Genomic DNA, 72089 nt, shown 5'->3' on the forward strand with positions numbered 1-72089 from the left:
TTTCATCAACCAAAGCAGTTGGTTGAGGAGTTTTGAATGCAATATTAAACTCGAGCATGCCCATATTCATCTCAATATGTTGCTTCCAAATTTTGAAGTTGTTACCATTCGACTTCTCAATGTTAACTAGGTAAGCATATTAAAACCTACAACAAGTGCCATTTGGAATGAAAAATCATAAGTATTGTAATCACGAACTAGTCTTAATTGTGTTGTTACACTTAAATTATGAAACCAGTAACACCTTTCGGCAAGAAACTATCCATTTAAGTATATGATTTTTTTCAAAATGTTGCACAGCCAAGTATAAAAGACATGCTTTTACGTAATACTACACCTTTAGGCAAGAAGAATTACATAATTACATGAGATTCATGACTCACTATCCATGTTTTAAAAGGCTCGTCTCAGGGCGCACCTAGGTGCCTTGTGAGGCTAGGCTTGAGGGTTGCCACCTTTGTTTTGAGGGAGTGGGCGGAAGGCGCCTCCGAAGCCACCTAGGCGCGCCTCAGGGGATTTTTTTTTTTTTTTTTTTTTACTCCCAAACCCAAATTTTGGGTAGGGTTTTAACTACCTCATACCTCTTCCTTGTACTATCGTCTCTCAACCTTTTTTCTGATTTTTATTTTTTTATATAATGGATATGTGTGCTGTCTACATGCATTGTTATATGTGTGCTCATTGTGCTTTTCATCCTCTATTATATATATATATATATATATATATATATATATATATATGTGTGTGTGTGTGTGTGTGTATTTATAATATATGTGTGTGCTAAGGGTGATTATTGATTAATAATCTTTTTTTTAATATAATATATGTGTACACTCAGTGTATATATTAAAAAATTTAGGTCCCGTGAGGCTTCGCCTCATGCCTCGCGCCTAGGCTGGGCTATCCTCAGACGCCTCGCCCACGCCTCATGCTTTTAATACATTGCTCACTATACATCAGTTCATAATGATCCCAGTAAACAAAAATTTCTTTGGAAACTCTTAAACTTGATGGTACTATGAACTGCCATTTTAAGTATTCTTTATAAAGTCACATGATCTTAAGACATAGTCAAACGCTTCGGTGAACGAACTAAGTAAATCCCATGACTTTTGTACTCAAAATTTGTAAGAATACTTCATACTCAAAATTTGTAAGAATACTTCATAGGCAATGATATGTATACACCAGACACACATATATCATTGTTTGCATCTTTTATCACTGTATCTATACACCAGACACACATATAACATGAGTGTAAAATTTAGTTTTGTGATCAAAAGATTATAATAATAAACACGAGTATAACTATGATTGATACTCAGAATGTAAGTTATATGTTATAGACAAAAACACCCATACATCAGAAAAGAACAGATGCAAATCCATTGCATGTTACATATATATATATATATATATATATATATATATATATATGTCAATGACAGCGGAATATTCAATATGACAATCATTTTATTCAAGTTGGGGTTTGAATGGACCGGCTCTGATACCACATGTTGGCCATTCAAAGATCGAAACCATCAAATCCTAGATTGTGCATGGACATTAAATGACCATTCATTAACCCTAATAACTCATATAACAAGTTAGTAATCCTAACCATAGGCGAAGCTACAGAGGAACAAGGAGGGGCGGCCACCCCTCACTGGAAGTCAAGCCTAGGAGCGAAGGTTCCGCCCCTCTGGTCCCGTCGGAAGTGATGAAATTTCTGGTTTTCTAGCCTTTTGGGATTCCCTGCTCTAGCACAACGTGCGGGCTCTGTTTTGTTTTCTTTTTAAAAAAAAAATAACAGGCCTGGCCAATGAAAGGAGAATGAAGATCTGCATTTTGCAACTTCTGGAAATGGATTTCTGGTTCTAATGAAGAAGAAGAGGGACGAAGAACAAAGACTTTCTCTCTCTCCCATCCCACCACGTGCCCTTTCAAAATTACCCAATTTCTTTTATTTTTTTAGCCATTGGCCAATCAATTTGCACCATCTAACTTGCTATTTAATATGTTGATTTATATTGAGATTTGTTTTTTTTTTATAATTATTGTCCAATTAATTTGACCACTTTTCCAATATTAAGCCACTTGTTTGACACTGTTATTTCTCTTAAAATTCATTATAAATTCATGCTAGCTGCAAAAAATCTTTTGTAAAATATTACGAATTTGTAGTCATTTGAATTTTTATCTCTTACAATCAAATTCAATAAAGTAATAATGAATTTTTATATGCTATATGTCTCATAATCAATGTTTTTAGATATTCTATGCTATATGATGAATAGACACTTATTTATACGATATTGATAAATTTATTCAAATCTACCTAGGTCCTCGCCTAAGTGTTAAATGCTATGTCTGCCGCCCAACTAGTGCTTAGCATCTTTTAGAACTCTGCTCATTATACAGTTATGTAATAGGACGATACAACAAGAAATGGTGCTTAAATCCTCCTTCAAATAATATTGTTGTTCAAATCCCCTTTCGAATACTACGGGTAGTCCAAATCCTCCTTTGAATATTCGATTAGTGCAAATTCTTGTACGGATATTCCGGATAGTTCATATAATCTTCTTGCAAACCCTGGACTTAGACCTTGAATGAATGTCCACAATTTTTCGAGACTTTAAACCTTTTAAATTTCGCCCATCTCCTCGACAATTCCTGGCTTCACCATTGATCCTAATATGCATTCTGTTAATGTAATATTGGTTTTCTAGAGAGAGAAAGGTTTTAGAGAAAGAAACTGCAAAACTATTATATTGGTTTTCTTGACCTTCAAGCTATTACAATGATGTATTTATATAAAGAACACACTATCTAACAAATTAACTAACTAAGGCTTTCAATCTTGTGACAAGTGACAAGTGGCACAATTCCAGCAATTGTTGAATCCAATCAATCTCAGCAGATGTAGAAGACATATCTATATATTCTGCTTTTATTGATGAACGAGAAACAGTGTTTTTTTTCTTGGAGGACCAAGAAATAGAATTGTTTCTCAAGAATATAACCAAACCAGTGGTTGATCGCCTATCATTGGGATCACCAGCCCAATCTGCATCACTAAATGCAATATCCGGTCAAGTGAATGTGAGATACTATAATGCTCCAACTATACTTCTATATAATGTTGGATTGTTGTAAGGAGTACCATCATCTTTAATTAACCGATTATAAGGTAAACAAGGACTGTCACAATCCTTACAATCCACCATCTCAACTTTCTACAACAAATCCTAAATGTATTTGGACTGAGACAGAAATAACCCCTTGGCAGTTTTGGTAACTTGAATTCCCAGAAAATAATGGAGCTCTCCCAAGTCCTTGATGTCCAATTCAGAGGTTAAAGAGTGAATCACCTGTTGAACAACTGAAGTAGAACTGCCAGTGATGATAATATCATCGACATAGAGTAAAGCACCACAATACCACTGCCAACAGTCTTACCAAATAAAGAAGAATCAGAATATTTGAAACCTAAGAGAGGGAAGAAAGCTTGTAAATCTGTCATTCCAAGCTCGAGGTGCCTGTTTCAACCCATACAGTGACTTGTAAAGTTTACAAACTAATTTAGGGTGTGCAGCGTCTCCAAAACCATGAGGTTAAGCCATACACTTCTTCATTTAACAATTCATGTAAAAAAGCATTCTTGACATCTAATTGTCTAAGAGTCCAATTGAAGTGAGTTTCCAAAGCTAGAACTAATCTCATTGTGGTTGGTTTAACCACGGGACTAAAGGTTTCACCATAATCCAAGCCAAGCTCTTGACTAAACCATTTTGCAACAAGTCTACTTTATGCCTAGCCACTATCCCATCTAAGTTCTTTTTGAGTTTGAAAACCCATTTGCAGCCAACAAGATTCTTGTGAGGAGGCAAATGTTCAAGACTCCAAATGTGTTGATTATTCAATGCATCAATCTCTTCCTGCATAGGATTAAACCAAACGGGTACCTTCATTGCAAATTTATAGGTTGCAGGTTCCAACAAAGTTAAATCAACATCACTAGATTTAGCTACTTGGCTCAAAAACACCTTCTTCTTGATGATGTCATTCTTACTTCTAGTTTGCATAGGATGCAGATTGAGTGGAGGAATTGGTAAAACCACTTGAAGTAGATCATGACTAAAGTTAGAGTCCACGGGGAGTTGAGGAGTAGGACTTGTAGTAGCAGTAATGGACTGAGAAAAGATACTCTCTAGTGATGATGGTGAAATGTGAGGTAATGCAGAAGAAATTGATGGTGAGGATATTATCTCAGTAGGTAAAGAATTTGTTGGTGGAGGTGAGATTGTTGGTGAGAATGCTCCCTTGTGTGGTGGTTATAATTGAGCTATCTAAGATTGAACTAAGACATTGTCCATATTTGGAACTGGAAGTGGTGACAATGACTGATAAAGATGTCATAGGTTTGTGTTTAGGTAATAAAGACAAATGAGTGTAGGGAAATCTAGACTCATCAAACACTACATCCCTAGAAATGTAGAACCTACTCATTAACACATCAAAACAAATAAATCCTTTGTATTTGGATCCATACACAAGAAAAACACACTATGTGGTTTTAGCTTGTAACTTTGTCTGAATGTAAGGTCTCAATAGAGGAAAACACCCAAACGCCTTAAGATGTGTCAAAACAAGAGGAGTCCCAAAATGCATTTCAAATGGTAAGCAATTTTTCAAAACTGGTGTATGCATTCTATTTATAAGATAGACAACAACTTGGCAAGCAAAGGTTCAGAAAGAATAAGGTAATTTTGCATATTGTACCGGTATGACAGTGGTTTCAACAATTTGTCTATGTTTTCTCTCAACCAAGTCATTTTGTTCTGGGGTATGTGGACAAGACTTATGATGAATAATCCCTTTACTGTGAAGAAAGGTTTGAAGTTTATTACTACTATATTCCCCACCACCATCAATTTGCAAAGTCTTAATACAAGCAGAGAATTGAGTTTGCACAAAGGAATGGAAGGCAACAAAAGTTTCAAAGAAATCAGATTTATTAACAAGAGGGAACAACCAACAATACCTAGTACACTCATCAATAAGAGTCACATAGTACTTGTAACCATCAATGGAATTACATGGAGAATGACCCCAAAGGTCACTAAGTACAATTTCAAATAGAATTACATATTTGTGTTCACTAGACTGAAAAGGCAATCTAGTGAACTTGCCCTCTAAACAACTATGACAAAGCATAGGAACAATATCCTTTGTACAAGATATATGAGACTTATTTAGCATTATAGAGGCAATATTATTTGAGGGGTGCCTTAACCTACTGTGCCAAAGATTAGAGCTAACAAGTTATCCAAGCAATGCAGAAGCTTTATAATTGCCTTGAGAATGAAGTGAATGATGATTAACAAGGGATGGAATAGGGTAGAGTCCATTACTGCATTGTCCTTTGTACAATATCCTCCCAGTGGCTTTGTCCTGAATCCAAAAACAATAAGCATTAAACACTAACCAACAATTGTTATCAAGGAAAATGCGATGAACTGATAACAAATTGTGAGATAGTCTAGTCACATAGAGAATTAAATTCAATTTTAATGGTTGCACAGGTGTTTGAATAATAGAGCTACCAATGCGTGATATTTTCAAACCTTCACCATTGGCAGTTTGCACTATCTCATTATAAGGATAAGCAAGCCAAAGACAAGTACTAAGATTTGTAGTCATATGATTTGTAGCCCCCGAGTCAGTGAGCCAAATTTGTGGTTGATGATGAGGTGTGGTAGTTGAAGATGACTAAGAAAAGACTGTATGCATAGCCTGGATATTGGACTGAGGAGAAAAAGTTGGTACTGAATGAGCATAAGCATTGCTGGACATTTGAGGATAATGTGGACCACCAAAGTTGGGACCTTTATCATTGAAAAAACAATACCAAGTAGTATGATTTGTCTTGCCACAGATTTGGCATCCATGTATTTCCAACTGTTTTGAATGACAAAATGGAGCAGTGTGGCCAAGCTGATTACACAATTGACAAGGAACTTGCTGTGATGGAAAAGGTCTAAGAACCCCAGAGAATACAGGTGTTGAATGTGAACCATGATTGGGAGACTGTTGTCTAGGATTAGTATTAGGATACCTATATCCCTGATTATATTTTCCTTTACCCTTCTTGTTATTGTTGAAGGATCGATACCCACCTGAGGAACCAGAATTATGACCTGAAAAACTAGGATTATCACTACCAGATTGATGTTGAGATGTAGAGAATTTAGAACCACCAAAGTTATTAGCCACCATGGCAAACATAAACTGAGAATTCACATTGCTATCAACAATCAATTCTTCAGCAAGAAGTTACACCCTAAATTCTTGGAGAGAAATAACACTCTCACAACCCCTTATAACACTGCGAAAAGTATTGATATCAGGAGGTAGACCATTTAGTGCTAAGATAACAATATCCTCATTTACTGATGCGTAAAATAACTAAACACACAAATTAAACCCTCTTTTTGACAATTGTAGTATAGATGTAAGTAGGGTATCGTTCTAGGCCGGGGATTAGGAGGGATTGCTAATCTATTAAATTAACTTAAAAATATTAAATAAGACTCAAGGACACAAAACTAGGCTAAAAACTCTAATAACTCGAAACACACTTAAAATAACTCAAAATAATGAAAACAATTAAATTAAACACTAGGAACTGAAATGGACGGAAATTAAATTAAAAGACTAACAATAAAGAAAACTAACTAAATAATATAATTTAATAATGGATGGGTGTTTGGTTTTGATGAAAAGTAAATTAAACTTAATTAAATTACAGAATTGACAAAAACATAAAATTAAGGTAAAATGATAAATGACGGACTAGCTAGAGGGTTCTTCTCCACACATGACACATATGCAACCTAAATTGATTTTCAGTTGTTCTTTCAATAAATTGTGAATCTCAATACTCCAGATTAACCGTGAACAGCACTTTTTTAATCTTCAAGTTTTCCTTAAGTTATTGAATTGGACGGAAAAACGCATACAACAATTCAAAACATTCTTCAAAAGTCCCCTACGTGAAAAGCACAATAGCGATACAATCAAAGATCATTAAACTTTGTGAAAACTATAAGCATTGACGAGGCATTCGTAACTATGAAAAGCATGATACTCTTGCCAAGAATTTACTTAACGTGATTGTGACTAGCAACCTTTACTACTTGTGAAAATAAATTCATAACGATTAGGTGAAATTCACTTATATTCTAGCATCAAATTCATGCATGTAAATTAAGCGTGCACTCTCAACCAACATACACAAATCAGTTTTTATACGAACGGATAAGTAAATTGAAATCACAACTTATGAAATCACAACCGAAGGTAATCAATTCATATTACAAATATATTCATGGTTTCGAATTAACCTCTAACCAAAATAAAATTAATTACACATTATTAAAACAAAAATAAAATAGGAGTTTGGAAAGATTAAACCGAAAGAAAAGGAAGTGAAGCTTTGCTCTCTGCCCTCACTGTGCTTCTGTTTGTCTACGCCCCTGCGCCCATGCTCTCCTCTGCCCGCGTGTTCTGCTGCAAGGCAGCTTTCTGCTTCTTCTTCCCGTGTCTATCCCTCTGTCCTCTTTCTGCTCTCCCTGACCTTTTTCTTATCCCCCCTCATCAAGCTGCCAAATGGCAGCTTTCCTCTGGACTCCCTCCTCTCCGTTTCCCTCTCGCCCCCTTTCCGCGTTCCTCTCTTCTCCCCACTTATTTTTCTGTTCCGCGCCTAACCTTCTCACGCTGCCCAAAGGCAGCTTCTTTCCAGCTCCCCAGACCGCCCACTTCTCTCTCTCTTCTCCTGCGTCTTATTATCCTTTCTCACCGAGGCCCCCCTTCTTCTGCGAGCTGTCAGTCTTTTTCCCCTTCTTTGGATTCTTTTTCCGTCCCCCGTGTGGACTCCTCCATTTCCTCTGCTTTGCCAGTTGTTGTCCCCTAATTCTTCTGACTTCCTTGGATCCCTTTGTCGCTGACCTGCTTTCCTCCAGCTGCAAAGGCAGCTTGCTTTCCTCTATATTCTCCTCCCGATGCTCTCCTTTTATTTTCATTTAGTTTCTAGCAGCCCCACATAGCAGAAAAATAAGTTCTTTGGATCATGTTACTCCTACAAACACAATATATCAAAAGTATCATAAATACTTAAAGCTTCCAAATAATTAGACAAGAAAAGAAATATAAAATGATGAAATATATAGTTTAAATATTGGTTTATCATTTAGCGTCACAATGGGTTAGCAATATTGTAATTTAAATTTGCTTTTCACGAATAAAATTTCACTTGTTCTATTTTTATTTTCTTTGCATAACAAATCCTATAAACACAAAAATAACGTAAATAGCTCAAAAATATAAGGAACTAACCAAGAAAAGACGAGTGAATTTAAAGTAAAAATATATATAAATATGATCCGATCATTTACAAAAATAACTCCAGCAGCAGAGAGGTAATCTCGGGCTTCCTTAATTCTTTGTAGATATTGAGATACATAATCAGCCCCTTTCTTAATAGTTTGAAGATTCGACTTGAGCTGGAAAATACTAGTCCGAGAGACAACAGACAATTGTTCATTTAACCGGGTCTAAAAATCATAGGCACTTGTGCTTCCAATAACACAGGATATTACAACAGGTGACAAAGTTGTAGTAATCAACTGCATAAGGGCACAATCGCGCATCTTCCAAACAATGTAATCTTCATTCTTAGATTGAGTAGAAGAATTCTCAGTATCAACACCAAAAGCATTGGAAGTAGCAGAACAAGTAATATAGCTAGATGGACAAGGAGTGGAGCCATCAACAAATCCCATGATATCGTGTCCCTCGAGTAACAATTGCATTTGGAATTGCCAATTCAAGTAATTAGAATCATCAAGCTTAACGTTGACAAATGTAGAAATTGTAGATATAAGACCAGTAATAGGCGATTGTAGAATTTGTAATTGAGATGCAATAACCATATTTACAAATTGAGATGGAAAATTGATAAAAGAGATATCACAAACACCTGGGGTGCACAATCTTGTAATCGCAGAAAGAATGAGATCAAAAAATCCAGAAACCCTAGAAATCACAGAGGAAGAAAATACTAGAATTCGTCCAAGAACGCAGCAATGTACTGTCATCGAGAAACAAAAAGAATCAGAGATCGAGAAGTCTAGCGGAAGTAGCCGAAGGATCGAAAAAAGTAGCGTGAGTAACAATGGCGATTGATAGCCGAAGGATCGAAGAAAGCAGCGTGAGTAACAATGGCGATTGATACCATGTTAATGTAGAGAGGGAGAGATCGAGAAATTGCAAAATTGTAATATTGGTTTTCTTAACCTTCAAGCTATTACAATGATGTATTTATATAGAGAACACACTCTTTAACAAACTAACTAACTAAGGCTTACAATCTTGTGATTAGTGGCACAATCCTAGCCACTGTTTATATCCTTACACATTCGACGCCATGGTATTCATGATGAGAAAGTGATCCATGGTATTCATGATGAGAAAGTGATCTTCTCTTCTCTTGTGTTTCGGAAGGGTTACCAAACTCTCAATGGGACAAGTCTGCACAAAATGGTAACCAACCACACCAAGAAAAGGGACCAAGATCATTCTTTTATATGATAATCCCTTCCACCTATTAAGGAAGGAGTTATCAGCAGTTATCAAACCTAATTAATGTTGAAATGTCCCACATCGACCGTATCAATGAGAAAATAATGAGTTTAAATATCCTAACCCCACTTCAACTAATACTGAGGCCTTTTGTGATAAAACCCCACACCTAACGGATTATGCAGGTGGTAATTACCAAGTTGGAAACAATATCGGTGTTGTTGGAAGTGGACCGTATGGTTTGTCTCTTTGATAATTCTACATTGTATCAAAGCCAGGGAGCGGGCCCATACTGTATTGCCACGTGATGGGTGGGTCCCCTCGGCCCCGCGCGATGATGGTGGGTCCCTTGGCCCCGCTTGTAGGGTGAGTCCCTTTGGCTCCACGTGGTTGTCTATGTGTGGATCTCCCACATGTGACCCACTAGTTGGGTCCCACGTGAGGGGGCGTGTTGAAATGTCCCACATCGACCGTATCAATGAGAAAATAATGAGTTTAAATATCCTAACCCCACTTCAACTAATACCAAGTCCTTTTGTGATAAAACACCACACCTGACGGATTATGCAGGTGGTAATTACCAAGTTGGGGACAATATCGATGTTGTTGGAAGTAGACCGTATGGCCTGTCTCTCTGATAATTCTATAGTTAACTGCATGTTTTCAAATACATTTGAAAGCCATTAACTTTCCCTCCAATTGTTAATTTGTCCCGTTACAAATAATACATTATAAAGCCTTACTTATTATAACTCACTTATCTTATATTATCAAACTTATAATGTTTGAGGGAACTCACATAAGAGTTTCTTACAACTCGATCACCTGATCGATATTTAACTTCCGCTGAGCACAAATTGGAATTACTTGTGCACCTTTAGCTGTGGTTTAAGTTGTTTAAACAATATAATTCCCAAGTAAACCAGAAAATGAAAAACCAATCTTCAAGGAAATTACTTATTATTACCTCAACAAAATCCCGGATTCACTAATTGAGGTTGAGGGCCACAGTCTGCTGAACGAAATCAACTTTATTTTTAAGGATAATAATATTTTTCAGACCCTTAATTTCAATATATAGCAGCCAGATGCTCAGACGTTTGCGGTTGGGGACATATTTCATTAGCTACACGAAATAATGTTCATCCAGAATTGCAGAACCATTAAGCATACTAGCCATGAAAGTATCATGACCCTATAGAAGACTAGAGAATAGAAATAACTTAATTGCAAAGAACCATAAAAATAAAATAAACCTGAACATGTTAAAACGTTACCAGGCAATCCATGTAACATATGTGTTTCGCCAACTTCATCCTGGAATTCTCAAATCTAGGAACATCGGGGTAAGGACTGTCTTCCTTCCCACTTCCCCATGCCGTACAAGGAAAATTTGTACATGTTAATGAAAAGTATATGAATGCAAACAAATGAAAATACATTGAATATATGCCCACTTATAGCGTTTCGGTCGAGGGCACCGATCATTATATTTTAGCATTTGCATATCCAAGGCTCATAGTATAATGTTTTCCTCCCAACTCATTTTTGAAACGAACAGCCTGCGTAAAAATGTAGTGCAAGAATAAACAAGAAAAGGTGCACACGCAACATTAACTGAAAAAAAAAAAAAAAAAGAAGAAGAGGAAGATAGAAACAATTAATAATGATCACCTGAACACCAGAGATTGGTTTTACAATGTTGACTTGCCATGAGCCACATGGCCATAGTGCCTGAAATGAAAATCTCACAATCCATGAAGCATGCACAAGGAGATAAACCGAAAAGTTGGTAGAGAGAGATGGGTTGAAGACACTGATATCAGAAACCTAACTTACCTCCAGGCCATTGTCAAGGAAACCCTACATCTATACCATCCAGCCCCACTCTCAGCCCCACATGAAACAATGGAAGATTGCCAAGTTTCTGGCTTTCACTTTCCAAAGTATATATAGAAAAATGACCAACGTTTGGGAGAATAAGTGTCTAAAGTTTGGCTGAAATTCTTGATGATACTCTCGTCGTATATGCTCTCTTTATATTTACAAGAGTAGACTTCTGGAGTCCTAATTACAGAAAGTATAATAAATACAAATCAATACAAATTAATAATAAGATAAAGTCAATTAATCCTAGAATAATATGGAATCCCTATGAATGAGGAGTCTGGGAATGATCAGTGGCTGTTGAGGACGGTTGCATAATTCCAGGAACTGATGGTTGAGTAGAGATCCCATGATTCTCTTCACCCGCCCCCAAGCAAGGCGAAACCTAGTGGAGTTTCAGCTTGGGAACAAAAGAAGAAAATCTCTCACTAGAGAGCCCCTTAATTAGTGAACACATCTGCAAGCTGATGAACTGATGGAACATAGCGAGTGTGAATGACACCTTGGGTGAGCAATTCACAGACAAAATGATAGTCGATTTCAATATGGCGTGTTCGCGCATGAAAGATGGAGTTAGCGGCAATATGGAGAGCAGAAATGTTATCAACAAAAATGCATGGAGGGATGCGTAAAGGTACTCCAAGTTCTCGAAAAAAATAGCAAAACCAGAGAATCTCAGCCGCCGTAGTAGCTAACGCACGATACTCAGCCTTAGTGCTAGAACGAAACACGATTGATTGCTTTTTAGCCATCCAAGTGAGGATGTTAGGACAAAGAAAAATACATGTACCAGTGGTGGAGCGCCTCTCATCAACAGAACCAGCCCAATCGGAGTCGAAGAAGCCATGCTCAAGGGTTCCCTTTATATGCCAGAAAATCCGCTTAACTGTTTGAAGGTGAGTGGTGCATGGAGCATGCATAAATTGTCACACCTGGTTGACCACATATGCGATGTCTGTTGGAGAACAATTTTGAAATAAATAAAAATAACAGAACTTGAAATATTGATTCTTTATTAACGAAAAATACTTGCAATACAGAATGAAATAACAGAGTTAATTACATGAAATAAATTGATCATAACTTGATTGAGTCGTAGATAGAGGCTAGTGCAAAAGTTATGTCCTTTGCAGGGCCGGCCAAGGCCCAGTATGGGCAGGGCGACAGTCCAGGGCACAAAAAAATTGGGGGCACCAAAATTATTAGAGTGGTATATTTATATATTTTTTCATAAGAGTATAAATGTATAAAATTTGGTTTAGTGACAAAGAAATTTATCTAAAACTCGTGGTTTTGTTGTTTAAACATAATGAGGAGGTCTTAGGTTCAAAACACCATGTGTGCTTATTTACATTTCAATTTTACAAATTTCTTTTCATAACAGTATAAATTTATAAAATTTGGCTAAATGATCAAGATGTTTATTCAAAACACCATGATTTTTTCAAATTTTTACAAATTTTTGTTTGGTTGTTAATTTATTTACTAGCTAGTAGCTATGTGGGTTGCTATTTTTAAACATCCATTCCAATTCAAGTCTAATCTTCAACAAACAGTAATGCGTAGACTAAATTTTTAGACCAAATTTGCAAATAATATTACGTGTCATCAAAAGGTTTAATTTAGTGTTCATTCATTACTTATACATATCCTTAAAGACTCGAAAACATTATTATTATTTTAGTCTTATATTGATGAGGTTAGTACATAAGAAAAAATACCTCACGATTTATACAAAAACACTTTAAAAGTTCAAATGGAAAATAAAACTCATAATCTATTTACTTATAAACCCGAAGTTTTTTGGTTTCCTTCTCTTGATACAAAATAAATTAGTTATTTCGTATTTCTAAATTATTGAGTTTGAAGTGTTTTTCTAAATATAATTTTATCGATATTTTACATGTGAAAACAAATAATTTTTTATATGAAGTGAGGGCACATTTTTTGGCGTCGCCCTGGGCCTCAAAAATCTCTGGACCGGCCCTGGTCCTTCGAACAGTATTTTCGTCCCACTCTCTTATGCTTATGGTTCGATGACGTCTGCCCGACCATGTTACAACTATCTAATCCTACAATCCACACTGGATTATAGAACTCTGGCAAATTGTTTGTCTGTTTACTCTTTGTAGGATTTTGTATGGGAGAAATATAGGCTATTTCATACCCTTTCAAGTACCTTTTGGATGTGTCTGAAACCACACAACTCTTTCCGAACAGTTGTGTCTTTTAATCAAAACGTTTTAATATTAATTAAAAACTTCAAAATTATTAATTTTAACTTCTTATGCCCCAAGTGCCCAAGGCCCTTGTCTTGATTAATTAATATTATCTAAACTACATGTTAATGAAACCTCTTTGTCAACCAAAAAAGGGTGAAAATACATTTTTGTTTTCTATCACAACAAAAAAGTTAAAGACAACAACGTAATTTCACAAAATAAAATTTTGCTGTTTTTTGTTTAAACCTCACCTACAGGTGATTTTATATCTCTAATTTAAAAAATAAAAAATAAAAAATAAAAAATAAAAATAAATAAACCTCTCTCCCTCTTTCCTGACTTTCAACTTCTCTCTCACTCTCCTTCAATTTTAAAAACAAAAGTAAAAAATTTCACACACTTTGTGTGTGGGCATATACTAGTATTAATACTATAGTACAATCATCACAAGCCTAATCCACACAACTAGTGACCCAAACCTCAATTCTAATTCCAAATGGTCCAATTCCTAATCATTACTAAAGGTGACTAAACTAATATAAAGGCTTGTAAGGAACTTGAGTTCCCCGATGTGGGACAATGGAGGTTTAAAACTCCGACAATGTCAGGACAAGAAGGTGTGAAGTACTGCAAACCACCAACCATACTTCGATAAGCAAACGGATCAGAAAATGAGTCACCACCCAAACAATAAAGCCTAGTAGAGGAACTCAAGGGTGTAGGGCTCGGTTTGCAAGACTTCATGCTGTACTTTTTGAGAAGGTCGAACGCATAGTGAGTTTGGGTGAGTGAGATAGTGGTGGAGATGCGCTGAATTTCCATGCCAAGGCAAAAACCGAGATCACCCATCTTGCAGTTGTCAAATCTAAAGCATAAATTATCAATGAAAGATGAAATATAGTTGGTATCATGACGAGTAACAATGATGTCATCCACATATATAAGTACAAATATTAAAGAGTGAGAACCATGACGGATAAATAATGAAGCATCTGAACGACTATGGAAAAATGAACACAGGTGGTTGCTTCATGTACAAAGATTGAGGCCATATAACGCCTTATGGAGCTTACAAACATACTTAGCCCGAAAGGGATCAATGAACCCAGGTGGTTGCTTCATGTAAACTTCTTCTTGAAATTTCTATTCAAAAAGGCGTTGCGCACATTGAGTTGTTGAAGAGGCCACCCCACAGATATAGCCAAAGAAAGGACAATGCGGATTGTGGACAATGGACTAAAGGTCTCTTCATAGTCTAAACCTTATTGTTGATTAAATCTTTTCGCCACCAAACATGCTTTGTGTCAATCAAGACATCCATCGGCCTTTCTCTTGACTTTTGAATACCCCTTCACAACCCACAATGTTCATGGATGAGGAGTATGGAACAAGGGCCCAGGTTTGGTTATTCATTAAAGCATCGTATTCCTCTTACATAGCATGTCGCCAATGATCATGTTTGGTGGCTTGTGAATAGCTTGTAGGCAGAGGGGGCGTTGAGAGGGAGCGAAAAGTGCAATCGTACAGAACCCAAATTTGAAGGGGCCCCCAAAATTTTTGTCATCTAATATTATGTAATAATGTTCTATATTTTAAAAAAAATTGCTTTTGTTAGTACTTTAAAATCTCTTTGTGCACCTCTTATAAGAGTAATTTTTTTTACTTTTCTAAATATAAAAACTTGGAGTACAATGAGACATTTTGTGTGCCAATAATAACACCCAAATATATATAATAATATTATATGTTCAAGTGAAACTTCAAAGTTAGAGTTTTGAAGTTTTTTGTTTTTCATTTTTGGTTATTAAAGAATGAACTACTTTTAATTATTTAGTAAATTTTATGTTTGTAATTCTTTTTATTTATAATTAATGACATTTGTAAACTTGCATTCAATGAGTGTTAAAATTTGTTTTGATTTAAGTGAATGTTTTCTAGCATCAATACATTTTTTTTAACTGTCTTAAGGAGGGGCCCTCTTTCAAATTTCACACAGGGTCTCTGAAATCTCATAGACGGCCTTGCTTGTAGGTTCACAAAATAGTGGATCGGAAATAGCAGCAACTATTGCATGTGGAAGAGGATGTCGTGAGGTCCCATAAGTAAGCTCATTTATGCTGCGAATTTTAGTAGGTTCTGGAGATCAGTACTCGATGTGAGCAGCACCAGCTGCCTGGGATATGGCAGCAGCATCTTCGGGTAGGTTGATGTGTTCTGGAAGTCCCGATTCAAGGGCGTTGGATGTGGACTGAGGCGCGGCACCTGAAAGCTTAGGGGCTAATGTAGGCACGGGAAAATGGAGGCCCATTGTTGTTGTGGATTAAGGCAAAGAACTTTCTGTTGAGCAATCATTGGAGGCACATGTGGAAGGTTGAAGTGCACTTGAAGGATTGTCATTTGCCGTGAGGGAAAGAGAGGGAACCAAAGCAGGTTCAACTTGAGTTGTAGGTGGCGCAGAAGTGTGTACTGTGGTGTATGAGTGTTCCTGGAAGACAATTCATTAAATGGAAATGTCAGTTCATCGAAGGTCACATTTCGCGAAGTGTCCACTCGACCTGATATTGGTTCGAAGCAACGATAGCCCTTGTAGTGAAGATCGTAGCGAATGAACACACACTTATTGATAGATTTTGGCATAAGTTTGTGTTTATTGTATGGAACCAAATGAGGGAAACACATACATCCAAAACTCCGGAGAAGTCTGTAGTCAGGGACTTTCTAAAATAAAATCTCATAAGGTGAAACAAGAGCAAGGTTTGCAGCCGACAATAGATTAATGAGATAAACCGATATAGAAAAGGCTTCGACCCAAAATCTGAAGGGAAGTTGTGATTGAGACAACAAACACAATCCCTTTTCGACAATATGACGATGCTTACATCCAACCATTCTGTTCTGTTGGGATGTGAAGGGGCAAGATGTTTAATGACTGATGCCTTTATGACAGAGAAATTGCAAGAACAACCAGTTTGTAAATTCACCACCACCATCCATTTGCAAAGTTTTAATGGTCCGATTTAGACGATTTTCAATCATCTTTGTGAACTCCACAATGGTTGCAAGTGATAAACCTAGTTCAGATAAATCTCCAAACCCTAAAGAAAGGTCCACGTCAGCACCACCAATTCAACCACAACCTTCCTGCTGCAATCTGCAACAGAAAGGATCATAACAACACAGTCCATTATCCGCACAACTCTCTCAAATACGTTTGTATCTGATTCAAACTGTTTGTATTTATCTTTCTGATTCAAATGTTTATCAAGTGTAACAACCTTATCATTTGTAACTCTATATAAAGAAATGAATGAATACTCACTCGACATTGAGTTGAGCTTATACAATTCATCAACCTGTTATACCTTTGCCTTCATATTTCCTTTATGGTATCTCAGAGCTGACAGTCTAACGACCAAAAGCTTTATTTTTTTTCTCTCTCTCATGGCGTCCAGTTCAAGTCCCTCAAATCCCATTGATATTCCCTCTCTTCCAAATGCTTCCAACTTTCTGACTATAAAGTTGGATCGTACCAACTATCCCCTATGGCATGCCCAGATGTTGCCCTTGCTTCGAAGCAGGAATATGGTGTCTTTTGTCGATGGAACCAACCAATGTCCTCCTGCCTTCTTGAAGGATGATGACGGCGAACTCACTGATAAAGTCAATCCTGACCTTGATGCATGGATTCAACAAGATGATATGGTCCTCTCTTGGATCAATAGTTTGGTTCATCCCACAGTTCTTGCCTCTCTTATTGGTAAGACAAGTTCTTATTTTGCATGGACTTGTTTACGTGACAGGTATGCTTCTCAATCTACTGGCCACCTCCTCCAATTGCGTAGTGAGCTTATGAATACCCATCGTGGTGATTCCTCTATTGCTGAGTTTCTTGATCGCATTAATTGTCTTGCTGACACTCTCTCCCTCTCTGGTTCTCCTGTGACTGACTCTGATCTTGTTGCCATTATTTTAAATAATGTTGGGCCTGCTTATGAGAATACTGTTGCTTCTGCACAAGCAAGGGATGAGGTCATCACTTACAGTGCCTTGGAGGCTCTTCTTCTTGGTGCAGAGAGACGTCAAAAGCTTCATACTGTGTTTGAAAATGGGCCCACTGCCCTTGTTGCTGGAAAAGGTCATTCAGGACCTTCCCATGGTCGCGGTGCTCCTTAAGGAGGCCGTGGTCACTTCAATGGCGGCCGTGGCCAGTTTCCTCCTCGTCCTCAAGGCCAAGAACACCATGCTCCTCCTTCTCCAACCCAATCTGGTGGTCGTATCCAATGCCAAATATGTCGTCGTCACGGCCATTCTGCAATCGATTGTTTCAATCGCCTCAATATGGCCTATGAAAGACGTGTTCTTGCTCCACGTCTCCAAGCTTATGATGCTGCACCGTCTCCGACGTCTGTCTCTCCCTCTGGCATTCAAAACTAGCTTTTTGACTCTGGAGCCAATGCACATATCACCAATGATTTGAATCAGGTTTCGAATCCTCGTCCCTACAATGGCACTGACAATGTTAATGGCGTGGTGGATGGATCAGGTTTGCACATTTCTCATGTTGGCACTTCTTGTATTCACACACCCAATCACTCATTTACCCTTCCCAACACCCTTCACTGCCCTAATGCTTCTACTAATGTTATTTCCATCAATCAAGTTACCAAAGACAACCATTGTTCACTGACCTTATATCCTAATTCCTACCGTGTTCAGGACCTTCAAACGGGGAAGATGTTTTTGCAAGGCTGGAGTAAAAATGGTTTTTATCCATTTTCAAGTTCTTTTGTGGTCAACAATGGAGTCTCTGCATTTGTCGGTGTTAGAGTGTCGGATGCTATTTGGCATTTTAGGTTAGGTCACCCTGCAATTTCTGTTTTACGTAGTCTAATTCCCCAAAATAAATTACCATTAACTGGTAATGCAACCTACGACTTTTGTTCATCATGTCCCCTCGGCAAAAGTCATAAGTTGCCATTTAATTTATCTTCTTCCAAGTCATTATGTCCTTTGGAATTAATACATTCAGATGTATGGATTTCTCCTTCTTATTCAATTAATGGTTACAAGTATTATGTTGTTTTTGTGGATGACTTTTCTCGATATGCATGGTTCTATCCTTTAAAGTTAAAATCTGATGTTTTTCAAACCTTTGTTAATTTTAAAAAGCTTACAGAAAATATGTTCAACACCAAAATTAAATTTTTTCAATTTGATGGTGGATGAGAGTTTGTCAATTCTCTTTTAAACACCTTTTCACTCAACATGGCATTCATCATAGACTCAGTTGTCCTCATCATCCCGAGCAAAACGGTCTCGCAGAACGCAAACATCGTCATCTTGTTGAAATTGGCTTAACTTTACTTGCTCATGCGTCCCTTCCTCACACTTTCTGGGATGACGCTTTTCAAACTGCAAATTATCTCATTAATCGTCTTCCCACCAAAATCTTAAATGGCGTCTCTCCTTTCCAAAAACTGTTTTCAAAATCACAACAGTATGATTTTCTCAAAGTATTTGGTTGTGCTTGTTTTCCCTATTTACGTCCATACATTGATACTAAACTTAAGTTTCGATCAAAACAATGCATTTTCTTAGGATACTCATTAAATTATCAAGGTTATAAATGTTATGATCCTACCACTGGCAAGTCTTTTCTGTCTCGTCATGTTGTTTTCAATGAAAAGAGTTTTCCATATAAAGAACTTGCTACTCCGACCTTGTCAAACCCTAGTCAGTTGGACCATGTCCTGGCAATTGATACCTTCAATTACACCCAACCACATCTGACCCCACGGACCCCTCCTTCCCTTCAAACCCCAATTGTCACCACCTCACCCCCTCACCTGCACCCTACACCTTCTCTCCCTCACCCCCTACCGCTACCTACCCCGGCTTCCCATACTACCCTTCCATCATCTACCCCAGACTCCCTTTCTCACCCACTAACTCCCACTACTCACGTGAATATTGAACCTGCCAACATCACTTCTTATATTGCTTCATCCACTCATCCCATGATCACGCGTGGTCAACATGGAATTCGAAAACCAAATCCAAGATATGCTTGCATCACTAACATTACTAATACTTTGGTTGAGCCCACATGTTTCTCACAGGCCAATAAGTCTCCCCAATGGCGCCAAGCAATGGCAGATGAATTCAACGCTTTACAGCGTACTGGCACTTGGACTTTGGTACCCTACAAGTCTTCTATGAATGTGTTACCTAATAAATGGGTGTATCGCATCAAAAAGAAATCTAATGTTTCCATCGAGCGTTTTAAAGCAAGACTAGTTGCCAATGGCTTTCATCAGCAAAAGGGAATTGATTTCTGGGAAACCTTCAGTCCGGTGGTCACACATGCCACAATTCGGCTCATTCTCTCTATTGCTCTTCACTTTCAGTGGCCTATCCGCCAGCTTGATGTTCAAAATGCCTTCCTTCATGGCACGTTGAATGAGGAAGTTTATATGCGCCAACCTCCAGGGTTCATTGATCCACAGTTTACCTATCATGTGTGTCGACTTCGACGATCCCTATATGGTTTGAAACAAGCACCCCGTGCTTGGTTTCAATGTTTTTCCCAGAAACTCGAAGACTTGGGCTTCACTGCTTCCCAAGCTGACTCGTCTCTCTTCACCTATTTTGACGGCTCAACAATCATTTATCTTCTCATCTATGTGGATGACATATTAATCACAGGGAACAACAATGCTCACTTGTCTCAGTTTATCACGCAGCTTGGTACTCATTTTGCAATGAAAGATCTTGGGCCATTACACTACTTCTTGGGGATGGAGGTTTCACGGACGCCTTCTACTTTCTCTCTCACTCAATCCAAGTATATTTTGGAGCTTCTACAGAAAACTAATATGGCTGACGCCAAGCCCATCTCAAAGCCAGTTCCTAGTGGTAAACGCTTGAGTTTATATGATGGTGAGCCTCTCTCAGATGGATCTTCTTTTCGCAGTGTTGTGGGCGCCCTTCAATACCTTCTATTTACACGTCCTGATATTGCTTACGTTGTCAACCAAGTGTGTCAGTTCATGCACTCTCCAACTACTGCACATTGGGCTGCAGTCAAACGCATCTTACGGTATTTGAAAGGCACCCATGATCATGGCTTAATTTACAAACCCAGTCCCCTCACTCTAACTGCCTTCGCTGACGCTGACTACGCTGGAGACCCTGATGACCGTCGTTCCACTGGAGGTCACTGCATATTTCTTGGAGATAATTTAATTTCCTGGAGTTCGAAATAGCAACGTGGAGTGTCACGGTCTAGCACAGAGGCGGAGTATCGTCAACTCGCTTATACTTCTGCCCATCTATCATGGTTTCGAAATCTATTCCGTGATTTATATCTACCATTACAGCCACCTCGTCTTTGGTGTGACAATATCAGCGCCATTGTTGTTGCTTCCAATCCCGTTTATCAAGCTCGCATGCGCCATGTTGAAGTGGATTATCACTACATAAGGGAAAAGGTCATTCGCACGGAAATCGAAGTTGGTTATGTGGCTACCACAGACCAAATTGCCGATTTTTTAACCAAGGGTTTGTCCTCTATCCGCTTCCATTATCTTATCTCCAAGCTTCCCGTTCGTCAACGCCCCGTCAGCTTGCGGGGGCGTGATAAACCTAGTTCAGATAAATCTCCAAACCCTAAAGAAAGGTCCACGTCAGCACCACCAATTCAACCACAACCTTCCCGCTGCAATCTGCAACAGAAAGGATCATAACAACACAGTCCATTATCCGCACAACTCTCTCAAATATGTTTGTATCTGATTCAAACTGTTTGTATTTATCTTTCTGATTCAAATGTTTATCAAGTGTAACAACCTTATCATTTGTAACTCTATATAAAGAAATGAATGAATACTCACTCGGCATTGAGTTGAGCTTATACAATTCATCAACCTGTTATACCTTTGCCTTCAGATTTCCTTTAGCAAGTACATCAGACTTTTTAACCAGTGTGTAAAACCACACATTACGTGAATAATCATCAACAATAGAGAAATAAAACTGGTAACCAAAGTTAGATGCAACCGGAGCGGGTCCCCAACGATCAAGATGTGGTAATTCTAAAGGTGCTCGAGCATGTGATTCACGACTTTGAAAAGGTAATCGACACGACTTTCTCATGGGACAAATATGAATTACTTGTGCACCTTTAGCTGTGGTTCCCTGGTTTAAGATGTTTAAACAATATAATTCAGTGGACTGAAACAAGTAAACCAGAAAATGAAAAAACAGTCTTCAAGGAAATTACTTATTATTACCTCAACAAAATCCCGGATTCACTAATTGTAGTTGAGGGCCACATTCCACTATACGAAATCAACTTTATTTTGAAGGATAATGATAATTTTCAGACCCTTAATTTCAATATATAGCAGCCAGATACTCGGACGTTTGCGGTTGGGGACGTATTGCTGCTCATAACGTATGTAGGCACACATTCAAGTCCATTGCAGAGATATTCTGACAATGGAGCAAGTTGGGTTTAGGTTTTACGTTCTAGTACTACATCACGTGACGTTGACACTACTCGTGCGACAAATGAGTACTAACAACAAACCTAGGGACAAGCTAGCACTTAACTTTGGATCCAAAGCGAACGTAAATCGGTGCATGTCAATATACACGTGAAGGTTAGTCCTTGGCCCATGACAATACAATTAACTAATAAACATTGTGCAAAAACATGTAACAATGAGTAGATATAATAAATAAAGATGTAAAGCCACATTTTATACTCGCAATTAATAAAAATATAAAATGTAAAAAATCTAATAATAAAATAAACATGGCATGTCAATTAATATGTAGAGAAACAGTTATCTAAAGAATCACATATGTATGTATATAAAGCTCTTTCACCACCATAGCAATTTTTTTTTGTCACACGATAGATTTGTTATATTAGATGTTAGATAAGGGAGCTGACAGGTTTCGAACCCATGATGTGGTGCATGGGCAACACTCCTCTCTGTAGAGAGCCATTTGCACCACCGTAGAGAGCCATTCGAACCCACGATAGGATATTGATTGAAGATTCCCATAAATTAGAGGATTTTTTTATTTTTATTTTTATTTTTTATTTTTTATTTGGAAAACTGGATTTCTTAACTAGGGCTAAGAAGCCAAATATTACAAAGAAAGCCCACAACAAGGCAAACAACCAAAAAATAAAACAGGAAGTGCAAGAGGAAGAACCCAACACTACCAATAAGCAACTAGTGTCACCCTTTGCACAACCGAAGAAAAATTAATGTGGGCATGGGAATTCGTCCTTATTAAGTACATGAACAAGTAAAGATGGGGGTCGATCGACCCAAGTAAATTCACACATCTCTGCACAACTCCGCAACGCCAACCGATCCGCCGCCATATTGGCAAATTAGAGGAGATTAAACATAGAGTACATGGTAACTTAATTTGTCTTTTCTCCAGGATAAATAATTAAATGCATAAACATAACCTTAATTAATTAAATAGACACATGACACAATTTTAAAAGGGAATAATAATTACTTTGATTTGGGGGTGAGAAAAAAGACATTGAATTTACTAAGGTTTTTTTTATTAGTAACCCACATAATGTTGAATACACCCTACATTAAAATTTAATATTAAATAACTTATATACCCTAATATGTATTGACAGTTTTGACCTTATAAGGTTTTTTAAAAAATTAAAAAAATACTAAATGCACCCCAAATGACTTTTAACATGTATATCACAAGATTATTTATCTTCTTCAACTCTATAAACCACTCTCACTCTCCATTGTAGAACAAAAAGCCTAATCAATGAAACTACAAAACTATTTATTGAGAAAAATTATTTTTGATGAGTAGAACATGAAATCGACGTTTCGGAAGCTTCACCTTATTCAAAATGTATCATCATAAGTGGTGAAGTTTAAACTTCATTGGTCTCAGATTACAGTCATCGCCTTCTTTCGCAAAGAAACTTCTACCGTTTCACTTTTGTAAGGTTCCCCAAACATGCAGCATCTACTTTCCTCAATTTGAACCTCTCTAGCAGTAAAGAAATCCCGGTATGACTTGAATGATTATGTAACAGCGGTACGTAGCACTGAGAATAAAAAAAAAAAGTCATTGTGAAGAGTACCGAGGGGTGTATGGAGAAAATGTGGGGTGTGCATGTATAGAAATGTAAAGTGTATGTTGAAAGTGTAGGGTGTGCGGATGTGAGGGCGTGAGGGTATTATAGAAAAGCATGTGGGGGTGTATTAAGAAAAAATTTAATTGAAAAAACAAATATGAGGTGTATTAAGTATATGAGATGTATTCAACAATACGTAGGGTGTTACTATAACAAGACATTTGCTAACACAAAATTTTCTTAACAACTGAAGTTATCCAATTAAAACAAGGGAAATTTTATTTGAACCATGTAACATGTTTCTACACCCACCCAACTTACTCTCTACACTCATATTATTTTTTATTAAAGAATTAATATCTCTTTAAACCTAAATTTATTACTTAAACTAGCTTCTTAAACCCAATTCAAAATGTAAAATTGTCTTTACACCCAATTATAAAAAAAAATCTCTAATTGAATAATTCTTTTTCAAGAGGCTCGAAAATAAAAACATTACGCATCCTTTACCCCCCCCCCCCTCCCCTCTCTCCTTCTCTAGCATTTCCTATGGCTACTGTTTTTTCTGCTACAAAACCAAGATATTTGCTCTCTTTACCAAACCAAGACACATGCTCTCTCTCTCTCTCTCTCTCTCTCTCTCTCTCTCAACCAAACCAGTTACTTGGGTTGCTATCAACACCACCACAGTAAATAACCCCCATCACCTTCTCTTATCAAATCAACTTTCATCTCTGCAAATTTTTGTTCTTTCGAAAAAAAACAACTCCACTGTTAATGTAAGTTGTCATTGTTTGCCTGATCAATTGTTTTCTCAAAAATTTGAAGCACTCCTAGTTTTGGAACTAATTATCTGGGATTAAGCAAATCATTTTTTCCTTACTTTCTGATCAATTTGTTTCTACAATTTGTTGGATTATAATCAACGAGTTAATTGATCGTTTAAATGGCTGAAGAAGTTAATTGTAAATTCTAATGAGAAGCTGCAACGATTAGAAGCTACAAAACCAAGTGCTTACAGATGCAAGTATAAGAAGAGCCATAAGACCAACCAAACCAGCACGACAACAAATTGTTAAAAAAGCACGGACAAATTGACAAACAAGCATGGCAACAAATCGAGTCATACTTTAGTTGAAGAAATTAAAACTTCAAAATCACCATCCATCGATAAAAAAACTTATTTTTCTCTATAAGAGCTATTAGGATTTTAGATAGAATGAACATAGGATAACAAGAAGTGATGTATGGTTTAATTATAGTCAGTGGGTTTATTGATAAATTTTAGTTTTATTTTTAATTCATCTTGTAATTGATGGTAATTATGCAATAGGGTAAAAATGACAATTAACATTTAAAATTTAAGTTGGGTGTAGAAAGAAATTACATGGGTTTAAATAAAATTTCCTTTAAAACAATATAACAAAAAAGAAAAGCATTTCTAGTAATTCGATCTACAAGAAAGTTGGCACATCTGAAAACATGCTTGTAAAAGATTTCTTGAAAAGAAAGTATAATTTTAAAAGTAAAAATAACTTTTATGGTCTTATTCTCTAATTTTTTTTAAAAAACAAAAAAAACAAGATTATCTACACAAAGGAAGAGGGAGCTGAACTGAGCCTCATAATGGGCTAGCGATAATATGGTTCAAATTCATTTTTAACGAAAATCAAATTTAAAACATCTCACTTAAAAATATACTTCTTTTTTAATGAAACGATAGTTGAAATATATTCATGAGCAAAAGGTCATTACAAAGGCCAATCATGGAAGAGGAGCATCCTCAATAAGGACATCCAAAATTAACTCCGGAGGGGATACACTCCAAATATGCAAGTCTGTGAATAGCTTTGGTGGCTTGGTGGCGAGAATAGGTAAAAAAAGCTTCAGTAATTGGTTGGAGAAACGCCTTGATATCCTCAATAATTTGATCGATTGAAGAGAGATTGGTTGAGAAGTCTCTAAGCGCGTCCACAACCTGAAGCGAATCAGATTCGTAGACAATGTGGTGAAAACCCCTTGATATCGCCCAAACCAAAGCCGAAAGAAAGGCCAAAGCTCTGCCTGAAGGGGGGAAAGGGTATTAGTAAAATCACCCACTTTGGCAACCACAAAGCTGCCAGAATCGTCCTGACGATCAGACCAAAGCCGCACAGCTTCCAAGACGGGGCGCTGACCATCTATATTCATCTTAAGAATATATTTTATATTTAAGAAGGTCCAAAATGGTCAATTACAAGAATTTAATACCCCAATCCATAGCCCCCAAAAGGCAAGCCACTAAATTCGGGATCCCAACCTAAATTCTGCCTTCCCAATATTCCACGTGTCCATTCCTCGTTGGTCCTCCAAAGGGAAACAGTATGAATGCCACGTCGTACCGAACCAAATGCATGCCCAACACCCCTTCAAAACGCTCACTCTTTACCTCCAACACCACACACAAAAAAACACAATATAAATTCTTATATCTTTTTGTCTCTGCCGATTTCTCTTCTTTCTCTATAAGGAATCGATCGGGCGTGCAATAGTCCCACCGGATTTACGATGGGGAGGAGGAGGAGCTCGCCGGTGAACGTGTTGTTTCAATGGGTGAGGAAGCAGTCAATGAAAGTCAAGATTTTTTTGGGTAGCCTGCTAGCATTGTGTGCTTTGGTGGCACTGAGGTTTTGGGTGAGAATCATAACTACTTTTTCATTACCTTTGAAGCCGTGCATGTCACCGGGATCGTCGTCCTCATTTACAAGCTCACTACCCAGAAGACTTGCTCCGGTATCTATGTCCTTCCTATTCCTTCACAATTTTTTTTTTTTAAAATTGGGATATTATTTGATTTCTTGGGTTTTATTAATTTGATTTGTCATGATTTCTGCTGGTTTGGAATCGGTTGGTTTTTGTATCCAATTTTTAATGTCACTAGAGTCGGCCTCATAATGTGGGTGTAACGCGTAACTAAAGAAATTTGAGGTTCCACCGTAAAAAAAAAATCAATTTGCAATATAAGGAGTGACTCAATTACTTATGAGCACATATAAGATCCGTCATTTCTCCAGTGTAGATGTGGAATTCACTCTCAACAGTAACACGTTAAGCCCTGTTGAGATCATAAGGTTATGGTGTCACGCCCTGAAATCCCAAGCATGTGACACATGCCTTGAGATTTTGGGGCGGGGCTTGACATTTGATAGTGGCCCTATATTATTGTGATGCCATGAGACTCATGACAAAATGGGTGCAATTTATGAAGAGGGTATAATTTATAGTTTTGATAAAATAATCATTTAGGATCAGTTGGGGACTCGGTATTTTAGTTGCTTATGGTTAGGGATGAACTTCTGTTGAAACAGGTCCAAGAAAAAGAGAGGATGACAGAAAATTGACCAATTACAAAATTAATGAACTCTGTAATTTTATAAAACCGTTGGGATGATGTTATCAGCACTCTAGGATTATCATCATGTACTCTTTTCTATACAAATTTTCTCAATGTTTAATAAAATTGGAGTTCATGATGACGTTTTTGAAGTGTCAATCTTAATCGTTATTGTGGTAAATAAATCGAAAAGTAAGTACGGCTTATGATTTTGCAGTACAATCTGACCTCTAATCTGATATCCGGTAGTTAAATTCAAGTTTAATCTGACCTCTCGTTTGATCAGGTAGTTAAATTCAAGTTTAATCAATATTAGTTGCTATATCTTCGTAATATCAAGGAATACATTTGATAATTATCAGCTTTAGTACATAATACTTTCAAATAAGTTTTTTGTTAATCAGTTTCGTTTCTATTACATGCTCAGGTCTTTCCCTGAAGACTCAGGAACTCACAGCTCTCTTTCTAGCAGTAATATTATTTTGTGGTACCATGATGGAGGCGGACATTCATACTGTGCTCGATTTTTCTACTCTCGTTTCAACAGCGTGGGTCATATACATGATACGGTTTAAATTGAAGTCAACCTGCTACATCAAGGAACTCGACAATTTTCACTTGTATTTTGGGGTAAATCTTTAATCTGCTCCATTTGGCTTTATGCATATCCGCATAAGAGTATAGTTTTAAGAGAAAATGCACACACATATATATACACACACACACACATGTACATGTGCGTATGTTTCTAATGTTGATTCATCCGTACCAGATATATAGACAATATTGAAAGACTGGTGCTATTAACAAACAAACATATGCACCAGCCTCTATAGAGCTTCATTAGAGATTAAAAAATTTCGAGCGAGACTAGATAGATGTAAACATTGAAAATTGCTTGTTATTTGTACTTTCTTTTCCCCACTAAGCATCTCCCTGGCATGATCTTTGTCATTGTGCTTTGCACTGTTCTAAAAATTCCTGTCTAGAGCCGCCTAGGCGCTAGGCGGCTGCCACCGCCCCGATTAATGCCTAAGAGTTTGAAAATTAAGAAATGGCGCTTAGACCTGCTGAGGCGCCTGCCTAGACCACCTAAGCACCCACCTAGCCTGACTAAACCCACTTAGGTCGCAACTCACTTAGACAGAAAATAGATAACTTTCATTTTGCATTGTTGTATACTTAAATGAACACACATTATATCATTGTTTCCCATGTTTTCATTATGTTGCAATACTTCATAATATTTATGTCAATCTATTTTGTAATTTATAATGAAATTATATATATTTTAAGTATAAGATGACACTTATTTACACAAAATATAATAGATTTACTTAAATCCGTTTGGTCCGCCTAGCCTCCCGACTAGCGACTAGCATCTTTTAGAACCTTTGTAATAAAACCAAATGACGTCTCCTTAAAAACCATACTGCTTCCATATGCATGAGTTGCTTTAAATCTGGCCACCCTCGATCCATTGTTCATAGTTAATACCCCTCACTGACAATGTTTTATGATCTTGAATGTACGTGTTTGCTCTGCTTCAACTTTGAAGTACAGAAGTTGGAATTTACATTGTAACTTTGGAAAAGGTGCAAGATTATTATTTTACCACAAAAACCGCAACGTACGTAATTTCACTTGAATTGCAGGTGGTGCCTGCTGCTATCCCCGGAGTGCTTGTCCACCCGTATACACTATATAACCCCATCGGTCGAATCCTATGGGCATTTGGTGGATACATGGAAGCCGTTTCAGTACTGCCTCAACTCCGTTTAATGAAAAATGCAAAGGTTAAGATTACTTGAGATTAAAGCTCTTTACCACACATTTACAAGATTTGTTGATCTTTGTTGTCTTCTGATGATGATTTGCCTTCAGATGATAGAACCATTTACCTCCCAATACGTATTTGCATTGGGCATTTCGAGGTTCTTGGCGTGCGCTCATTGGATTATTCGGATTAGTCATGACTTGTTAGGTTAGAATGATAGTACATACGTAACGTAATGTGTATGGGGCTAACACTTTGCCATTCTCTTCCAGATCTACGAGAGTAGAGGGAGATATATATTTTTAGTCGGGAGTGGATATTTCTGGATTTTGGCAGCTTTCCTTTCTGAGATGGTTCAAACATTCATCTTAGCTGACTTTTGTTACTACTACATAAAGAGGTAAGCTGCGGAAAACATCATCTCCTATTCGACCTCTCTGACGTTCAACCCCTCAGATGATGTGATCAATTTTGTTAGCGGAGTCTTGTATACAACGGTCACATGCAAGAATATCTTATGAATTGTGTACCTTGGGTTACACTCTTATTACCAACCGATTCCCAAGTTCGCGTAATCCTTTAACAATGATTGTGTGTGTTTGCAGTAAAATGGAAGGGCAGCTGATAATGAGGATGCCTCCGGTGTAGAACTAGGGGGCCGTTTTCGGATGACTATAAAAATATCATGTGACATGAGGAAGCGAATGAGGAAATCAAACTATGTGTAATGGCATCTTTTCCTTTCTCCTTTGTTTTTGCTTTTGGGTGTGGTCGTAACACATGATTCCTACTTTTGAGACGTGAACTCTGTTAGCAATTGACAATCGTAGCTATATCGGCCCCACAATATAAATACCTATGAATTTAGCTTAAGGTCAATTGCTCACAAACATTTGACCATTAATGATATCTAAACCTCACATGCATATTGCATAAGACATTTAGAGATAACTCACATGCGCGTTGATAGGATAAGTTGATAGGGTAAGTTGCTTACATACATCTGAATGTTGCTGAGATGTTACCCGTCATGCGTTAGTGGTAAGAAATTGGTTAGGCCCAAAATGTATAAACAATCAGAAATTGCTTAAGCACATATATGAAGCTAAATTCAAACACCTATTTCATACCTATAGAATTTTCTCAAGTAACCAGTAATGCGTAGACCAACTCTTAGATCAAATTTGTAAATTATATGATATATCATCAATAACAAATAAATACATAATTTAATTAAAATACTTAATCTTTCTAATATTACACGTAACAGAAACTATTTGGTCTGCCAGAATATGAATAGCAAACAATATAGATTGGGCCACGGCGCAACTTAAGATTTCCCCATTAATCGACACGTGGCAACCATGCATCAGTCGTACGCATTTCAAACCAGGTCTATGCGCCACATTCCCTACCTTCTCCTTTTCGAAACTAACTCACCTCCCGAGACGCCACCACGTGTCCACTGCCATACGTAGACAACCGACCCCAACCATTCATCTTCCCCCACGTGTTAGCATCAACGTACATGAACAGCCTCGACACGTCAACGTCACTCTCCGTAAAATGTGTGGCCCAACTTCACCTTGCTGAGCTGTGACGCTCACCATGCGCGCCACGTTTAGCCTCTTAATCCGTTGCTTCAGGGGACACGGCAACCAGACTGATACCCGACGACGACACGTGTCAACGAACAAACCTGCCACGCAGACTTTTCCTTCTTGGGATTCGTGAAGGGAAAAGGACGGTTGAGATTTGTGGGTGACAGCGAAATCTCGCTGCGCGCGTCCGTACCCTACTGCCAGGCTGACAGATTATAGGCTATCCATTGGTAGTTTCACGGGAGCCAGGCGCTTACACGTGTCCGTCTCAACCTCTTCATGCAGGCATGCCACGTGGCGCCCTCCGAACCTTCGAGCGTGCGCCGTAGCTCCCATTACACTTGAGAAGGGTTTGTTTTCCGCTAAATTAACGTATTAACAGGCAAAACATGATTAATTTTAGCACTAAATCAGGATTAGTGGCTAATCCTATTCACTAAATATATCCAAAATATCCTACGTGTCAATCCACCGTCGCTGTTTCCTTGTGTTTCCCGCACGTGGCCCCCTCCCTCGCTTCCGTCCCATCTATTTCCCCCTTCCCCCTTTTCTGTCCCTCAGAAAATCTGAACCCAAAAAACCCTAGAGATTTTCAGAGCAAACAAAAATAAAGGACTTGAAGCTTGAAGTTTGAAGTTTGAGTTCTGTAAAAATGGTGGAGGTTTCCGAATCGGCATCGAAAGAGGAGGAGGTTGAGCTGGATTTGGGGCTGTCGATCGGCGGCAGCTTCCGAAAACCGGAGAACTCGAAGCTGGCCAAAGGGTTCGACGTAGATCCGAGAAAGACTGAGCACCAAATACAGCCATCCCAACCGAACGCGCCATCTCCATCGCCGTTCGAGTCGTCGGAGCCGGAGAGCGCGCTTCTGGATCCGCATACGAAACGGGAGATGCAGGCGTTGAGAAGGCAGGAAGCCAAGAGGAAGCGGGAGCAGAAGAAAGGCCGGGGACAGAACGAGTCCCAAGTGGAGGAGCACCCGGCGGTGAAGAAAGAGAGAACGGAGACGAATGTGAATGTGAATGTGAATCTGAATTTGAGCAACGGACAAACGGAGCTGCGCTGCCCGGTTCAACAACCAGGTCAGTACCCGTACCCGCCGGTTCAGTTTGTTCCGTACATGAACGGGTTCTCGTATCCTTGCGTGATGCCGTGCTGGGCCCCCAGCGGCGGCGGCGGGTTCCGGCCCTTTCAGGCGCATAAGGATACGGGGAAGAAGAAGAACGGGTGTGAGACGGAGCAGAATAGTGGGTCGGGTAAAACGGCGCCGGTGAATGGTGGGTTGGGTAAGAAACCGGCGTCGGTAAATGTTTCACCAATGTGTAGTTCCTCCACCGTGTCAGATCATCAAAGCGCAGCTTCTCAAGACGGTATGTTAGGTGGTGGAAGCAGCGAGAGCAAAAGCCATTCAAGCCAGAGCATACAAGAAAACACAGAGCCGGTTTCAAATTCCTTGGAATCCAATTCCGAAGGGAATGAACAAAAACTGAATCCAAAAACAGAACCGAAATCAGAAACCGCAGAAGCATCTCCAACCCCAAAACCCATCTCACCTAAACAAGAATATTCCCCTCCAATCCCTCCACTGAAGGAAGTTACCAAAACGGACCCAATTGCCAAGCCTCCAAAACCCCAGATCAGCAAAAATGGCAGCAGCACCGTTTCCCTTCCCCAAATGCCTTATGTCTCGACGACCGGGACCGGCCCTAATGGGAAAACAGTTCATGGGTTCTTGTACAGATACACCAATTCGGAGATTACCATCGTGTGCGTCTGCCATGGAACCACATTCTCGCCGTCTGAATTCGTGCAGCATGCCGGAGGCACCGATGTTTCGCAGCCGCTGAGGCACATAACGGTGATCCCTTCTGCTTTTGGATGATGAGCTGAAAGATGATCAAGTTATCGACTGACCCCTTTCATTTCTTCTAATCTGCTAGCTAGTTTTCTCTTGGTTCTTTTTTAATCGTGATCAATGTGAATCGCAAGTATTAATAACATCATTAATTATTTGAATAATAAATTTTTTTTTATTTTTAAATATATTTATTTAGTGTTAAAAATGTTACAATTAGTATATTTATATTTATGGTTAAATGTTTTATCATATATTTTTATTTTTAGTTTGTACCTATTTTTAAGGGTAAATTACATAGTAACTCTTCATGTTTGAGGTCTATTACAATCTTATACAACGTCTTTAAAACATTTCACTTTCATACATCATGTACCATTTTATTTCAAAATAATACATCCGTTAGATTTTCCGTCCATTAATCTGTTAAATGTTGACGTGGCTGCCACATTTGTGCTGACGTGGCTGCCACATTTGTGCTGATGTGGCTGCCAAATGTGTGCCACGTGGCAAAAATAATAATTTTTTAATTTTTTAAAAAAAAACCTAAATCTTCTAAATTTAAAAAAAATAAAAAATAAAAACCCAGAAGCTGAACAAAACCCCACCCCCGTGAACCCCCCTTAGCCTTCTTCTTCCCTGCTCCCATCTTCCCACACCCCATACCTGCACCAGAGAACAACCCAGATCCCATATTCCCGCGAAACCCATACCCCATACGACCACCCCCAACCCAGATCCTATTACCACGCCCCCCTGGCGTGAAACCTAACCCAGAGCCCATTACCACCCCTCCGGCGCGAAACCCATATCCCCCCGAACTGCAAGGACGTCATCCTCACCTGCATCATCTTCGTCGTCGAAGACGACAACGAGCAGGAGCAGCAGGGCGACGATGAGAAATCCCGGTCGACGGCGAGATCAGGTGGTGACGAAAGACCTCCATGAGGAGCAGAGGGATCAGAGAGAGAGCTCTGCGGTACAGGCCGCGATGCAGCGCAGGACCCAAATTCACCGCCACGGAGACGACCAGAACGTTGAGCCCATTCCAACCCAACCCCTCATCCTCAATCTCTTTTGGTTTATAAAGATATTGACGACGAGGATCGTAGTTTTGGGGTTATTGAGTCGAATTGCGATGTGGGTATGGAGGGTTTGGACCTCGATTTGAGTTTAGGGTTAGGGTCGGGATTGTTGTTTGGATGGGGACCTTGATCTGATGTGGGTCGTCGCGGGGGGAGGGGAGGTAGTAGGTCGTGTGGGTTTTCAGGTAGGTCATACAAAGAAGGGGATCTGGGTTGCGGGGAGGTGAGGGGGTGAAGGTGGGGTGTGGGTTTTCATGTGGGTTGCAGAGAGGTGAGGGGGTGGGGGTGGGATGTGGGGTTGCGGGGAGAAGAGAGGAGGATGAGGGAAGGTTTTAGTTTTTTTTTTTTAATTTTTTTTGGGTAAATTACATAGTAGCCCCTCAGGTTTGAGCTCTATTGCAATCTCATACAACATCTTTAAAACATTTCACTTTCATACCTCAAGTACTATTTTTGTTTGTACCATACTTGACCAATCCCGAAACTACCGAGCACCGGCCAACGCTATACTGTCAAGGACCCAGAAGAGTTCCCCTCCGACCAGGAGGCCAATCACTACTCGACACGTGTCAAGATTAGAAGCCAATCAGAGCGCAGCACGTGTCAACATCAAGAACCAATCATAACATGACACATGTCAATGTGACAAAGCTACAAGTTTTTCTATAAATAGGGGTCATTCCCCCACAATATTGCCTAATGCCATTTTGTGTTAAATCATTCACAAGAACTCACTAAATTGAGAGCTTGATCCTTTGTACTTGTGTAAGCCCTTCACTACTAATAAGAACTCCTCTACTCCGTGGACGTAGCCAATCTGGGTGAACCACGTACATCCTGTGTTTGCTTCTCTGTCTCTATTCATTTACGTACTTATCCTCACTAGTGACTGAAGCAACCAAGCAACCAAGCGAAGGTCACAAAACCTGACACTTTCTGTTGTACCAAAGTCCTCGCTGATTTTGTGCATCAACATTTGGCGTCGTCTGTGGGAACGACACTTATTCCTACTCTCTTCAGCTGTGTCAAGCTGGTTTCTATCATTCGTACACTTTCTTTTGACCAGGCATCCCTCTCCAACATGGGAAGCGAAGGAAGCCACAGCACACAGAATGACACCCCCCTTGCACATAGTGCGAAACAACGAAAGAAGGAAGGAAAACGAGTTCTTCTTCAAGCTAAAGTCGATGAGTTGGAAGCTCAGAACAACAAGATAGCAATGAAGAATGAGGTCCTCCAGGAGCAATATGAGAAGCTCTTCGAGACACTCCACGAAGCTAGGCAAGCTCAGACACGCGAGCTTGTTGCCCCCGTGGAAGTCAACCATCAACTGGGTGCCCTCCAACATGGAGGGTCACATGCATTCGACATAGATATCCCTGATAGGGAACAGATTACCCCTCGACTTGATAATCAACATGAGGCTTCTCTTAACCCAGTTGCTTCAACCCGAACCATGAGAAGTGGAGGGAGACACCTCTTTACTGAAGGGGCAGAAGGATCGAAAGCCGTCTTTCGCGATTGTCGGGATTTCCTGAAGCAACGTCGAGAGAATTCCATCCATATAAGCTCAAAGATTAATGACCCAAGGATTTCTGAGAGACTCGGTCCCCTGCCACGGCCCAAGCCGGCCACCAATTTGGGGAAGGGGCAACAAGTCCCAGAGAGACATGAGGGTACAGGGGACTCAGAGGTGTTCCGACAGACATACCCTAGAAGCCAGTACAGCGAGTCCAGGGAAAAATCACATGCCCTTGATCAAACCTTCCTAATTCCAAGAGGAGATGGAGATTTACGAAAGAAAGCTCCAGTGACACATAACTCCGCTCAGGACCCCCTTGTCCTACAACTTCTTGAGGAAGTAAACAAGTTGAAGGCTGAACGTCAGGCTGAAATACCTGACTGGAACCAACCCAGGCCTGGCCCTCTTACAAGGAGGATCCTCAACACCCCCCTTCAAGCAAAGACAAAGCAAAAGCTTGGCTTGCAACTTTATACTGGAAAAGAAGACCCGATTGAGCACCTTAACCTCTTTGAGTCCACCATGGCATACCGGATGCACACCGACGAAGAGCGATGTCTTCTCTTCCCCTCCACCCTCTCTGGCGGAGCTCTAAATTGGTATTGTCGTCTTACACCTGAGACGGTAGACTCATTTGAGGAATTGAGGAAACTATTTGTTTCCCAACACATTTTCCAAACCGATCGCTTGCACTCTGCAGATGACCTGTACACTATCCGCCAGAAACCAGACGAGTCATTACGTATGTATGCTGGCCGCTTCAGCCATGAATACTCCCGGTGTGCCGAGGCAGACGACAAGACTGCCCTCAAAGCCTTCACGGCAGGCCTACGTGATTGTTTCTTTAAATACATGATCAATGCCAATACTTGGAAGACTTACTCTGAGGTGATGGCGCAGGCTTATAACCATGCCTCCGCCGAGGCAAAGACATATCAGGAGAAACCCCCTACAACCATCCTTTATCAACAAGTGGGAGGTGGAAGCCAGACTCACCTAAATGAGAAGACCTCGACTTCCCAAACAGCAGTGGCACCTCCCCATGCCTTGCATAATGCTTCACCGAATCAACAGACATATCAATTTCAAGGCAAGAGGAAGGATTTCCATCCTCACCACTCTCCTTTCAGTAAAAAGAGTAAGGGACACTATCCCGATAACCAAGGGTATCGCCACAATAACGCTCGCCCCCAGGCAGTCAATGCAGTGGGTCAAACCCGCGTCAAGATACCCCCTACCCCAAGGTATGAGACATACACGCCCTTGAATGCCACATGCGCGGCCATTTACCCCAGCATAGCTCACCTGATACCAAAACCAAAGCCGAGGCACCCAGATTACACGCCCCCGAATAACGCGGGCACGTTTTGTTGCTACCATGAGCATAACGGCCATGATAGCGAGAAATGTATCATCCTCCGTGATCGTATTGAAGCTTTGGCACGAGAAGGAAAAATTGATCAATTCCTTCTTCACCCTCAAAGGGATAACCGTAACCAACGCCAGGTGAATGTCATATATTCCATAAGCGGCGGCACACCCATATCTGAATCTTCCAATAGGGCCATGAAAAACAGTGAACGAAGTCTGAGGCCTGGTCACCAAGTGTTTCACGTGGAAGACATCAGGGGAGGGAAGTATCAAAAACCTAACTAGGATCCGATATGTTTCTACCCTGAGGAAGAAAGAGGCATCATCTACCCTCATAACGACCCATTGATCGTGGAGGCTCACATAGCCAACTTTGATGTTCGACGAATCCTCGTAGACACAGGGGCTTCGGTCAATATCATGTTTGCCGAAGCTTTCAGGGCACTCAGTGTAGCTGAACACTTGCTCGATCGCTCGATTTCTCCTCTGATAAGCTTCTCCGGTGATATCGTGCAACCCTTAGGGAGCATACATTTACCCTTTACTATTGGTACAGGCCCTTACACGGCTACCATTACCACTAACTTCCTAGTGGTTGACTGCCCAACGGCATACAATGTCATCTTTGGGCGCACAGGCATCAATGATCTCAAGGCTATGGTATCCACGCATATGCTGTTGATGAAATTTCCAACCCCCCATGGCAACGGCTACATCAGAGGAGATCAGCTTAGTGCACGATCATGTTACAACACTTCAGTTAAGCAACAACACTTGCCCGGACCCAAGGAAACCCTGTCTGTACATGACCAAGTCACAAAGACCAGCCTAGATAAAGCGAACTTGGATCTTCCTGATAGCAACAATCAACCCGATGATCCTCGAGATGACTCTTTCACCCAGCAAGCCCAACCTGCTGAAGAGTTGGAGAAGGTACCTATCTCAAGAGATTATCCAGATCGCATGGTGAAGATTGGCACCACATTGTCACCACCCCTTCGGTTAGCATTGATATCTTTTTTGAAAGAGAACACTGAAGTCTTCGCCTGGTCATACGAGGACATGCCAGGCATCTCTCCCGATGTCATCTGTCATCGTTTGAGTATTGACCCCAAGATCAAGCCGGTGAGACAGAAGCGAAGATCTTATGACGCTGAACGATACGAGGCAATGAAAGCAGAAGTTGAAAAACTCAAAGGCATAGGCTTTGTCCGCGAAGTCAATTACCCGACATGGGTAGCAAATGTGGTCCTTGTTAAGAAAAATCCGACCAAAGAAAGTCTTTTGCTTCAAAAGGTCTTGTGGAGAATGTGTGTTGACTACATCGACCTAAACAAAGGGTGTCCGAAAGATAGCTTCCCTCTTCCTCTTATTGACAGACTTATAGACTCTACGGCCGGGTGTGAACTCCTGAGCTTCATGGATGCTTACTCAGGATACAACCAAATCCTCATGAACCCTTCGGATCAAGAACACACATCCTTCACTACCGACAGAGGACTATACTGCTATAAAGTCATGCCTTTCGGCCTAAAGAATGCAGGAGCGACTTATCAGAGACTAGTCAACTCAATGTTCGCCGAGCAGATTGGGAAGAGCATGGAAGTTTACGTTGATGATATGTTAGTCAAGAGCAAACATGCTGACCAACACATCACCAACCTATCTGAAACTTTCACTATTTTGAAGAGGTATCGAATGAGGTTAAACCCCAACAAATGTGCCTTCGGCGTAGGCTCTGGCAAATTCTTAGGTTTCATGATTAGCCAACGAGGCATTGAAGCTAATCCCGAGAAGATCAAAGCAATCCTCGACATGAAGGAACCGGTAACTTCAAAGGACATCCAGAGCCTTACTGGCAAGGTGGCATCCTTAACCAGGTTCATTTCTAAGGCCACAGACAAATGTGCTCCCTTTTTTAAAGCACTTAAGGGAAGTAGGAAGTACATTACATGGACTGATGAATGTGCCGAGGCATTCAAAAACCTCAAGGAGTACATGAGTAAAGCCCCTCTACTCTCCAAGCCCGAGGTAGGAGACATTCTCATTATCTACCTATCGGTATCAGCTTCAGCCGTAAGTTCCGTTCTCATTCGAAAGGATGGGAATATTGAGCGACCTGTCTACTACGCTAGCAAAGCCCTACAAGATGCGGAGACACGATACTCCAACATTGAGAAATTAGCTCTAGCATTGGTCATGTCTGCTCGGAAACTTCGCCCTTATTTCCAAGCACACGCCATCATCGTGCTTACCAATCACCCTCTTCGACAGATACTCCAGAGTCCTGACACGTCTGGGCGAATGATCAAATGGGCGATAGCATTGGGTGAGTTTGACATCTCCTACCAACCAAAACCAGCCGAAAAAGGTCAAGCAGTAGCAGATTTCATTGCCGACTTCACATATCCGGTTGACATTGCTTCTACACCTGAAGCAGTAGCTTCATTACCATCGGAAGCTCAGAAAGTAGAATCAACGACCTCAGCATGGAGTCTGTATGTTGATGGCTCATCCAACCAACAGGGCTGTGGAGCGGGACTAGTCTTGACTACGCCCGACAAAGTAGCAATGGAGTATGCTCTTCGTTTCAAATTCAAGGCATCAAACAATGAGGCCGAGTATGAAGCCCTTCTAGCAGGATTACGTTTGGCCAAACACCTCGGGGTTAAACAAATTGATATTTTCAGTGACTCCCAATTAGTGGTCAACCAGGTTACCAACAACTTTGATGCTAAGGACAGCTCCATGGCAGCATATCTTGCGCAAACACAACTTTTGCTCAAGCACTTCCACTACCAGATCACCCAAGTTCCTCGAGCGGCAAACAGTCATGCAGACGCCCTGGCTCGCCTCGCCTCAGCTGTGGAAGACAAGATTGGAAGAAAAATTCATGTCGAACTGTTGGCAACACCAAGCACCATGGCCGCAGAAGTATGCAACTTACAACGGGGGGATAGTTGGATCACCCCGATCTATAATTTCCTTGCTCATGGCACCCTCCCAAATGATAAAGTCCAGGCTAAGCAAATTCGATACAAGTCTACCCGCTACCTGATCATCAATGATCAACTCTATAAGCGAGGTTTTAGCCTGCCATACTTAAGGTGTCTTACGCCTGCCGAGGCGGAAATCGTCCTTCGGGAAATACATGAGGGAGTCTGTGGAGATCATGCTGGATCTCGGTCCCTAGCACACAAGACTTTTCGCCAAGGATATTACTGGCCAACACTCCACCAGGATGCCATCAAAGTATCCCGCTCATGTGATAAATGTCAACGATATGCGACTATTCCTCATTCCCCTCCAGAGCCTCTTACTCCTATGATCAGCCCTTGGCCCTTCGCCCAGTGGGGACTTGATTTGATCGGCCCAATGCCGGCAGGGAAGGGCAAAGTCTGTTACGCAGTCGTTGCAGTGGACTACTTCACAAAGTGGGCCGAAGTAGAACCCTTGGCAACCATTACTGAGGCAAAGATAGAAGACTTCGTGTGGAAGAACATCCTTTGTAGATTCGGCATTCCCAATGCGATAGTCACTGACAATGGGCGACAGTTTGACAACAAGAAGTTCAGGTTGTTCTGCTCTAAGTTCAACATCAACTTATGCTTTGCCTCTCCAGCTCATCCCCAGTCTAATGGACAAGTTGAGGCCATCAACAAAATAATCAAGCGCACTTTGAAAACCAGCTTGGACAAAGCTAAAGGCTGTTGGCCAGAATTTGTACCCCAAGTTCTTTGGTCATATCGCACTTCATATCGGACTTCAACAGGAGAAACTCCATTCTCACTTGCCTTTGGCACAGAGGCGGTTGTCCCTGTTGAGCTCGAGCAAGCAACATTCCGAGTCCAGAACTACATTCAAAGTGAAAATGACAAACAACTCACCCTCAACTTGGATTTAGTCGAGGAACACAGAAACCAAGCTCACTTGAGGAATGTCGCCTACAAGCAGCGCATCTCCAACTATTATGACTCTAGGGTCAAGCCTCGTTCTTTCAAAATAGGAGACTGGGTCTTAAAGAAAAGATTACTCTGCGACAGAGTCCCGAGTGAAGGCACACTTAGTCCAAACTGGGATGGACCATATGAAGTCATTGGCATCAGTCGCCCTGGCTCTTACACACTTAGAAGCTCCGATGGCAAGACCCTTGGCCATCCATGGAACGCTGATCACTTGAAGTACTACTACAAATAGACTCACGATGTACAAGTGTTGAGCTATAGCCGTTCGGCATCCTATGTAATGAAGGCCATTTGGCAATGAATTCAATAAAGAGGTAATTTAGCTAACTCAGCCCTCACTCTTTTACATTCATAGCAAGCGATGCCGGAACCCTTCTCAATCAGAAAGCAATCTGTCTTCCACAGTCACTACAAAACAAGCAAATGAAGACCGTGTCAAGCGCCCAAAAAAAAAAAAAAAAAAAAAAAAAAAAAAAAAAACAGCTTCATCCAAAAAGCTTCACCGGAAAAGCTTCACCTCCAAAGCTTCACCCACAAAGCTTCACCTAAAAAGCTTCACCCAAAAAACTTCACCATCAAAGCTTCACCTAAAAAGCTTCACCCAAAAAGCTTCACCCGAAAAGCTTCACCCGAAAAGCTTCACCTAAAAAGCTTCACCCAAAAAGCTTCACCCGAAAAGCTTCACCTAAAAAGCTTCACCTAAAAAGCTTCACCTAAAAAGCTTCACCCAAAAAGCTTCACCATCAAAGCTTCACCTAAAAAGCTTCACCCAAAAAGCTTCACCTAAAAAGCTTCACCCAAAAAGCTTCACCATCAAAGCTTCACCTAAAAAGCTTCACCCAAAAAGCTTCACCCGAAAAGCTTCACCCGAAAAGCTTCACCTAAAAAGCTTCACCCAAAAAGCTTCACCCGAAAAGCTTCACCTAAAAAGCTTCACCCAAAAAGCTTCACCCGAAAAGCTTCACCTAAAAAGCTTCACCCACAAAGCTTCACCTAAAAAGCTTCACCCAACAAGCTTCACCCGAAAAGCTTCACCTCCAAAGCTTCACCCACAAAGCTTCAACACCAAAGCTTCACCTACAAAGCTTCAACACAAAACCTTGCTCCAAATAAACAAATTTTGTTCACAAAACCCAAGATGCCCTTGAACTTGTACAAAAACATTTGGGTAAACATAAACATTTTTTGTTTTACACCCACAAGGGCCCAAAATTTTCCTTCTTATTTATTCACTTATATATGTTCCCAAACATATTATAATAGATCAAATAATAATTCAAAGTCCAAAATTTAGTTATGGACAAAAATACAAGCAATTCACCAGTACTGAAGTTGCTACAAAAACTGGAATCTTCCCCAGCCTAGAAATCCAACAAAGCTTCGCCTCCTTTTCTCTATCAAATTTTTGCAGCTGCTGCTTCTCTCCAATGGAGCTGAATTTTGGACACCCTCTAGTTCTTGAGCAGATGAACAACTTTCAAGAAGGAACCATTTCTGTTTGAGCCACGGAAATTAAAGTGTTGAAGCTCCAAGCATGACAGTCGGATTCTTGCAGATTTCGAAGCTGCTGTGATGTTTCGAAGATCTGGAAATATTTAACCATTAGTTCATTCTGAATTTTTGATATGTTATGAAAGAGACGATGAGGAACAACTTCAATGAAGAAAGCATGCTGATCTGAGCAAGAGAAAATAGAGTTTCAAAGCTCACAACAAATCTGACGGGTTGACAGAAAAATAATAACCAGTCACTCATCATACCTGGATTTCTGGAGTTGTACTGCTCCGATGGCTCTCCAATTTGGATATGTTGTAGTTAAGGAATTAACGAACAACTTTCATGAAGACAACTTTGTGATTCGACCTACAGATGATGGTGTTATGTTGAAAAACAATTCCGGTTGTTAGGGGAAATGAAAAACAATTCCACCAAAGAAACATCATTATGATGTTTCATCATTATGGTGTTTTCATCATTATGATGCTTTCATCATTGTGATGCTTCCATCATTGTGATGCTTCCATTATGATGTTAATGCACCAACGGTTACACCTTCTGCAATTCCACTTATTCGGGCCTAGCAACCTTCATAAACAAAATCTATGAAGAAAAAGTCCGGGGCTACCACTTAGAAAACAAAAGAATGAAGTTTTGGTACTTACGACATGGACTATTAGCAAGACACCTCATTCGTCAACTCCCTCGACTAGAGACTTGGGGGACTCCCACCATATGCTACTACGCCTTGGTACTCAAAAGTTCGTGACTACTCAGTGACTTGGATTTTTCAAGTCTCCAACCGAGAAGTTTTCCTCACTCGGGAAATTAAGGGAACACTACCTCAAACTACATGCTTCACTCACAAAGCTTCAACAATACAGGTTTCAACAAAAGCAAAAATCCAAAGAACTTTATGAAGAAGGCTTTGGTGTATTTAACACAATATGTTGAAATGAAGCAAAGCTTATTTATTAATATTTTCGATAAGCCACAAATATGTACATATACATGAGTCAAAATAAACAAACAAAAGGGAGCCTTCACAAAGGTTGCTTAGGGGAAGTCTCAGCAGTCGGTAGAGCCCCAGAAAGAGAAAGCACCGGAGGGTGGTTATCCGGAGCCTCAGTACTTGACAAAACCCCAGAAGGAGGAGGCATTGGAGGTTCATCATTTGAAGCTTCATTACCAGGTACAGCCCCAGAGGACGAAGGCAATAAATGCCTTTGGAACAAACCCACAAACCGCTGATGATCAAGTAAAACCTTACCATCAGATTCCTTCATCTGGTCAAGCTTCCTCTTCATGTTTGTAGCATAGTCATGGGCGAGCCGGTGCAACTGCTTATTCTCATGCTTGAGCCCTCTAATCTCCTGTTTGAGACTCATCACTTCAGCAGCCAATGATTCAACTTGGCGGGTTCTAGCAAATAGGCGTTGGGCCATATTAGACACAGAACCTGCACACTGAACACTAAGAGCCAGAGAGTCCTTAACAGCCAACTCATCAGACCGTTTGGAAAGTAGTCTGTTATCTTTGGGAGTGAGAAGGTTCCTGGCCACCACTGCAGCGGTCATATCATTCTTCATCACAGAATCCCCAACGGTAAGAGGACCAGTAGGGGATATGAAGGATGGGCGCCATATGTTGTCTGGAGAAGGCGTGGCTGTCTCTTCTCCAAGGTTCAAGTCAAAATGACGGTCGGAGGGTCCAAACATTTTCAAATGTGTTGAAGAAGGAAGAGGTCAGACAAATCAAGATCTTAGAAGTGCAAGAAATGAGCTTCTACTGGTAGAGATTCAAGTGTGCTGTGGAACTTAATGCCAGCCTCTATAAAAATCTGCACTCGACGGAGCTTCAGAAATCGAAGAGGCGTTTGCTTTCTCAAAAGCTGGGCTGCTCAGAGACCACGAGGGCCGATCTCAGAAATCGAAGAAGCACCTGCTTTTGCAGCCTCGTCAGCACCTGTCACATGCACAATCAGCTTTGCGGAAATTACGGGCAATCTGTCGAAGATTTCTGGTGAAGTAGAAAGCACGTGAATCTTACTGATCAATCACCGCTCTCCATATGCACCATCAACTCCTCGGGTACCATATATAACTTTGTCAAAGATCTCTGACAAAGTTTAGGCACGAGAATTTCGAAGTGCCAGCTACCCTACTATTACCCATAAGGGTAAAGGAACAGCACCACTGCTTGACAACTGGAAAGTCCCTATGTGTGTCGACCTCCGTGTTTTGTGGCAAGACAGGTTGGCAAGAACGACCAACCTTTACTCACATTCGAGAAAAGACTCCCAACATAATTACTTTCTCAAAAACCGGAGTAGCACCGCTTTCCGAATCTCGAGAGTCAGATCCTCGACGGGATTGCTTGTTCGAAAACCGAAGAGGCACAACTCTCAGAACTTCGAGAGCCAGATTTCCTTAGATAAAGCTTGTCTGTAATCTCCACACGTAATATCAGCTTTCCAGATACCACATACCACTTTTTCAAAGTGCTCTGACAAAATTAAAACACGTGAAGCTGGCAGCTCCCACTACATTGCTGTGACCAAGAAGGGTAAAGGAATAGCATTACTACTTGTTATTGGGAAATCCCTATATACATTGACCTCCCTCCTCAACGGACAGGCAAACCTGCAAAAATGCTCAACCCTTTCTCACATTCGAAAAGGCACCCTCAACATAACCTCTCGAAATACTCAGCTTTATTTCCCCCCGATAATACCTCAGCAAATAAGCCACACCAAGAACAAGAGTATCTCATATCATCAGGGTCGAAAGCAAGAGTATCCCATATCATGCTTTCTCCCTGTCTTTGTCTTTGTCCTTGTCCACACCTGCAGGACAAGGAGAAAGAGAGCAGTCAGTCGGAACCTGAAATCAAACCTCCAATTTGGAACTGACTGCCTGGAGCCTTTGCCTGGTTGCTTACTTAGCATTGCTCTCGAGTACTCATCCTCAACTGCTGTCAAGGTCACGAATTCCACCGGTAAATACCTCATGACAGTTGATCAGATATTGGCTCTTTACACTGAAGCTGCCAAGCGTGGATGAGTCACTATGAAGGAATGTTCTGAATGACCATTTAAATGCAAAGGTTGCACACCACTTCTGCCATGCAAAAGATTGAAGCAGAAGGTTCAACGGTGAGCTGAAACAGATCACTACAACACGACACCTTTCCATACCACATTCATTATTCCGTCAACAGCAAAAGTATCCCATATCATCAAGGTCGAACGTACTCTAGATTTGATGGACTTGTTTTGACCCTCAAATTTTTGAGTCGGCCTTATACTCTGAAGGGCACCAGAAAACCCTCCAGCACAGTTCAAGAATAAGCCTGTGGAAAGTTACTTCTTCAAAAGCAAAAGTATCTCATATCATCTCTTATCCATTTGCTTCTCCTTATCCTGGCAGTTGAATGAGAGACAAGGAGAATGAGAACAATCAACCGGAAGCCGACGTCAAACCTCTGATCCTGGGTTGCTTACTTGGAAGTTTGACTGCTTACCTTGTCTGTCACCTCTTTCGGCAGATCTCCTAGCTCGGCGACTTGGGGGACTCCTACTATAGGGTTTGTATCACACTTGACTAAGCCCGAAACTACAACTAAGCTTCAAGTGAAATTGATACATTACCTTGTGCGTCAACATCAGCTAAGTACACCATTCCCGGATGGAGGAAAGGTACTTCCATAGAAGGGCAGATGAAGATCAGACCACACTTCGGTACTTAGAAGTTTCGTGATTACTCAAGGGATTGGATCTTGCAAGTCCCCAACCGAGGAGTTTCCCTCACTCGGGAACTTAGGGGAGCACTGTTTGTACCATACTTGACCAATCCCGAAACTACCGAGCACCGGCCAACGCTATACTGTCAAGGACCCAGAAGAGTTCCCCTCCGACCAGGAGGCCAATCACTACTCGACACGTGTCAAGATTAGAAGCCAATCAGAGCGCAGCACGTGTCAACATCAAGAACCAATCATAACATGACACATGTCAATGTGACAAAGCTACAAGTTTTTCTATAAATAGGGGTCATTCCCCCACAATATTGCCTAATGCCATTTTGTGTTAAATCATTCACAAGAACTCACTAAATTGAGAGCTTGATCCTTTGTACTTGTGTAAGCCCTTCACTACTAATAAGAACTCCTCTACTCCGTGGACGTAGCCAATCTGGGTGAACCACGTACATCCTGTGTTTGCTTCTCTGTCTCTATTCATTTACGTACTTATCCTCACTAGTGACTGAAGCAACCAAGCAACCAAGCGAAGGTCACAAAACCTGACACTTTCTGTTGTACCAAAGTCCTCGCTGATTTTGTGCATCAACAATTTTATTTCAATTTCATACAACCGTTAGATTTTCCATCCATAGATCTGTTAAATGCTGACGTGGCTGCCACATATATGACACTTGCCAAATGTCTGCCACGTGGCAAATAAAATAATTTTTTAATTTTTTTTTAAAAAAAACACATTTGCCACTTCTTCTTCTTCTTCTTCTTCCTCCTTCTTCTGGGTTCGGTCCCTTTCTTCTTCTTCTTTTTTTCTTCTTCTCTTTCTTCTTCTTCTCTTTCTTCTTCTTCTTCTTCTTCTTCTTCTTCTCTTTCTCTTTCTTCTTCTTCTGGGTTCGGACCTTTTTTTTTTTTTTCTTCTTCTTCTTCTTCTTCTTCTTCTCCCTCCTCCTCCTCTTTCTTCTTCTCTTCTTCTTCTTCCTCCTTCTTCTTCTGGGTTCGGTCCTTTTCTTTTTTCTTTTTTTTTCTCTTTCTTCTTCTTCTCTTTCTCTTTCTTCTTCTTCTTCTCTTTCTTCTTCTTCTTCTTCTGGGTTCGGACCTTTTTTTTTTTTTTTTTCTTCTTCTTCTTCTTCTTCTCCCTCCTCCTCCTCTTTCTTCTTCTCTTCTTCTTCTTCCTCCTTTTTCTGGGTTCGGTCCCTTTTTTTTTTTTTTTTTTTTTTTTTCTTCTTCTTCTTCTTCTTCCTCCTCCTCCTCTTCCTCTTTCTTCTTCTTCCTCCTTCTTCTGGGTTCGGACCCCTTTCTTTTTTCTTTTTTTTTTCTTCTTCTTTCTCCTCCCTCCTCTTTCTTCTTCTTCTTCTCTTTCTCTTTCTTCTTCTTCTGGGTTCGGACCTTTTTTTTTTCTTCCAATTTCAGGTTTTAAAAAAAAAAATTAAAAAATTATTTTTATTTGCCACGTGGCAGACATTTGGCAGCCACGTGTCATATATGTGGCAGCCACGTCAGCATTTAACAGATCCATGGATGGAAAATCTAACGGTTGTATGAAATTGAAATAAAATAGTACTTGAGGTATGAAAGTGAAATGTTTTAAAGATGTTGTATGAGATTGCAATAAAGCTCAAACCTGAGGGGCTACTATGTAATTTACCCATTTTTTTTATTAATTTTAATATTTAGAAGATTTAGGTTTTGTTTTTTAAAAATTAAAAAATTATTATTTTTTCCACGTGGCAGCCACATCAGCACAAATGTGGCAGCCACGTCAGCATTTAACAGACTAATAGATGAAAAATCTAACGAAGGTGTTATTTTGAAATAAAATGATATTGGATGTATGAAAGTGAAATTTTTTAAAGTTGTTGTATGAGGTTGTAATAGACCTCAAACCTGAGGGGCTACTATGTAATTTACCCTATTTTTAATTTACAAATATTTTTTAATTTGTACTAATTTTCTTTTCATTTTTAATTTGTACCCATATATTAGTTTCTTTTTGCACCCAATTTTATAAAGTTATATTTGTGTTTGTACCCATGTTTATACTGTCACGTGACATTGTATATTTAATCAATTATAGAAAAATTACATGGTATATTTATGTTTTATGCGTAAACTTTGTAACCTATATTTATATTTTTAGTTTGTATTCACTTTTAATTTGCAACATTTTTTAAATTTGTAGTATTTTCTTTTTAGTTATACTTTTTAAAAATTCATTTGTACTCATAATTTTTTAATCTTTTAAATGTACCCTAAAAATTCATTTGTAATATTTTCTTTTTAGTTTTATAATGTACCCATTCTTCTTTATTAATGTACCACTTTGTTATATGTGAAATGTACCTATTTTTTTGTAAAATGTACCAAATTTTTTAACACTATGGATACATTCTTTTGTCATTTATTATTTCTCATTTTTACATAGTTTTCATCCATTTATTAAATCAAAATGTTTGAATTTTTTTTATTGTAACCGTTTCTAATAGTATTATAATGATGAATTTTAAATTTATAAGATTATAAATCTCATAAAATATCAAACAATTAATGTCAAAACTATAAAAATATAAATATTAATAGTAATATAATGAGGTGTACAAAGTCAAGGGACTTTGATCAAACTTTGAATATTATTAAGGTTTTAATTAAAGAATGTTAAGGACTAGGGACCGCATCCAAAGTATCCCATTTTTTTTAGTGGGGGCAACCTGATAAACAATTAAGAAAACCTTATTATAGTATGGTTTATACCAATATGATAATAGGGATGATTTCAAATGATGTTGTATCATAATTCCAATGTTACAAAAATTTCAATATAGTAGTGGAAAGTGGCAAAGTGATGAGAAAAATATTAATACATGATAGACAAGAGAGGGGTTTTTCGGTTTGAATGATAGAACAACAACAACATTTTTGCTCATATAATATTTGATATGGAGTATAAGTAGTACGAACATACATTGGATATTAAATACATATATTTTCTTCAAAGGTAACGCATGAATATTATATAACTGTAGTCTGCAACTAAACAAACGAACTATTTGAATGGGGACATCTGCCCTAGGAATGGGCAACGGTTATGGCGGTCGGGTAACCGCGGTTATTTATCCATAACCGTTTATACTCATACCCGCATAACAGTTTACCCATTGGGTAATTGCCTAAATGGTTTTACCCATACCCATAACCGCATACCCATTTAACCGTAACCGTTTACCCATTTACCATTTTTAACCCGTTTATCTTTCTTTTTTTCACCATTACCCCTTTTTCACCCGTCTACATGTTTTTTAACAACTTGAAAATTAAAAAAAAAATTGTCATATTTTTTTTTTCGACAATTAAACACCGTTATAGGTAGATTCATTATACATTTTCGTATTTTAATTTTTTAAGTTCTTATATCATTCCAATAATTGAAATAATAGTTTATGGATGATATTTTTAACTGTTACCAATGAAGGTAAATATAATATTTGCTAAGTATTATTGGATTACAAAAATTGTTTAGAAGACATTTCTATCAAAGCATTTCTGTCAATTTCATGGTTACCCACAAAGAATTTAAATTAATTTAGCGAATTCCTTGATGATGAGAATTATCATTCCTGTAGCAATGTTATTAAGAGAAAGACCGATGAATTCCTTGCTAATTTATTGGGTGCTAAGTATTATTGGATCAAGAACATGGTTTGTGTTAGTTTTACATATATAAAATAAATGGGTAAATGGTTATCCGTTTATAACCGCGGTTAATACTCATAACCGTCAAGTTAAATTTCACGAGTAAACGGTTATACCCATAACCGTTTATTTATCTAAACGGTTACCCATAACCGTAACCATTTAATTTAAATAAGCAGATAACCGTAATTACCAATAACCAATGAGTATTTGTCCATCCCTAATCTGCCCAGTAAGCCTTGATCGATTCAAAGAGTTAGTAGATTTGTCGGCGTAACCGAAGAATTCCATCTTTCAAGCTCAAACAATATACTTATGACGTGTTTATTTATTTATCATAAATGAATATGCAAGATACTAGTATTATTTTAAATTTTAACCACCAGTAAAATTAGATATAAACAATCAGATATCATATCACTTACGGACTAAACAGTAAATCATTCGATTTATGACTTTTCAATTTCAAAGAAGTAACATGCCCTTATTATATATTTAAAGTACCCTGATTAAGGAGTTAGTGTATGCTTAAAACAACAATCATCACAATCATGATTCACTTTTCTTTTGTCTAATTAAGGATTGGGTTAAAAAAAATTGCACTTAGGACTCCACCTTTGTTTTATTTTCTGTCCTCAAATGTTTTTTGGTTGGGTATTTCAACACATGTCCTTGGTCGTGGACACTCAAGGACAAGCTAAACTTTTTTATTTAATTATTATTTTTTTGACAAACGATATTATTTATACTATATGAAGGGGATAAGGATAGTCTCATAATGAGCTAGTAACAATGTGGTTCACAATCATCTTTGCATGAAAATCAAATATAAAATCTCTCATATACAAATGAAAATGAATACCACCACCACTCGTAGTACAAGCTCATCTTTTTATTACTTCTTAGTCCCAATACAATTGAAATTAGATAATAAAAATATATAAATTTATACAAGAGAAACAGAAAATAATTAAAATTTTCCATTTCCCACTGTCATATAAATACCTGAAAACCCTTTTTCTCAATTCCTCTCTCCCTCCCCCTCCTGTACCAACGCTCTCGCGCCTCTTGGAGATCCGCCCAAAACCCTAGAAACCGCCAAACCCCGCCGAGGAGGTGAGAGAAGTCGCTGAGCTCCGCCTACCTTTTCTTCTTCTCTCACCTCACTTCCGCCGATCCGCGCTCAGGTAACTCTCTCTCCTTCCTCAAATCTCACATATTTCATTACGCTTTTCACATTTTCAACTGTGTTTTTTGTTGAATTTTGCTCGCTTTAGATCTCCATTTGTTTCGTTGAAATCTGAACTCGTATGCTTTAGCTGGTAGTGAAGTGATTTGAGCTTCAAAGTTTTTTTATTTAATTTAATTTAATTTTTTGCTTAAATGTTTTAGTGTACGAACTTGAGCTGAATTTCACTTAATATTTATTTAGGAAAATATGTATTTAAATTGAGGAATATATTTATATATACGTATATGTTAATATGTTTTCAGTTAAATTGAGGAAAATATGTTTGATTTATTTTTTACTTGTATTTTTTTAAAGAACAAAGTGTAATTCTTTTGGTGCTGGTAAATTTTTGTATCTCTGTTTTCAAGATCTAGTTCAATTTATAGGGTTCTACATGTAATGTTTTTGTTTTTGTTTGGTTTCTGGAGGTTGATCAGAGATGGCAACGATGGTGCAGCAAGCCCCAGCTGCAAGCCTCACTCCTACTGCCAACGTTGTATGTATTGTTGTTGTACATGAATAGTTGTGAATGAATTATTACCTTATTGATTCTGATGGATGCTAACTGATTATGAACGGTACATTTTGTTAAATATAGGTCGGTAATGCCTTTGTTCTTCAGTACTACAATATCTTGGAACAATCCCCTGAGCTTGTTCATCGATTTTACCAAGATATTAGTAAGCTTGGTCGTCCGGGAGATGATGGGATCATGAGCATTACAACCACCATGGAGGTAACCTCCTTCCAAGACCCTACCTTTAAGACAACTTCGTGTTTACGTCAGATCATATTCATAATTGTTACTAAAGTACAGCATTTGGGGCCTAGATGCCTATGCTATGGGTATCTTTAAATTTTGTCCACTGAACATGGTGAGAATCTGATTCCTTTGTTCTTTTTTATTACATTTTATTGGGCAGGAAATCAACAAGAAGATACTTGATTACGGAGAGCTCAGTGCAAATATCAAAACTGTGGATGCTCAGGAATCTTACAATGGAGGAGTATTTGTTCTTGTCACTGGGTATTTAACTGGAAAGGACCTTGTAAGGAAGAAATTTACTCAAAGTTTTTTCTTGGCGCCACAAGACGTAGGCTACTTTGTTTTGAACGATGTCTTTAGATATGTTGAAGATTCCACCCCTGAAAATGAGGACAATGGATTGGTTGTTGACGTTGAAGTTGAACCTCCTATTACCCCCAAACATGGTATGGCTTAAAACGATTCTTATTTAAATCTTTAAGTGCGTAGTTTTGGTTCAATGTATTTGAGTTTGAGAGTATTCTTTTTGCAGATGCTCCTGCTTTGCAGGACAATCATGTCCCAGAGCCTGTGATTGCAGTGTCTGAGGATGTTGCCAAGGAGGAAGTAATCAAACCTTCTGAAAATGGAGTAGTTTCAGTTGAAGAGGAAGCAGTACCAGAACCTGAAGTTGTCAATGAAATTCCTGATGATTTGCAATTGGTGGTTAAAGTCGAAGCTGAATCTTACTCAAAAGTCGAAGCTGAATCCAACCCCAAAGTTGAGGCTGAGTTCAACTCCAAAGTTGAAGCTGAATCTAACTCTAAAGTTGAAGCACCGAAGAAGTCGTATGCCTCAATTGTAAGCAGCTGTTTTGCAACATCTCATGCTTCTAGATCTTTACATCTGTTATATATGTGTTTGTGGTTGTAGCACTACATTTCTCATTAGTTTGTAATAAATTTGTGCAAAAAGAGTACTTTTCTACCTTCTTTGTTATTGTTCATACTCATCTGGGGTCTTGAACCACTTGTTCCAGCTTAAGAGCATGAAGGAGGGTACTGTCCCATTTTCTACTCCGGCACCCATGAGGTCTGTCCCAAAGAAGCAGGAGCATCAAGCGACTGCTGCTCCAATATCTGCTTCAGTTTCAGAAACAGTATCCAGCACCAATGCCAGAGAAAATGGGAATTTAGAGCCCGAAGGTGAGCAGTTCATTGTATTAGAGCATCTCCAACAATACTAGCTACGTTTTTGTTATTTTAGCTAGTCCAATGACCCAAATGTTAATTTGGCTAGCCACTTCTTCCAACAATACCAGCTATTTCAGGTTAAGTTAAAATATTTTAATATTATTTTTTCCTAAACTTAACACCCCAAGCCCTTTTTCTTCTATTGAAGCCCCCAAGCAATGCACTTTTATAGTTTTTAATGTTTGGCAAAAACTTAACTCTATCTCCTAGCTAAATCTAGCTAGTTACTGTTCACAAAGTTAAGATAGCTGGTCATTTAGCTAACTCGTTGAAGCTTGATTTTTCTGCATTTTTTTTGTTAAAGTAGCCAAAAAGCCTTATTTGGCTAGGTTGTTGCAGACGTACCTTCTGTTACACATCTCGTATGTTTGCATTAGTTGATACAATTGTAAATTTTGTTGATTTGAACAGCTGAAGGTTACTCTATCTACATTAAAGGTCTGCCAATGGATTGTACAAATACTGTAATTGAGAATGAGTTCAAGAAATTTGGACAGATCAAGAAGAATGGTGTGCAAGTTAGAATCCTAAGGGTTTGTGATTTATCAACTCAAGTTTCTCTGTTGTTTGATGTTGGCAATCCTTCTGTGAATGATATACTTAACGTCTCTTCATCATTTCAACAGGGGTTCTGTTTTGGCTTCGTGGAATTTGAGGCTGCAAGTTCTGTGCAAAGTGCGATGGAGGTATTTAACAGACATTGACCCACTATCCTTTTTATGATTCGCTATCTTGAACGTTTGAACATATCTATTGCTGTATTTCTTTGAACCCTACGGAATAGCAAATAACACAAGAAATTTGCTTGTGAATTCTGAATGCGTTTATATTTAATCCGTTGATATAACAAGTCTTTATGTTCTTGTATATTTGAAGTTATTGTGCTAATAATATTTCTGCATTGGTGTTTTTAGGCTTCACCCATCGTGATTGGTGGACGCCAAGTTTTTGTTGAGGAAAAGCGATCTACTCGAGGTGAGTTGAATTTTGTGTTCAACATTATGTTTGTCTATTTCTAGCTTTCTTGTTTCTAGTTGTTTACGCTCGTCCCTTTATTTATGCAGGGAGGGGACGGTTTTCTGGAAGGGGAAACGGAAACGGGTACAGGACTGAGGGACCAAGAGGACGTGGAGGCTATGGAGGTGGTAGGGCTTATGGTCGTGGCGATTTCAATGGTGGTCGTGGCGATTTCAAGTCTGATTATGGAAGTAGGAGTAGCAATAGGGGAGGATCATCGGGCCGTGGAGGAGATGGATATCAGCGGTCTGACAATGGTGGTCGTGTGAATCGTTCTGGTGGGGTAGCGGTTAATGCAGCAGCGAAAACCACAGCACCACAGGTGTCTGCCTCAGCTTGAGAACGCCTCAACTTTTGAAGTTTGGTCGCAAACGGAGAGCGATTAAATTCTTTTCCTTTTTGTCAATGGTGAAGTAATTGGGTAGCACTGAGAGGGCCGTTTCTGATCGTTTTGTGGATGAACCAACCACCTCGGATATTTCCCTAGGATTTTCTGGACTTTTTATTTTTATTTTTATTTTTTAATCTTTTCGGGTTTCTATATCGGAGCTATTTTGGAGGCGATAGAGGTGTTAGATTTTGTGCTTAGTATATTTTGGATAAAGTACTTGTAGCGCCATTGGTCTTTATGTGGATGGAAATGGAAATGACAAAAGGGGTTCAAAACTTCAAAGTGCTTATATTTTGTTATAAGGTCTTTTTTAATGACAGCTTCCTATGAAGTTTTGAACAATTTTGTTATAATATTTGCGGATGATTTTGATCTCTGTCGTTGAGTTTATAGCTTTCTATGTTTTTGTAGAATCAAATTTAAATGAATTTAATGACGGCTTCCTAGAATTAAAGTAAAAAGAAAAACCGATACGTTTGAGTCATGAGGAGAACAATTTACATGGAGGGTTTGCCGCTTCTTCGTACCTTCTCTTCTTGGGTTCTACTCAGATAACAGGAGGCTGTGCACATCTATTTCCATTTCGCATTCTCTGGTTTGATCCGCTGGTGGAGAATCGTAACTATGCTTTGACTCGTTGGCGGCGAATCAGAAAGTGGTGGCGGTGCATCCGATGGTGGTTAAGCCTTTACATCGGCCAACTTTGAGTTTTAAGATTTCTTTAAAGTTTATATATGGGCCAATTTTTTTTTCGTTTGTATGATTGCACTTTCAGGCTTTTTGCATAATAAATCCCTCCAGGTAGCAAACGTTTGAGCATCAAAATCAGATGAACGATTCCGATGACTTTCCACGACGATAATTCGTTTCCAGTGTCGACGAGAATTTGTCTCCAGTCTCGTGCCGAAAAGAAATGTAAGGGATTTCTATTCACACAAAGTTCACTGGTAATCCAGACTAGGAGATTCTTATGATTTCACTAAATTTGGGGAAATTGGTAGGCATTTAGTAGTAAGTAGTAGCCGCACCTGCAGTGTTACGAGAAAGTACCAATTATGCCATTGCTGGACGAGACATCATATAGCCGATGAAGATAAACATAATTTTCGGATACTTCGTTGAATAGACGAATGTCACAATGATATGACAAGAAATGGACGAACAACAAGCGACGTATATTGCATTTTACCGTAAATGTCCACCAACTTCAGTAATTATCATCTTCCAAGTGAACTTAAGCGGTATGAAACAATAAAAAGAAGACCTAGACTAACATGGAAAACAGGTATGCTACACTTAGATTGATGCATATCGTCCTATACTATGAATAATTAGTAAACGTGCAACGAGCAACAATGGAATCCAAAAGAGGGATAGCTTACGAGCTGTAGGACCTAGCATTGGCAGATCCTCCAACTAAAGCTTCAACAAACCCGGTTCATTTAGAGACCAAAATTGCAGGCCTGAACAAACTCCATATCATAATCGACGTGTTTTTCCCAGAGTGGCTTGAACTGGCTCATGGCAATATCAAGCCAAGGCTTCATATTCCCGTTGAAGTGCACCACTGCAGCATTGCGAATCTCGTCCATGCTGATGCTCGGATTATAGCCAAGTCCCAGAACATGCCATGACTTGTCTAGTGGCTTTGTTGTCGAGTAAAATGTGATTAAACCTGGGGGAAGTGTCCCCAATTTCCAGAGACTACGGTTCTCGTTCTGCAATCAGATCATCATCCCTAGTCAGTGCTACTCAATAGATAGGAAAAAACACACACAATTAATGGAGTTATCGCAAAACAGAATAACTCATAAGAACGACATGATAGCATCTAAAAAGCATTATGAGTAAGTTTCCCTTCTCTTTTCACTGCAGCTAGCGGTACATTCTTTACCATGGATCCCCTAAAGATACCACTACGGCAACTAAAAGCTGCAGATTCGAAACAACAAAAACTACAAAATGCACAGTTTGCACAATCAAACAGTTTTTACAAGATCTGCATATATACAATATTAGATACCACACTATTGGTTTCAAAATGTGAAAGTTCTAGACACAAATTTGACCAAAAGAAAAGTAATCTCTTACCAGATTTTGCCAGTAATGATACTCGGCAGTACAATTTTGCTTTCTCCAAGCATCCAAATCAAAGAAGTTCATTCCATAAGCCCACGCACATGCCTTGGGATTAAACTTCTCCTTAATCAAAGGATGTGAGAAATTCATGTACTGTGCGTACCGATGAAATGACCCAAAACATGTCTCAACCGCTCCATTCACCTTCCCATCCATATCAATCCTCCACAGACCAGTTAAATCCTTCTGAACCACTATATCGTCATCCAAAAATAGAATCCTGTGCAATTTTGGGTACATTTCGGGCAAATAAAACCTCAAGTGGTTCAATATGGACAAATACTTGGGGTTCCTGAATTTCATGTTTGTTGCGTCTTTGGTTGCATTCTCTAGCTTATTTTCAAAGTAAAACGATTGCAACTTCGCATTCTCTAATTGCTTTAGCACCGGCACATATGAAGAATTCAAAAACTTGTAATCCTCCACAGCCTTCACTTCAACATGTGACCCATTATAGTCCTTGCTCTTAAACATAACCTGCATTGCCCCGAGGTTCATCTTATCAGTCACGACATGGAACACATGTTTCCATGGCTCCTTGGCGTTCTTCACGGCCGAATTCACCACCACTGATGCTGCAATCACATTATCCGAAAATATAGCATAATGATATAGACTGGGATCCTCAATTTCCGGTGGGATTGGCTTCCCTTCATCAGTGTACTTCTCCGGATGCGCAATTCGCTCCTCCATTAGCCGCATTGCCACACAATGCAAGCTCTTGGGGATTGATTTCGCAGCAATCAAGCTCGAGAAAGCCCCTTGCTTCTTAGCCTTCGTCAGCTGCTCATTCACTTGGAAAATGGTGTCCTTCAGCTTCTGAATCTTGAGCTGGTTATCGAAAGACTCTTTCGCTTCAGCAATTATTTGTCTAGTTACTTTGATTCGCTCCTTCACTTCCTTCTCGAACTGCCGCAACACCGATTCGTCGATGTTGAGAGCGTCGGATTCGAACAGAGCGCGATAGGCGGGCTTGTTCATGAGATCCGAGTAGTTTCGTGAGAGATCGGCGAAGACCCGAACCAGCTTCGAGTTCTCGAGCTTCAGCTTCCGCGCATAGCTCGCGTACGCTAGGGCTAGGGTCCGATGATCGTCCGCCTGCTTCCGGATCTGGTCCAGTCGGGGCTTCAGTGGATCCGATTTCAGAGCCAGCACGGTCCTTCTCGTCGATCCAAATCCACCAAACGAACCGGAATCGAAACCCTAATTCACAATTACCATCAATACATAAAAAATTGCTGTGATTTAAATAAAACTCATGGTACTAATCCAGTTCCAGCGCGGGAACGAAAACCGAAAATCGAAACGATTGGATCCGGAAACAAAAATCGGGAACTTAAAACTCCAATGAAGCACAGAAGCAGTGAAAGTGCGAAAGATGAGTAGTAGAGATACACTTACCGAGTCGCCGAGATCGGAGGAGTCGGTTCGGGAAGTGAAGACAAAGGAGAGTGAGAAGACGAAGACGACGGCGACTGCAATGGCAAGCACTCTGAACGACGCGACGGAGCTCCGCGCGGCTGCTCCTCTACCGCTGCCGGAGAATCGAAGGTTCGCCATTTTTCGATCTGCGGCTTCCCCGTGAGACTCTTACTCAGACTCAGTGTCGGACACGGAGTCTGACATTTATTTTTTATTTTTGATTTTTGATTTGTTTTTTTTTTTGTTTCTGTTAATTATTAACTGTAAAACGCGTATCGGCGAGTGCAACTTGGCGGTGCTTATTATAATCTAATCATGTGGGGCCCATGTAACTCCACTGATTTTTACTCTTTCACTTTTGGTTAGTGGGATTTGGGTGTTTATTAATTAGTTAACTACGCATTATCTCTCAAGTGGAATTTTCCTAATTTTCTACCCTTCCTTTATTAATCTGTCGCACAGTAATCAGTTTAATTAATTGTTAATTAACCTCAGTTATTGAACAAAAATGCTATGTTGTTGTTTGGATTTGATTTTGTATGTACTCGATCCATATACTATAAATTGTTGGATGAGAGAAATATTCAGGATCATGATTAATTTTTAGATAAATGTTCAATTAATTGCATAATCAATTTAGGTTTAGAGTCCTAGTCGAAGATGGCGAAGACTTAGCGCCAATAAAGTCTCGGCTGAGAATAATTTCGAATATATTAAGAATACGTCAAAGAATTGAAATATTATCAGAATTTATAACTTAGCAGACTTGGGCATCAAGGAAATTTGTTCCTATAAATATAGGAGGTTTAGCTAGGCGAAAACCCTCACTCTATGCGAAATCCTTCTCACAATATGAGAAAATACTAACTATCCTAACCCTATCTTCAGTTTGGATGTTTGGATAAGTAAGTAGCATTGTGTTGACAACCAGCAACATCTTCAGTTTGGATAAGTAAATAGCACTAGAGCCATATAGAATCAGGCGATTTAGGAGTATCTTCAGTTTCGACAAGTAAACATCACTACTTCTGATTGGTTGATTATCTATCCAAATCTCAGCAGACGAATAATTTTCAATTCTTTCACCCAAATGGCTCATTTCATAACGAAGTGAGGTGTTATTAGATCACTTTGTGTTCAGCACATTGAAAGCTGACCCATTTATCGAACTTCACATTTTCAAGTTGGCACATCCACATTCACGAAAGTAACATAGTTAACTCATAATTATTCAATATGCGAGCCATGTAGGTTTTATAATGTTTAGGGTCAACAATTGTATAAAAAAAATTCATATCAACCACTATATCATCTTGTAGTATTCAATTTGAGCATGTTATATTACTTATTGGACGTGAATTAATAATACTATAAAATCGTCACAACTAGTGGCATTTAATATTTTTGTATTGCAACAACAATAATATGAACTACATTTATTTGCCGTGTTGATGATTATCTTTCACTGGTGCAGATCTTATATGTTATTAGACCTAGCATTCATGTCTTGTTTCTCGTATTCGTGTCGTTTTCGTGTCATCCCCGATAACTTAATGAGTCGTGTCGTTTAATACCTGTTAAAGTAAACGGGTAAAATGACCCGACCCAAAATTAACCCGTTAATATTATCAGGTAATATGACTCGACCCGTTATTCGTTAAGAAAAATATATTTTAAATCAATAAAAATGAAAATGAAAAACATAATTTGACCAAAAAAATGTAAAACATAATACTAAATTAGTATATACATACTAAATTTCAGAGTTGACCCCTTCGTGAAAGTTATAAAGCTTTTTATTACGAGTGATTACATTTTTCACACTTCTACAATAATTATGATTAATTTTATTAATTTTGCACTCAAATAAAAAACATTGTTCATGAGTTTTGGAGGGTTTTAAAAATCTAAACGACCATGTAACCATCGTCTAAGCGTTAAGGATGCAATTATGAATGTTTATTATGCTTTCACATCTTTCAGACTTATACATTAATGATTATGAATTTTGTTTATTTTGAACCCCCTTAAAAATACTATTCATGAGAGTTTGTATGGTTTTAAAAATTCACACGATCATATACCCATCCTCAAAGCGTAGAGGATCAACTACAAGCGTTTGCATATTTTTGGCACATGTAAATTTGTTGGTACCATATATTGGGCCTCGTCTTTGGGCTTCATCCCTAAGCCCATGATTTATGTAAAAGGGAGGGAGCCCTTATTTTATAAAAGGGACTCTCCCTCACCCTCATTAAGAGAGCCTGACATCCAGAGAAATAGAGTCTGATCCCTCACAACAATAGAGGGCAATACCCTCTCAGCCAAACAGAAAGCAAAATGGCAAGGGTTGCAGAGAGCTCCCTTGCCGATCTATTGTAATCTATACATACATACAGTGAATCAGAATCAACATCAGTGTAGACGTAGCTTAAACATTGGAATGAACCACGATACATCTTTGTGTTCTTGTGCGTTTGTGTGATTCACGGCCTGATTTACGTTGGTCCAAGATCCTTCGAATTTTGTGCATCAACGTTTGGCGCCGTCTGTGGGAAACAACACGAAAAGCTATGTCGGTTCTTCTTTCATTTTTTTCATCTCAACACCGTGAATCTGCATAACCCAAGAACCCAGAACCTCACTCTTTAAGCTTTTCCAGAAAACCTCTGCTGGCGCCTTCTTTTCTTCTCTCTGAAATCTCAACCCTAAAAATGGCGGCTTTGGAATAGAACCATATTGACGAGCATTCAGCCGCTGCAACAACCATACAATTTGACCATTCGGTCCCATTACTCTGCGGACCGGTTCGAGGAAGCCCAACCAATGACCCGTCCTCTAGTCCGTATGTCCTGTTGTTTCGATACCCCATAAGCTTGGGCAAACACTTACAGAGCTTGCAAGTCCAAGAATGGTGGAGTAGTGCGTGGTTGCGCCATCAGCAGATCAGAGAAGTGCAAACCCCCGTGGTGGCGAGCTCTGATTGGTCAGAAAGCGCATGACTTCAAACGGAGGGAGCAGATTGAGAAAATAAAAATGAGAGAGAGCGATAGACGGCAAAGTGCAAAGGTACACGCACAAAATCAACGGAGAATGCGACGTCACTCAGTGGCTCACCTCACTCACTCATAACTCCCTCAAATTCAAAAACCTAACGATTCTATTCATCTCACACATTTCTCTCGTTTCGCCCCCAAGCCGCCGGTGACGACGTCGTTTGCCTCCTGAAGTCGCAGAAGCTCAGCTATCCGTAGGAGGTCAGTGCTAACCACAGATGGCACTGTTGAAATGAAAGCTTGCATCATGAATGACGAAAAGAGATGTGGAGCTGTTTCTGGACTCACCACTGTCGTCGATCTCATCTCTTTAGCAAGATTGGTCATGGAGAAAACTCCTCACATTTATCTTACTTTTGGTAAAGCAGAAGCCTTTGCTAGGGAACAAGTTACTCTCTGGTACGCAGTAGGTGCAGTGTGCACCAACAACCTGCAACTGTCGACCACCAACATGGAAAAAGATAAGCACTTTATCTTTGGGCTGATTTGTTTATTTAATAGTTTATTATGCATCTTTAATCATTCCTAACTTCATTATTAAAGTGGAAGGATCTTTAATCATTTCTGACTTCATTATTTAAAGTGGTATGGTAAAACTTTATTATACAATATTTATTCATGGCCTAGAGTATTGTGATTGTCATTAAACTATGTCACTTATACAACATGTGATTTACCACACAACTGAATAAATTATTTATTTATAGAAGGCACATAGTACAATATTTTGTCTTGACAAACTTTGTCAATTTGATTTATTCATTATATGGTCATACTTATATTGTCATTCATTATCAGGAATATTAAGCAACTAGATCCACTGAGCAACATTGTTGCTGATTAAAAGAATCCAATATGCGAACCCGACAAACGGACCCGAATTATGTCGAGAATCAACTCATACTGAGTGCATGCTGACATAAAGTACATACTTGCAATGAGGAACACCACGAGCCGAGCCGCCTTGCAGCAAGCATCGCCTCTAGCCGAGCAGCCTCGCAACGAGCATCGCCTCCAGCCGAGCAACCGCCTCGTCGCGAGTATAGCCTCTAGCCGAGCAGTCTCACAATGAGCATCGCCTCCAGCCGAGCAGTCTCGCAACGTGTGATACCTCTAGCCGAGTATTGTTTTATGTTGAGCATTGCCTTGTGTTGAGTACTGGTTCAAGACATTTAGCCACTTTGGCTCGTACATGGATTGGATTTGAAGTCTATAGCCAAAAGACTCTTTTGACTGAAGACTTGGGGGACACCTGTTGGTACCATATATTGGGTCTCGTCTTTGAGCCTCATCCCTAAGCCCATGATTTATGTAAAAGGGAGGGAGCCCTTATTCTATAAAAAAGACTCTCCTTCTCCCTCATTAAGAGAGCCTAACATCCAGAGAAACAGAGTCTGATCCCTCATAACAATAGAGGGCAATACCCTCTCAGCCAAACAGAGAGCAAAATGGTAAAGGTTGCATCCACAGAGAGCTCCCTTGCCGATCTATTGTAATCCATACATACATACAGTGAATCAAAATCAACATCAGTGTGGACGTAGCCTAAACATTGGGGTGAACCATGATACATCCTTGTGTTCTTGTGCGTTTGTGTGATTCACGGCCGGATTTTCGTTGGTCCAAGATCCTTCGGATTTTGTGCATCAACAAAATTAATTATTATAATTTTTAATGTGTTTGATATTTTTAAATTACTTGATATTTTTATTTTTAATGTGTTTTATGATTTTTAATCTCAATCTTTGCCTATAATATACTATAAAAATAAATAAATAAATAAATAAAACTTCAATTTTAAAATTTATATAGATTAATAATTAATAAACAATATATACATATTCATTATATCTATTGTATTTTATAGTAAGTTTTTTTTAGTAGTTTAAAAAATTAAAATCATCAAAATAACTTTTTTCTTATCGTGTCGAAACAGGTTACCTGTGTGTCACTCTCGTGTAAACCTGTTAAGGACCCGTTATTAATGGGTTATTATCATGTGACTGGATAATGACCCGATTAGTTATCGTGTTGACCCGAAACCAGTTATTTTCATATCGTTTACATATCGTGTTAATAGGTTGTGTAAGAAATTGTCAGGTCTATATGTTATGATGCTTGATGCTTGGTCATTCACAACTCCAAGCGGTTAAATGGTCATTGTCTTTGTCTTAATAGACTCACCATAAGAACAACATCAGAGTACAAGCTAGGACAAAAGTTGCAATCTTGAAGGGGATCAGATACATTGTCACATTCATACAAACATCAGAGTACGAGTCTCGCATAGGTTATACACACAAACATGAGATTTCCTTTGTTGTCATTGACATTTCTATGTAATACAAGAATTTCTTTCTTTATGTGTGTGGCCGGATGGCTGATGTGGTCCATCAAACTAAAGAATTTCTTCGTACCATATCAGTTCGGGTGCACAAATCCTACCTTGTTGTATATAGGATAGTGTTATTTACACTCTCATTTCTACTTTTCACACACCTTGTTACATTTTAGCCCTTGATCTTCTTCAGTTCATTTAATCTGACGGTCGAAAATTAAAAAGATGAATTAAAGTAAAAACGAGTATGTGAATAACACTACCTTATATATATTGAAAACAATAACAAATATAATGTGACATTTTATAACCCAAGGGAACTCCATCATTAAAAGAGCATCCTCCTAACTCCATTATTAGAGAACCAAGGACTTTACCATGAGGGGCCTTCCTCCTTTTACCAAGAAAAATATCAAAGCACCTCTATGCACTCACTATATATGTGCTAGATGTATGCACAATGATAGATGATGGATCCAAGCCATTAAAATAAAAACCACTAGATAAAGGTGTGGGGGAATGACTTGACTTCTTAAGAAACTTTATATAGAAAATAAATTGGTAACTAGAAAACTTGATCCAAAAGGATGAGATGAGAAAGAGATGATGGAAACAGAGGAACAAACTTATTTATAGTTAATTTAAGCATTAGATCATGAACACACAAAACATATTTACTTGTGATACTCTTACCCAAGTACACACAAAAATTACCACTTGAATTTAGCATTAACCAAAGTAACTCCAAAAATTTAACTTTTCTTTTTTTAAGACGACATATATTCTAAACTGCTCTAATTTACGGGTTAGAAGGGAGATACGAACTTAAAAACAAGAGAGACGGGTGCAACACTGTTCTAGGCTACTCGGTTCAGTGATGCCCCTTCTTGCCATGCTTGGTGACATGGTGCAACCATCCAAACCCTTTTAGGGCCTTGGAAAACTTGACAAGATTAGGCCTCCCCATTCCCAAATTCATCTTCCCAGCTGAGAGTTTCAATGCTTGCAAGCAGCACAACTGCCCATCAAACTCTCCCTCTTCCACTTCATCATTGCTCTCAACTTTCCCATTTTTCCCCTTCTTTGACTTACTTTTTTTACCTTTCACGACTTTTAATGATTCTGTCTCTTCATATGTCTCCCAAAGCATGTCCATCCCCTCTCCTCCTTCTCCTCCATCCACATTTTGATGCCTCTCCTCAAAAAGCTTGCATGCCAGTGTCCTCCTCCACTCCTTCTCTTTCCTCATTGATCCAAAACTTCCAAGATTTGGACTCGTGTTGAAGTAACATTCTCCAACATTTGATCCTAGGGTTTGGGGATTTAACCTGGATTCCCCAAGATTTGCTCCTAGGGTTTGAGAATTTACCATGGATAGTTTGGAATTTAACTCACTTCCATCACCCAAATAATCCTTGGATTCTCTTCTTCTCACAGACCTCTTTCCTTTTCCTTCTTGTTCTTCAACTTTCTTGGATTCTGTGCTTGGTGGTGGCCTGATCACTTCTTCTTCCTCTTCCTTTGTGCACAAGTTTTCTGACCAATTCTCTTCTTCTTGTACGAATGCCTCAGCTGGGATTTCGAACTTGTCTTCGAAAACATCACTTGCAGCATCAAAAGCATCAGAAGCACCATTAGCTTCATGACTTGACACATCTTCAACTTGTGATTCAAAGACTTGTGAGCAATTTTCTTCAACTGGGGTCTCGTTGATTTCGAACGTCGACGTGTCAAACACGATTTTATACGCTTCGAGCTCCACAGCAGACCGAAATTCTTCGCGGTCATGATCACGATCACCACGATCACTATCATCAACTTTAGACTTCTTCAACCCTTCCAAAACAGTTTGGTAGGCGGTGACAAGACAACCCAGTTTAAATTTCGACGAATCGGAATTAGCAACATCGTTTTGGACAGTGAGATAAGCCAACACAAGAAGAGCTGTGGTGACAAAGAGAGGAGATAGAAAAGAAAGGAGCTTGAGGAGGTACGGTGAGAAAAAAATGAAGTAGGAGACGTAAAGAGGGTGTGACAAAATGCAGAAACAAAGACTGAACAAGTCAGCGAGAAGACTAGAGATTTTGGTTTTCTTGGACGTGTTTGGTTGGAAAGAAAAATCTGACATTTTGTTAAGAGAGGAAAGAAAATTTGAGAAGGATTGATGGATGAATGGATAGTGATATGGTGTTTTGTTTGAGTAAGAGATAGGAGAGAGAGTGTAAAATTGCAAGTGACAGCGGCGTGAATAAAGGAAATAGACTGGGAATTAATAGACCATCTCCACTCCTTAGAGTAAAACCTAAAATTTTTAGCTGATAAAATTTAGATTTTGACCCAGAAATAGCTTTTATGCTCCAACTTTTTTAGCCTAAATTTTTTAACACAAGATTATCAAAGAATAAATTTAGGCTAATTTCTTTTTCCAAAGTAACTTAAACAAAATTATGTATACTATATAATTTATTTTTTTGAACATTTTTATCTAAAAATATTTTGATTCTGATAAATATTGAAAATTCAATAATTTTATAGATTTTTTGAGTGAATTTTGATTTAAATAATTTTTTAATCGTTTTAGCCGTTGGATTTAATTTGTGGTTGTTAGATCTTTTTTTTTTTATCATTAGATTTGATTATATTCGATCTCAGCCGTTGGATTCAATGGATTTTTTTCTAAAAATAATTTGAATCTGGACCGTTCGATCAACCAACGGTCCAATGAAACCAGTTGTAAGATTAAAAATAGAGTCGTTGGGCTCGTGATGGTGTCTGACAGCTACCCTGACAGTGGGCCCCCCATATCGGGCGTTGAAGGCTAAAAACACGTGTGGCGTGTTGCACGCGTTGGTGGGCTTTCGGCCTGCCTTTTTCTAGCACGTCCATGCGCACAACTGAGCTCCACCACTCACTTTGGGCTAAATCTTGGCTAGTATTTGGGTATGTTTTGAGTTCTAGTACTTAATCCAATTTTAGAACTAGGGTTGGAATGAAATTGTGGTGTACTTCAAGGATTGGAGTTGGTCTAAGGATATGAGAGTGAGGGACACATTAAGTTGAAATTTTGAGGGATCTTAATTTTTTAAAATAAATTTAGGAGTATTTAATCAAGATTTTAAGTGATTTTTTTTTTTTAAATTCTACGTGTATTTAATCACAATTTTAAGATAGTTGATTAGAAATTTGGTGCATTCAATTAAGATTTTAAAAAAGTATATTATTTCAAGTGTATTCAATTAATAATTTGTTTTAAAGAATTTTAATAAGTTGAGGAATTTGAGAGAATTGGGGAGATTTCATAGTATATTTTAAGCATTTCCAAATCTCACTTCTCTCCTAAAGATTTCGAGAGAATTGAATCTAAATTTTACATGTAATCTTTACAAATGAATTAAACTTCATCAAAATTCATAAATTTACAATCTATTAAATTTAAAAACCCTCAAAATTTTAGCTGAATCCACCCCTAAGTGGCAACTAGCATTAACAAATGACGAATTAAAAAGTAAATTTAGGTTAATCAAGTAGTAAAGAAAAAAGAACATGGTTGGAAACTTTCTTGCTTTTATTTCTCATCCACAACCACCGAATTATGTGTGCCATTTTTAATAAAGATTTGACTAACCAACCCTCTCTTCTTAATACATTAGTGAGATCCCCATCAATGAAAGTTGATTACTAATTATTCGCACATGCATAGTAGTTATTGGAATGGACTACACTTGTGTTTACCCCATGGGTATATTCACCTCATTGTTTACTCGGTTATGATTAACGTATTTTCTTATTAAATATTGTTTAATTATTCATATTTATCGAGCAAATTAATAGTTTTGGTAATACTGCTCAATTTTATGCATATTGACGACTTAAGAATTTCCAACTTGATTGAATTTTTTATTACAGATAATATTTAGGTAATGATTAAGAAAATTTACGAATACGCTTGTGACATTTGTACAATGAAAACGAATTAATAGTGAACAAAAACATGCATCCATTCAAAGGGTGGAGGCAAGTATCCTCCGGAATGCAGGATAGTATTTGAATTTTGTAGAAATTTACCTAGCTCCTTTAAGTTATGGAGGTCCAGTAATAATTTTGGCAATGAAAACCTGGTGGATCTCATCTTAAACATGGAGCAGTAACATAACATGTTCAGTTAAGGTCATTAATGGATGCAACAGATCGTAAGGTCCAGGGCTAAATTTACCTACTAAGAACATCTTCAGTGAAAGCTAAAATACGATTACTAATCCGTTTGAACTCCGCTTTGACCCTACGGATAAAAAAAATAATAAAAAAGGGAGATTCTCCCACTTCAAGGCGTGTAAACATACTCATTCTATTAGCTACTCCGCGCTCCCTGGGGACATCGATTAGTTATCAAACGGTCGAATGTATTAACTAATTAAGGCTAATTAATCATTGTTGCTACAGCATAACTAGTATCCTATGTATTATGTACCACCGCCCAGTTCTCCACAAATCGCACCACCTATCATCTCCAACTTTTCTTTCTTTTTCTTTGAAACCAAGTCACTGAAGAGGTCAATGACAAGGCCTACATTGTAAATAAAAGATCATGAAAAAAAGGTGTGGGGGCGACAATTAACATCTAGCAAAGGAAATCAATGAATTACCCAAAAAAAAAAGAAAAAAAAAAAGGAAATCAATGATATGTTACGAGTACACCGTTAATATAACATTTTGCATTTAGAATATAATGTCGTGTGACAAATGTTATACATATATTTATATCATTAACATAAAACGTCACTCGATAAAATATTTACATGTATTAAGTCTTTTAAGGCAAGAAGAAGAAGAAACAGACTGTGGATTGAGGTTAATTAGGTGTAATGAGGATCTTATTCGGATCGTCTTTGTGAGGATCCTAGAGATCATTAAATTGTGTTTGTTCATTATACATCATGCGATCAGAAATTATTTTAAATATTTTAATTTAAAATTAAATATAAATAGTACTTAACGAAAACTGACCGTACGATGTACAATGAACGGACAAGATTTGAAAATCTTTAGAATTCTCACAAAGAAAATCCAAAGAGGATCCTTATTCAATTAGGTGCACATGGGAGGTCCCATCATTGTTACTCAAGTGCATGCCCATGCATTTGCATCCTGGTCCCTGGCTTTTTCACCTCTGTATGGGACCCATCTAATTGTCTCTTGTCACTCTCCTAGCTGAATCGTGAAGCAAAGAGCACCGACAGTCATTTGGCAGATTTATTCTTTCGTATGTTTGACTACTGAATAAAGGATTCACTTGTACGGTTTCTAGTATATATACTAGGGCATGAGCCGACAGGACCCTCTCCGGATCCTTTTGATATGGATCATCCGAATCCGTGAATCATATCAATTCATCATATATCGTACCGTTAGTTTTTATCAAGTACTGTTTATGTTTAGTTTTAAGGATACTTTGGATTCAGTCCTTAATCCTTAACATTCTTTGATTAAAACATTAATAGTATTCAAAGTTTGATCAAGGTCCCTTGACTTTGTACACCTCATTATATTATTATTAATATTTATATTTTTATAGTTTTGACGTTAATTATTTGATATTTTATGAGATTTAAAATCCTATACATTTAAAATCCCTCATTATAATACTATTAGAAACGGTTACAATAAAAATATTCAAACATTTTGATTCAATAAATTGATAAAAACTATGTAAAAATAAGAAATAATATATGGCAAAAGAATGTATCCATAGTGTTAAAAAAATGGGTACATTTCACATATAACAAAGTGGTACATTAATAAAGAAGAATGGATACATTATAAATAAATTAAGGTACAGATAAAAGATTAAAAATTATGAGTACAAATGAATTTTTAAAAATATAGGCACTAAAAGAAATTAATACATGGGTACAAAATAAAACTAAAAAAAAAATACTACAAATTAAAAAAAATGTTGCAATTTAAAAGTGGGTACAAACTAAAAATATAGATATATGATACAAAATTTAGGCATAAAACATAAATATACCATATGTAATTTTTCTATCATTGATTATACAATGTCACGTAACGGTATACACAGGGGTACAAACACAAATGAAACTTTAAAAAATATGGGCACAAAAAGAAACTAATATATGGGTACAAATTAAAAATGAAAAGAAAATTGGTACAAATTAAAAAATATTTGCAAATTAAAAATAGGTACAAAATAAATAAAAATATATATGATAAAAAAACAATTTAGCCATAAATATAAATATACTAATTGTAACATTTTTAACACTAAAGGAATATATTTAAAAATAAAAATATTTAATTATTCAAAGAATTAATGATGTTATTAATACTCAAGGACCTTGATCAAAAATTCAAAATGAATAGGATTTTAATTAATAGAGTAACAAAAAGAAGGATGTGAACCTAATTTTCCCTTATTTTTAAATAAAAATATTTAAAATGATTTTTGACCACACGATGTACGATGAATGAACACGATTCATGGATCCCCGGAATCCTGACAAAGAGGATCCGGACTCAGGCATGAGAAGCACCGATGTTTAAGGGTTAAATTGAGACTCTATAAACTTAGTTGTTCAATGTACTAAACTGTATGCGTCTATGAAACATACCTATATTTAAACGATTAAATTGAGATTATCAAAATATAGCCATGTAAATACAGTTATTCAATGCACTGATGTACGATCAAAGGTGCGAAGAAAAAGAATTAGGGCACGCTAATACTAAGAGCTCGTTTGGATATGTTTTTAAAATAACTAAAAACGTTTCTGATGAAAATGTTTTTGGAACCAATCCTTAGTAAAAATGCAAATAAATCCTGGAAAAAACACTTAAAGTGCTTTTGGAACCCAAAAATATTTTCTCTAAAAGCGCTTTCAGCCATTTTAAAAGTACATCCAAACAAGCCCTAAGACAATTTTTTTTTTCTTTTGGTTCATGACTTCTCTAAGTAAAGAAAATAAAAACTTCAATAAATGAAAGAAAAAAAAATAAAACTTTTGAATCTTTATTTGGGTCATAAGGTTCACTTCATAGGAACAGAAGGGCTTAGGATTTCCCAACAACAAATTCAGCCCAAAGCGTTTCGGTTGCAGAAATTCTATCCCTGCTTTTTCCAGGCTTTCGAAACCCATTTCCACAAGTAAAATCCACAGGAGAATTCTCTCTATTCCTAACCTCTCTACCCTTCACTTCTCTAATACTTGAAAAGTTACGGTTAAATCACGTGCATATTTTAAATTGATTTTTTTTTTATATAGAGACAATAAGACAAAGCAAAATGTGAGAAGAGGAGAGGGAAATAGATGGAAATAGAAGGAAAACGAATCTTACTTCAAAATCTACACCCTCTCTGCCTCCTCAGGTACAATGGTTCTTTGGATAATCGTTTAAACTTCTGTGCTACGTATAGGGTGTTAAGGGGCAGGCAAGGACGAAAGTTCTAACACCATTGCTGTATATTATGACAAGTTCATAAACCAATTTTTATTTGACCATGCTCCATTTTTCTCTAGTTTATCATTTCCTTGTAAATTTGTGATTTTCTTTTTCTTTTTTTTGACATATATATTATGGTTATTATTTTCTTTTTCTTTTTTTGACATATATATTATGGTTGAGTTTTGCCTTCCGATTGTGCTAATTGAGTTCAATCCACTACTTTAATTCAGGTAACAAACATTTTGGATTAGGTAAAAAATTTAATTTTAGATTTTCGTTTTTATTCATGTTTTTGTTCTTGATTTCCTTTGTGACTTCTCAACGAATATGAAAACCTAAATGTCAAAAAAGTATAGTATTTAAAACGAAAAATATGTAGCGTTTTAGGTGGTGTTTATTAAAGAGAATGACATGAAATCGTAGCAAAGAATCTTAAGTTAGAATGTCATTCTTATGTGAGAATGATTTTCATATCATTGACACTATTTTCGCATCATCTTAGCTATATCCCAATTGATTTTAATATTGTCTTAAGTGAGAGGGAGATCATTTGTATCATCTTAAGTGAAATGAAATCGTACGAGAGAAACAAGTTATATCCTGAGGGATGAAATTGTACGAGTGAAATGAAATCCAAACCTTACCACTTCTCTCCCTTACTCCCGTCTACGTGCCATCTAAAGACACAGATCAGCAGCACAGTCATCACTGCCAATCCAAGTTAGCTGCACAGTCAGCTTAATAACAGCTTAGAGTAGACCTGTAAACGGGTCGGGTTTATTGGGTTTGGGTCGGGTTCAACTAGACCCGTTAAGTTAACGGGTCACCCGAACCCGACCCGTTAAGCTAACGGGTCATCCGTTTCACTTGTTAACACTCGTTAACAATTATTATTATTATTTTTTTTTTTGCATAAAGTTTATTTTTTTGTTATTAAGACTTTACTAAAATTACTAAAATATCCTTAACTAACGGGTGCTAACGGGTCTTAACGGGTTTAACGGGTTCACCCGTTAGCGACCCGACCCGTTAAGCATCCACCAAAATACAAATATTAACGGGTTGGATCAGATCGGGTTAACAGGTTGGGTCCAAAATGTCAGGCCTAGCTCAAAGTGTAGCTAGTTTGTTATTAACGGAGTTGTAACTAATTGTGGTTTAATATTAATTAGTTACATTTGATTAGACAACTAATCATTTATTAAGAAATGTATAAATACCCCAATGTAACATTTCATTTCATTCAATGAAAACAAACACTTTCTATATGTATCATCCCTCTTCGATCATACGCTTCCTGCGATTTCTGAATTTCTTGATCTTCTTGCGATCTCTGTAAAATTGTGAATTTTTTTCTTGCGACGACGCGATCTTCAATCTTGATTCAATGACTTCTTCTAGCTCTTCACCTCTGAATCCAGAAATCATCGTCCCCAATTCTTCTTAGATGAACCCAAATTTCACTCTAATTTCTTCTTCTCCTTCGATTTCTTCGATTGTAGTTCAAAATATCAGCTGTATGGTTCCTACGAAGCTTAAGAGAGACAATTATATTGTTTGGAAGGCATTATTTGCCCCAATTTTTCATCGCTACAAGCTGGCCAGAATAGTTGATGGCACCGAGACTTGTCCACCACAATTTCTTC

At 38.6% G+C, this 72089-nt stretch overlaps 4 protein-coding genes, 1 long non-coding RNA gene and 1 pseudogene across 5 annotated transcripts in view; 4 read left to right on the top strand and 2 right to left on the bottom strand.

The window, feature by feature from the left end:
* The first annotated feature begins 25712 nt into the window (after nucleotides 1–25712).
* Nucleotides 25713–29971, top strand: LOC126585645 (uncharacterized; annotated as a pseudogene).
* Nucleotides 29972–31179: 1208 nt separating this feature from the next.
* LOC126585639 (uncharacterized) lies at nucleotides 31180–32720 on the top strand. The gene has a single exon (XM_050250108.1). It carries the CDS (start codon nucleotides 31305–31307, stop codon nucleotides 32529–32531), a length of 1227 nt encoding a protein of 408 aa, XP_050106065.1. The 5' UTR covers nucleotides 31180–31304; the 3' UTR covers nucleotides 32532–32720.
* A 17682-nt stretch (nucleotides 32721–50402) lies between these two features.
* LOC126585635 (nuclear transport factor 2-like) lies at nucleotides 50403–54400 on the top strand. Its single transcript, XM_050250103.1, has 10 exons — nucleotides 50403–50574; nucleotides 51047–51114; nucleotides 51217–51354; nucleotides 51542–51830; nucleotides 51917–52224; nucleotides 52403–52568; nucleotides 53028–53149; nucleotides 53243–53302; nucleotides 53531–53591; nucleotides 53681–54400. Exons 2-10 carry the CDS (start codon nucleotides 51058–51060, stop codon nucleotides 53971–53973), a joined length of 1494 nt encoding a protein of 497 aa, XP_050106060.1. The 5' UTR covers nucleotides 50403–50574; nucleotides 51047–51057; the 3' UTR covers nucleotides 53974–54400.
* A 778-nt stretch (nucleotides 54401–55178) lies between these two features.
* Nucleotides 55179–57815, bottom strand: LOC126585633 (galacturonosyltransferase 8-like). Its single transcript, XM_050250100.1, has 3 exons — nucleotides 57565–57815; nucleotides 56116–57366; nucleotides 55179–55742 (listed from the first exon to the last, which is right to left on the bottom strand). Exons 1-3 carry the CDS (start codon nucleotides 57721–57723, stop codon nucleotides 55467–55469), a joined length of 1686 nt encoding a protein of 561 aa, XP_050106057.1. The 5' UTR covers nucleotides 57724–57815; the 3' UTR covers nucleotides 55179–55466.
* Nucleotides 57816–63590: 5775 nt separating this feature from the next.
* Nucleotides 63591–65245, bottom strand: LOC126585638 (uncharacterized). Its single transcript, XM_050250107.1, has one exon. It carries the CDS (start codon nucleotides 65105–65107, stop codon nucleotides 63851–63853), a length of 1257 nt encoding a protein of 418 aa, XP_050106064.1. The 5' UTR covers nucleotides 65108–65245; the 3' UTR covers nucleotides 63591–63850.
* Nucleotides 65246–71669: 6424 nt separating this feature from the next.
* Nucleotides 71670–72089, top strand: part of LOC126585650 (uncharacterized) — a 2024-nt gene continuing 1604 nt past the window's right edge. The window contains exon 1 of the long non-coding RNA XR_007610611.1: nucleotides 71670–72089. This exon is cut by the window's right edge and continues 226 nt beyond it. This is a non-coding gene — a long non-coding RNA (uncharacterized LOC126585650).

Source organism: Malus sylvestris, chromosome 10, assembly GCF_916048215.2.
Source record: "Malus sylvestris chromosome 10, drMalSylv7.2, whole genome shotgun sequence".
Lineage (NCBI taxonomy): Eukaryota > Viridiplantae > Streptophyta > Magnoliopsida > Rosales > Rosaceae > Malus > Malus sylvestris.

Excerpts from the sequence above, each read along its gene's own strand:
- LOC126585639 (XM_050250108.1), top strand. The coding sequence starts at position 31,305 with ATGGTGGAGGTTTCCGAATCGGCATCGAAAGAGGAGGAGGTTGAGCTG.
- LOC126585633 (XM_050250100.1), bottom strand. The coding sequence starts at position 57,723 with ATGGCGAACCTTCGATTCTCCGGCAGCGGTAGAGGAGCAGCCGCGCGG. Across the intron at positions 57,367-57,564 it reads CCTCCGATCTCGGCGACTCG|GGTTTCGATTCCGGTTCGTT; the intron begins GTAAGTGTATCT and ends ATTGTGAATTAG. Across the intron at positions 55,743-56,115 it reads ATCATTACTGGCAAAATCTG|AACGAGAACCGTAGTCTCTG; the intron begins GTAAGAGATTAC and ends ATCTGATTGCAG.
- LOC126585635 (XM_050250103.1), top strand. The coding sequence starts at position 51,058 with ATGGCAACGATGGTGCAGCAAGCCCCAGCTGCAAGCCTCACTCCTACT. Across the intron at positions 52,225-52,402 it reads AGAAGTCGTATGCCTCAATT|CTTAAGAGCATGAAGGAGGG; the intron begins GTAAGCAGCTGT and ends CACTTGTTCCAG. Across the intron at positions 53,592-53,680 it reads GGAAAAGCGATCTACTCGAG|GGAGGGGACGGTTTTCTGGA; the intron begins GTGAGTTGAATT and ends TTATTTATGCAG.
- LOC126585638 (XM_050250107.1), bottom strand. The coding sequence starts at position 65,107 with ATGTCAGATTTTTCTTTCCAACCAAACACGTCCAAGAAAACCAAAATC.